The sequence below is a fragment of the Lepisma saccharinum genome, chromosome 8 (genome assembly GCF_977018435.1).
Source record: "Lepisma saccharinum chromosome 8, izLepSacc3.1, whole genome shotgun sequence".
Taxonomy (NCBI): Eukaryota; Metazoa; Arthropoda; class Insecta; order Zygentoma; family Lepismatidae; genus Lepisma; species Lepisma saccharinum.
In genome coordinates, this window is record NC_139236.1 from 33,515,732 (window position 1) to 33,587,820 (window position 72,089).

The 72,089-nt window shown below is 41.9% G+C and overlaps 1 long non-coding RNA gene across 1 annotated transcript; it reads right to left on the reverse strand.

Moving 5' to 3' along the window:
• Positions 1-9,847: 9,847 nt before the first annotated feature.
• On the reverse strand, positions 9,848-47,828 carry LOC145991407 (uncharacterized). The gene is made up of 3 exons (XR_014442054.1): positions 47,750-47,828; positions 10,511-10,555; positions 9,848-9,885 (listed from the first exon to the last, which is right to left on the reverse strand). It is a non-coding gene; the product is annotated as an uncharacterized LOC145991407 (long non-coding RNA).
• Between the last annotated feature and the right edge of the window lie 24,261 nt (positions 47,829-72,089).

Genomic DNA, 72,089 nt, shown 5'->3' on the forward strand with positions numbered 1-72,089 from the left:
CATGAAACGTGGCAGGTGGATAGAGGGGCCCGAAGGAAGAATTACGTGTTTTTTTTGTTTCGGCTAAAAGACTGTTTTAGGGGGCAAAACCCGCCTCAAATGTCTAGATGAGGACAAATTGACGTGGAAATCATCTGACCCCTGTGACCCCCTCCGATTCCCATGAAATTTGACGGGTGTATAGAGAGGCCCTATGCCCCCTGTTTCTTCCTATGCCATATTTACGTGGTTTCGGGGTCAGATCCCCACTTCAATTTCTCCTCATCTTGACATTTGAGGGGGAGGGGACTCTATACACCTGCCAAGTTTCATGGAAATCGGAGGGGGAGACTTAGACCTCCCTAGTAAGTGTATGAATTAATTACGCACGCGCGCACACACACTATATATATATGTGTGTGTGCATGTATATTATATATATACCGCGTGAGGCACCTAAAAGTACCACCTGAAATAGCCAAGAAACCAGAAACAGTAGCGATGTGAGGTTTGCGGGAAACAATAATATCAAATGGGGCTCGTAAATCGGAAGTATGGGGTGGGTCGAAAAATATCGACAAATGGGGCATCTGGAGCAAAGTCATATTTTTTTAAATGGAACGATATACAATAACATGCATAATATAAAAGAGCACACGCAGAGAAACACAACGCCGTTGGTCTCATGCATCTACTGCACATAGGAACGAAGATATGGCCATGTGAAAATATGTAAACAAACTAACAAGTGGCCCACTTGACCGTCAGTACCATGGCATGTAAGACTTCTCAGGTGCCTGACAGAACTGCCTTTACGCAGAACAAGTTTTGATAGCAGGTCCACGAGATCGTGTTAGTTCATAGCAAGCAGTCGTAGTGGTAAGAGCGAAGATTATGGTGTTCACAAACATAGAAAAAGCGGACATGATCCTGATTTATGGGGAATGCCGAAAGAATGCCTCAGAAGCCTACCGTGTGTACGCAGAGAGATATCCGGACAGACGACAGCCATCACGACGTCTGTTTGGTAAGTTATTTATTAAATTAAGAGACACCGGAAGTGTAACACCACGAGCACGTGTGCGGAACAAGTCAACTATAGGTGAGGCAGGTGCAACAAATGTTCTCGCCGCTGTTGCTGTGAATCCGCACGTTAGCTCCCGTGAAATTGCCAGGGATGCTGGGATGAGTCAGCGAAGTGTATTGCACATTCTGCACACACACAAGTTTCACCCATATCATATCTCCCTCCATCAGGAACTTCACGGGAATGATTTTGTGGACCGTGTTCGGTTTTGCACATGGTTGTTACGACACGACACACCCGATTTGTCACGTATCCTCTTCACTGACGAGGCAACTTTTACCAATCATGGAAATGTCAACCTAAGGAACATGCACTATTGGTCGGTGACAAATCCACATTGGCTTCGCCAAGTGGAACGCCAGCGCCCATGGAGTGTGAATGTGTGGTGTGGTATAGTGGGTGAACATCTCATTGGCCCTTTTTTATACAAGGGACACTGAATGCTGACCGATACGTACAGTTTTTATAACATGAACTGCCTGTACTATTGGAGGACATACCACTTCAGACAAGGAGGGACATGTGGTACCAACATGACGGGTGCCCAGCTCACAGTGCAAGACGCGCTACAGCATGTGTGGAAAATACATTTCCAAATCGTTGGATTGCACGTGGAGGGCCTGTCAAATGGCCGGCTCATTCCCCAGATTTAACACCGTTAGACTTTTTCCTGTGGGGAAAGCTGAAGAACATTGTCTACCGGGATGTGCCAACAACTCCAGAGGATATGCAACACCGCATTACTGCGGCCTGTAGGGACATTCCCTACGAGATGCTACATTCTGTGCAACGATCTTTGTGTGGGCGCCTCGTTGCCTGTATCGCAGCTGACAGCCACCACTTTGAACACACACTTTGACAGGTTTTCGCTTCTTACGCAGTGGTTCTTCGACATACTGTCATGGTCATTTTCATTATGCATAAACACTGTCAAATACATGGTGCTGACGATGTCTACTGTATTTTTTCTTCCTTTAAGACGTTCTGTCTTCATCTTGTCCAATGGCTTCCGACATCTCATACTTGTACATGCCGTGGTACTGACGGTCAAGTGGGCCACTTGTTAGTTTGTTTACATATTTTCACATGGCCATATCTTCGTTCCTATGTGCAGTAGATGCATGAGACCAACGGCGTTGTGTTTCTCTGCGTGTGCTCTTTTATATTATGCATGTTATTGTATATCGTTCCATTTAAAAAAATATGACTTTGCTCCAGATGCCCCATTTGTCGATATTTTTCGACCCACCCCATACCTCCGATTTACGAGCCCCATTTGATATTATTGTTTCCCGCAAACCTTACATCGCTACTGTTTCTGGTTTCTTCGCTATTTCAGGTGGTACTTTTAGGTGCCTCACGCGGTATATGTATATTAGCAGCGTCATTGCTTTGTAATCAAGGGGTCCCGGGTTCGATACCCGGTGGAGGCACAAGTGGTTCGGATCCCACTTTAAACTGTAGGTCCAGTCCCGATTAGCCTTACTGTGCATAAAGTGGACTTAAAACAACAACTCAACTCAACATTAGCAGGTAACAATATGTTATAAGCACATTCTTACTTTCCAAAGAAGCGCATGTGAGATGGTAAACGGATCCGGATCCGAAAATTCCGGATCCAAAAGTACCGGATCCGGATCCGAAAGTTTTGGATCCGGATCCGAAAATTCTGGATCCGGATCCGAAAGTTCTGGATCCGGATCTGAAAATTCCGGATCCGAAAAATTTTAGGATCCGGATCCTAAGGATCCGGAACCAACCGGATCCGGATTTCGGATCAGCCAGGATCCGGATCTGGCCATCCCTAGTCTGCACCAAACTGAAATACCTGAAGCGTGATAATCTATTTCGAACTGTCGCCAGCTAGACTGGAAATGACAAATCTAGTAGTGCTTCAAGTACTTCTTTGTGCACAGAAGAAATGTTATTCCCAGTTTACATTGCATATTTTGCGGCGTTTTTCGCGTTAAAGTGTAAAATTCCGGGTTATTCTGAAAAATGGCATAATTTGCGATATTTTGCGATTCCGAAACACCGAAAACTTGCCTTCTTTACCTACCAAATACATTTTAAACACTTCATTCTGCTTTCCTCAACTTCGTTAAAACGAAAACTTCACGTCCCTATTTATAGAGAATATAACAACATAAAAAATGGAACGTCCAGAATACCATAGTAACGACGTTATCGCCTTGTAATTAAGAGGACCCGGGTTTGATTGAGGCACATGGAGGAATCGGATCCAAATTTAAACTGTTGGTATAGTGCCGATTAACCTTTCTGCGCAAGAGGTTGGCTTACATACAAAATCAAGAGAACAAGAATGAGGCAGAACAGTAAGCACATTTCCTTCAATGATCACATATTTCAATTCCCTCTGTATATATTAAATATATAAGTCGAGACACTTGCCTGTTGAATCTGATGCTCCTCCTCTTCAAATGCATCACATTCGTCGTCCGCCTGGGAAAAGAAACAGAACTGTGAGAACGTCTCGAAAATAGTAATAACAAAAATATATAAATGTTTCAATTAAACAAATAAAGTTATTATAAGATGTAAATTAATATATTTTTACCATTCTCACAAAAAGAGGTAAAGATACGATACAAGAATCGAGTGAATGATCGAACCTGCTTATTTATTTACCTCGTATCTTGCATGACGGAGATTAAGACTCATGCCTCGTCTTACACTTAAATATTATTGCAAAAAAAATCATAATACAAAATACATTCAGTTAACGGAAGGTAAAGTACCAGATTAATATTTCGGGTGTTATTGTAAGCAGTGGTGTGTATAAATTTCCTTTGGCAAAAGCATTGAAAAACACATGATCAAAACGTAACCCTTGCCTTAGAGTAAGTTCGGCGGACTAGATGCTTGATACGCTTTGTTTATTTTGACCATATGAAATATTTTATTTGTTTTCTGTTAATTTCACATTTGATTTATTTGTTAGTTTCAATACTGTTGTTTGATATTTTGATATTGGCTTAAATTTGTAATTTTTGCTGTACATTTGTTACACGCAATATCGGAAGTGGAAGTCATTTCCGGTTTGTGAAGATGTGTAGAACTGTCCAATCTTTTATTGATTCGGTTGCGAGGACAACAGTGCGTAAAAAGAAAATAATAAGTTGAGTTGCGGAAGATGACGTCTATTTTGTGAAAAACGCTGTTTTAAAGAAAAAGCAGCAACTTAATTCAAAAGTGATTGTGTTGGTGAATATTGTTATTAATTAGCAGTGATTGTTTAAAGGTAAAATGTTTTATTAAATTTGTAAAATAGTAAGAAGCTATTTTCTTGTTCAAATCGTTACGTCCTGAGAATGCTCATTGTAGCATAACATTAAGGTGAGTCTCATAACTCCGCCGCACAGGGAGATTGGGTAGCTACCGTGACGTAGTAATCCGTGATCCAGTGGCGAACACAAGAAAGGAACGTCACAGGTAAATTTGGCGCTCAACGTGAAGGCTTCGATGATGTAAAAGGATAAATTGTAACTGTAATATCGTGTGAAAAAAAACGTGTGTTTTGTGCCGTGTGAAGTCATGAGGAAATTGTCGAGCGTTACAAAGTCTGATAACACATAGATGTAAGTCATGTGATCGATTTTGCAGAGATATCAAGGTATGAGCAGGAGAATTTTGAGAAGCCAGAGCAAGAAGAAAATGGATAAATTGAGTTGTTGTGATGATAAAGATAAGCCTTTGGACGAAATATTTCAGTGCAGGAAATGCGAGGCGTATTTCCATTTAGGGTGTGCAAATTTGCCAATATCCAGAGAATTTATTCCTGATGATGACTTAGTTTGTAAAAATTGCAAATCGCATAGTGCTACTTTAAATATGGAGGTACTTTGTGGATGGTTAAAGAGAATTGAAGAAGGAAGGAAAGAAGATCAGAATGAATTGAGGAAGATCACTGAAGGAAGGAAAGAAGATCAGAATGAAATGATAAAGAGGTTTGAGAAAATGGAAGAAGGAAGGCTAGAAGATAAGAATGAATTAAGGAAGATCATTGAAGAAGGAAGGAAAGAAGATCAGAATGAAATGATAAAGAGGTTTGAGAAAATGGAAGAAGGAAGGCTAGAAGATAAGAATGAATTGAGGAAGATGATTGAAGAAGGACGGAAAGAGGATAAGAAGGAGTTGATGAAGATTATTGAAGACGGAAGAAACGAAACTAAGGTAGCTTTCAGAAACTTGGAGGAGGTATTTAGGAATGATAAGGAGGAAATGATGACGAGAATGAAAGCAGACCGAGAATAATTGATGAAGAAGATTGAGGATGAGCGGAAAGAAGATAAAAATGAAATGATGAGAGTAATAGAAGACAGAAGACAAGAAAACAAAGAAGAATTGGAAGTTGTGCGATGTGATTTGTTAAAACAGATTGATGAAGGGAGAGATGCACTAAATAACATAGAAGAAGTCAGGGAAGTAGACAGACGAAAAGTAATGAATGAATTGGACACCGTAAAGGCAAGGATAGAATCCGTCGTGGATCAGCAAAGTACTTCAAGGAATTTGTGTATGCAGGACAGTGAGAAGATGAATAAAGAAATTAACCAGAAGTTCTATTTTATGGAGGAATTCCTTTTAGGGAAGTTGGAAAGATTACATTTAGAATCTGTCCAAGGAAATCCAGGAATGACTGCTGGAAATACTGACAGATCTGTGGAAAATGTTCGATGGGTGAGAGATGATAATGACCCTTTGATTTCCGGTATATCTTCAACAGAATCTGCATCTTCTGCTGAATTGTTGACTGAAAGGAACCGTAAGAGGAGAAGACGTATCCAAAGTACAAAAGGGATACCCAGAGAAGATATTGATAAATCTCCTGATGTCTCTCATAGTCCATCTCACACTGGACATTTTTTTAGAATGTCGGATATTAACTCTCTGAGCAAATTTACCGGAGAAATAAATTCCATATCAGCGGAGCGTTATTTGGAAGAACTGAAAACGTCCATGGACATAATGAAAATGCCTATGCACTATAGATTAAAGGTGCTTCCTTCTGTAATGAAAGGGAAAGCTAAAGCCTGGTTTATTGCCAACGAGAGAAGGTGGAAGTCTTTTGAACAGTTTTGTGCCGCGTTTAAAAAACAGTATGCCTCTGCAGAAGCGAAGCAGAGAGAGATCCAGATTTTAAGAAACAGAAGATATTCCAAATCCTCAGGTCTTTCTATGGAGGATTATTGTTGGGACGTCTACGGGTCATACTGTAACTTGGTCGAACGTGTGGACCAAACAGAAGTGTTAAGTTTAATTATTCATCAGCTCCCATACAGAATACGGCAGCTAGTATTAACAAGAGATCCTCGAAACATTGACCAGTTGACCAACTTCTTGGGGAAGTACGAAGCCTCAGAACAGATAGATGGGTGGAGAGGCGACGGTAATAAAGCAGAAGAAAGGAGACCTAACCAACCTCGAGTTCGCAGAGTACAGATGACAACTTCTACTAATAATCCTGGAGGATCCCGCAGCGCAGAGAGCGGAAATGGGAAGGAACCAATCACCAGAGAAGGACAGCGATTCCCGGGTGGTAGGTGGAAGAATAGAAACTGGACAAGTAACAGACTTTATAGAAGGACTACGCCGTACACATATAGTTGGAGAAGAGATCAAAGAGCTCCAGAACGAAAAGAGTGTGCAATACAGACGGAAGAGCTACCTTCCAGTAATCTTAGAGTTACAGCGTCGCCATGGGAAATTAACTGCAATGAAGTTCTGGGTTTAGCCCAGCGCCCGTTGTAAGCGGTACTCTTACGCTTGCAATGAAGGGCATGCAAGTAAAAGAAAGCGACGAAAGTGAAGACCCATTCCTAACAGAAGATCCGTTAGAAGTATTGTACTTGAATATCGAAGCCACTCCTCTAAATTATTTAAAAATTAGAAAGACGATAATGGAAGAAGATAGGGATAATGTGAAGAAACCTGAAATTTCAGTCGAGGTATTAGGATTCCAAATAAAATGCACTCTGGACACGGGTAGCGAATGTACCCTTATGAATTATAATATTTGGCTTCAAGTACGAGAGCGATTACCAGGTCTTAAATTGCAGAAGTGTCCAGGTGTAATATTAAAAGATTTTGCTGGAAAAGAAAGATCACGGATAGCTGGTTGCAGGCGAATAAATTTTGAAATTGGCGGTTTTATATTTGAAGATTTGGTATATGTGGTCAAGTGCTTAGAAGCTGACTTATTATTTGGTTATCCTTTCCTTCGAAAATACAAAGCCACTCTGGATGCAGGCGCAGAAAAATTGTATCTGATCAATGACGGACACACAGTAGAGCAACATTTACTTCCTAACGCTGGAGATTCAGAGAAGGGCGAGTCGCGGAGGAAGAAGCTAATGCTGATGAGTGGACTGCAACAGAATCAGACATAAGAGATAAAGCCTTTGCTTCAGATGTTTTGAGAGTTGAGGAAAAGGAGCAGCTATTTAATTTATTGTTGAAATATAGAAGAATATTCGCCGACAAGCCAGGATTATCTAGGAATTCTATCTGTGAAATAAATCTAACCAGTGAAGAACCTGTTTACTCCAATCCTTATCCGGTTCCGTTGTCCAAGAGGAAAAAGTTGGAAGGAGAATTATTGAAGTGTCAAGAGAAGAAAGAAATGTTTGATCTATGGAGAAAAAGAAGGAAGAAGAAAACAGTTCAGAAAACAAAAATAAACCGCTTGTAAAACACTCTATCAAATAAGCTTGCATGTGAAGATGTGAAGTACGTGTTATCAAATTTATATGAAAATCTATCTTTTGGTTGCCTTGTGAAGGTTGAAAAATATATTCCATCATAGAAAGTAATCGTTGAGAGTCCTGCACATTCTTTGAAGAAAATGGATAAAGAAGAGTTTACAAAGCCATATAATTATTCAGATAATGCTTGGCTTGTGTACATGATTTGGATACAACTTGAATTTCATTTCCTGTAATGATTATTATTAAACCGAAAGAGGGCTGACGTTAGGTATAATTCCCAGAAGAATTAGAATTTCACAATGTTGATAATTTAGTTCCAGGAGACCAATATGAGAATGAATGGCGAAGTCGAAGGGAAAGGACAGCCATAGTTGAAAATGATAAAGGTCCAATAGGGAACAAATGTATAATTTTATGTGAGACTTCAATGTCAATAATTAAGTTTAATAAGCCCAGAACAATTTCAGAAGTTAAACGTTTGGAAATACAAATGTTTAGGAAATGTATAGTTGTATGAAGAACAAGCTGTTAATGTTAAGAAGCTCTTAGAAGATGTGGAAAGGATGGTGAAAGAAAGAAATGAAGTTCTACACAAAGCAAGAGAACAGATAGTTTGAAGATTTGTTTTTATGATTAAAAAATGTAGGATCATATGAATTTTCTTAGAGCGAGTTTGCATGAAGAGTGAAGAGTTCTGAAGTAAGCTCGAAGAAGTTTATTCTATAAAGAAAATTTCCTTCATGTACATTGCGTCAATTTTCTTTGTTTGTATGGGAGGAGAACTTGATACGCTTTGTTTATTTTGACCATATGAAATATTTTATTTGTTTTCTGTTAATTTCACATTTGATTTATTTGTTAGTTTCAATACTGTTGTTTGATATTTTGATATTGGCTTAAATTTGTAATTTTTGCTGTACATTTGTTACACGCAATATCGGAAGTGGAAGTCATTTCCGGTTTGTGAAGATGTGTAGAACTGTCCAATCTTTTATTGATTCGGTTGCGAGGACAACAGTGCGTAAAAAGAAAATAATAAGTTGAGTTGCGGAAGATGACGTCTATTTTGTGAAAAACGCTGTTTTAAAGAAAAAGCAGCAACTTAATTCAAAAGTGATTGTGTTGGTGAATATTGTTATTAATTAGCAGTGATTGTTTAAAGGTAAAATGTTTTATTAAATTTGTAAAATAGTAAGAAGCTATTTTCTTGTTCAAATCGTTACGTCCTGAGAATGCTCATTGTAGCATAACATTAAGGTGAGTCTCATAACTCCGCCGCACAGGGAGATTGGGTAGCTACCGTGACGTAGTAATCCGTGATCCAGTGGCGAACACAAGAAAGGAACGTCACATGCTAATTACCTGTTTGATCCGCTGCAACACATATCTTAAGAAATTCCACTTTCGAGTACATATGTGTACAACACGCAACACAAGATTATTTTATACAAAAATACCTAGACTAGAAATTCAAAAAAGATCTCTCTTTTACAGACTTGCAGTACAATACAATGATCTCCCATCAAATATTGATATATTTTCCTCCGAGTTTGCCTTTCGGTCTTCTATCAGAAGAAATGCTTGTAATTAATATCACATAGTGCCATCTTTTACTTATTTTTTTTTGTTCATTTGCTATTCACTTTTATGTTGTTTTGTTACTCTTAATATTCTCTTTTATTTTTATTTTTTTTGCTTATTATTATTATTGCTTTCTCATTGTTGACAATTTCAGTGTAAAATGGCCACCTGTGTTGTATCTGGAATTTTCTCAATAAATAAATAAATATTATGTTGTGAACGTAGGAGGAGAAGTTGCAACGATTCGAATTACTCTGATGCTTAATTAAGTGTAATTCAGTTCTTATCTCATAAATATATTTGAATCATGAATCTCATACGCATACATATTTCAAATGAATTCCTCTCTGGTCTAGATTTTACACACCTATTCTTATCCGTATCGCTAATGATTTCACCTATCTCCAAATACATGATATTTTCTCGCTCCTTTCTAGTTTTGTAAAATATGGAATTATGTTTGTAAATACTTGCCTCCCGATCGTCCTCCCCTTCGATGCACGCCTGCTTCTGAGAATGAAAAGAACTTGTTGAGAACAGTAGCAGAAAAGGTGACAATTTTGTTGAAAAAGGAAATACAAATACACGATATTGATCAAAATGAGAGAAAAAATTTATTAAAAAATGGAACGAAATAGGATCGAAACTCCATCGAACTAATGATCCCAGTAAAATATAACATTCTTTCCGAAAAATAAAAGCCATACAATAATATAAAATATAAATATAAAGCCTCCCCGATGGCGCAGTGGTATCATCTTTGCCTTGTTATCAAGAGGTCCCGTGTTGGACGCCCGGCGGAGGTATATGGTGGTTCGGATCCCACTTTAAACTGTAGGTCCAGTCGCGATTAGCCTTACTGTGCATAAAGTGGACTTAGAACAACAAATCATTCAATCAATATAAATATAAAGCAAATGTAAAGTGTTCCCCTGTGCTTTGTACCACATCATGAAGGCGTATTGCGGGTGTGGAGTTTGGAACTTGGTAACTCTTGATTACAAGGCCCCCTTTCCCCTCCCAAGAGTATCCTCCAGGTATCCAAGATGCCGGTTGCCGCCAGAGCCGTTTCAGAAAGTGTAAAAATTCCCGGCCGGGAACCCAATTCGGTATATAAGGTTAATATAATACTTGCCTGGCTTGCTTCCACATCAGCTGCCTCCCTTCTTGATTGCTGCTCCTGAGTGAGGAAAGAAAACTTTGATAACATACAGTGTCCCTGAAATAACGTTAAAATTAACACATATCTTACAACTAAAATACAAACACTATTTGAAAATATAAACTCATGTCATGTCATTTCACAGACAAAAATGATTGTTTGGATTAACCAAAAAATTGTAGAGGCGAACAATTCGTTTGTTTAAATAGGCATCAATCAAATAATTGTTCACCAGTAACAAAAGATTTGGTCAAATTCTATTAGCTTGTTGTAAGCAATTTTTGGGTAACTAACGTTACTAATACCAAACATTCCTTTGTTAAATGTAACAAAATGTAGCCCATTTGTTTTGGAAAACCCAATAATGTAGTCAAAATTAACAAATTTGTTAACCTGGATAATAAACCTTTTCGAGCAGGCCTCATGTCCTCAAAAATGGACGCAGAGACGAGACTTGCTCTAAAGTGATGGGCACGCAGTGTTCTACCAATCTGTGTCTAGTTAGTTCATCCGAGACGCAACCCCCCCCCCCCCTCCCAACCTCCCGTCTGCTTCAGCATACGACACTGTGCAGGTTGGTAAAATATCTAACAACTCGCTTTAAAATGAACGCAGAGAGACGCGTATTTCACTACCGAGTTAAGCACAGTTTGCGACAGGTCATCTCCTAGTTTCCTTTAGCCTTTTTTATCCCGGACTTGAAGCTACACTCTTCAACGTATAACACTTTATGTTAATCTGTTTTCTAATTTTCCAGAAATACTGAATAATCGTAAACAAGCGAATACTAACAGGTTCCTAGGTATGCGGTTTCACGAACAATTTCTGCATCAAACGATGTGTCTTGGCCATGGCTATGTGAGACAGTACAAATACAGTTATCTCCAGAAGTGGTCGATAGGGGGTTTCTGAAGAAAAAAATTCAATTAGGAATCTGGGAAATTACTTTTTCTTAAATGTTTGTCTATGTAAAGCGCCTCGAAGCAATCCTTCGTTACAGGACCAAGTGCATTCCCGTTACGCCTAGACAACGTGTCTGTATGTCTTCCGTGATTATTCAGGAACGGAGCAGCTTTCGGTTCGAGAATTATTTCTTTCCAATTTGTGTACTAATTTCCCTTCAGGGACCTCCGCGACAAAGGTTGCAACGTCCCTCTCGGCGATCTCTCCTTTAACTTACAGGGTACAAGTAAAGTTACAAGGATCTTGAAATATAAATGCACCGGCTGCGCAGAGCCCTTTACAATTTTTTTAAGAGAAAAGTTAAAACTTTAACAAAGAGGGTGCCATTGCATAGTTTACCCATAAATGTTAGCGTTGTACAGTCGTAGACGTGAGATCTCTAATATTTACCTCAGGGCTTGCTGGGTGGAAACAGTGCAAAGCCACAAAGGCTGTGAAAACAGTGATTCAGAGAAACTGCAGTTCGATTTAACATGTTTATTACAACAGCGAACTAATAACTGTTTACAAGATAAAGTGCGAGGTATTTAGGTGCAGAATCTTTACAGTGCTTAAATAACTACTTTTACAGAATAAGTACAGGACTATTACAGAACATTTGACAGTATATGAACATTTCCCATGTCAACACTTCACATTGTACATTTCTTTAATCTCAAAGAAATAGTGTTGCCCATGGGACGAGACGGGACAGGCTTTTAAAAATTCGAGACGAGACGAGATTGACCATGTGTCATGAGACAAACGAATATTTTCGAGACGAGAGAGCATTTCCACGAGACGAGACAGGCCAAAGTCTCGTCTCGTGGGCAACACTACAAAGAAACTATGCTATGAATTTAATGATTATTTCTACTCTTCAAATGAGCGAGGCCTACTCCCGAGTTAAAGGATTATAATAATAATTTTTCCTAATATGACTGCCCAAACACATGTCAAGGGACTCGAACCAAGAGACCACTATAAATGAAGAAAAAGCCCCAAACAAAGGTACAGCTTTATTTACAAAGAGAAAGGGGAGTCAGAGAAGCTCAGAATGGGTTCACCCGTTGGTGCGCCTGTATTCAGGAACGGACGGGGAAAGAAAAGGGGGAGGTTAGTTGGAGCGCCCATAGTTGAGAACGGACGGGAAGATCTGGCTGGGGGAATTCACCCAGGATTTGAACCCGGGAAACAGACCTTGGGGGAACTGGTTGGGGAAGTTCATCTGGGGCTTGCACCCCAGGAACCAGGTCCTTCGCAGTTGGCATCCCGCAGTCAACTGAGCTGAGCGAACCTAACACGCTTCATATATAAAGGTGGTGCTTTATCATTGTGGCCGAAAATCGAACTATCGGGTCCGCGTAGCAAACCTCCAATATTTACAAGTTTCCTACTAAGCATATGTAAATTACCCTTTTTTTAGTACTGTAGAAAAACCAACTCAAAATAACTAAATGTACATGCATGATGGAAAACGAAAAGCATTTTGGCTGAGTTATAAAACAACAATAGGAACTGAGAAACGCAGACAAGACAATATAAGATAAACCAATCAACAATGGAAACAAATACACTCAGAGCAGTTCTTTAACAATCACCCATGTCAATCTGCCACTATCAATTTTCAGACTGACAAACCCAAGTGATACCAACTGCGTCTTCGCTTCAACAAATAACATGCAAGAACGGCGGGTTCGTTGCATACCCCCCTACTTTAGGGTAAATCTTTTCATTACAATTTTTTTTAATGTTGGGATGAAAATATTTGAACTCCAGAAGTCCACATTACCATACCAGAAAATATTAATCACTTATTGGACTAACCGTTAACCAGCCCTAAAAAGGGCTTCATTACATATACATGTTTCAAATGTACATTTATATTACATCCGCTCATATTGGAAAGGCTATTACATTCGAAAAGTCAGTACTTATATAAAGCATCTATCACACGGTGTTCGGGAATGAAAGCATTCTGCTGCGAGCCGTCTGCGGCGCATGCGCGCGCAGCGAAGAGACTGGAGACTTTCTCAGGTGAGCTCGGCCGTGCAACATACTACGCGCGCGTCTCCTACTATCTACGATGTATTAGACAGTTGTAATTACGGTTCTACATACCATTTATGTATTATTTAGTATTATAAATATTCTAAAATCTAAATCGATGTACCGTGTTATTCATCTGGTAGAACTACGCCTAAGGTAAAAGAGTTAACGGAAATAACCAGAGTATCAACGCATCATAAGTCGGTCATTACCGCAACATATGGTCCTCCGGGCCGGATGTAAAAGGATTTCGGTAAACGACGGGACTGGTGAAAGTGCAGTTTAGTGAAGTGCAGTGATACAGACAGTGAAAGTACAGTGAAGTTACAGAACAAAGCAGTTTTCCCGCCACTTAAGCCACGCCGCGCGAGGGGAAATTAGAGCGAGCTAGGAGAATCAACGGACAGCACGATCCAGTCACAGGTTTGCCAAGAGCAGAGGAATTATCGACGGCTGCAGATTCCATGTACGTGAGTAAATCCTTTTATTTTCCTTTTCCATGCTTGTTTGTTCATATTCCTAACCTTGCCTGAGAAAATGCCGGAAGAAAGTGAAATGGTTGAGAAGCTACTGAGACAACCATGGCCGTAGGCAGGAAAAATTTTCGGGGGGGGTTCATTCATAATTGTTCCCAGGGCGTCGCCAGAAATTTGAATAATAGAAATAATAATTGTACAATAATAATTAAAATGTCATAATAATAAAACAATTTTACTCCATAATAATAATACTAATAATAATTATTATTATATTATTGTTATATCCTTGAGGGGGCTTACTCAATCCAGCAGATGAGTGAATATCCAGCATAAGTTTCTTTTTTTTTTTTTACGTTTCATACAGTGTGAACCTTCAAGAAAAACTTTAAAAGTTAGATGGAAATTTTAGTCATAAAGTTTTGTTGTTTGACTTTAAAATTAAATTTTTGGGTTTTTGAAAAGTGTGGAACCAGTTATTCTTTTTAAAAGCTTAGCCTGGTGCATGGATTGTAACCTCAATCGCGAACGTAACGCGCTACGAAACTGGAGGTACTAGGTTTGAACTCCTATCAAGGGAGATTTATTTTCGACTTTATCGGACGGGGAAATTAAAAGCTGGAAAGGGAATTTTGGGACAAATATAAGGGAATCTTCAGTCTATATTCCTTGTGACTCAGGAGCAACACTGGAAAAATGACAGCAGAAGTGATAATGGAGGGGTCGCCAGTGGGCTGCGATTCCGAGAATAAATCCTGTTTCACTCAACTTTCAGAATTCCAAATGTATGAAAATTCTAGCTCGAGCGTTTCAACATTGTCTCCTTGTATTTTTGTGATGCTTCGAAAAAAAATTGAAAATTTGTTACAGATTTTGGTTTCTGAACATCCATTAATCCAACATGTCAGAAGTTTCGGGAGGGGTTTGAACCCTAGAAACCCCCCCTCTAAATACGGCCATGGAGACAACGTAGTGTAATTGGACAATTAACTCGGCTTCAGAACTACGTGTCGAATTATGACGAGGCAAGTGGTTATGTAAACGAAGTTGTAGCCAGGCATAAGCAACTCAGCAGTGTTTGGTCAAAACTAGAGGATGTAATGGACAAGATATCCGAATTATCAGATGAGCAATCTCATGACGAGAAGAGAGCGTCACTTGAGCAAAGTTACTTCACGTTAGAAGCTAAAATGCTTTCAATAATAGACAAAGACTTGACGAGAAAGAATAACACATGTAAGCCTGAAACTAAATCTCCAATCAAGCTCCCAGACGTAACTTTACCAACGTCTGACGGAAACTACACTCAATTTTCATCGTTTCAAGATATTTTTGTAGCCCTCATAGAAACAAATGAAACCTTGTCAGACATACAAAGATTGCAGTATTTACGGCTTTCGTTAAAGGGTGATGCATTACAAACAATCGAGAATTTGCAACTCACAGGTGCTAACTACAAGGTCGCCTGGGATTTGATTCAGCGCAAATACAATAATCCAAAGTTAATAGCCGCTGCTTACATAAAGGACATTTTGAATGTATCTTCAGTCACTAAGGAAAGTGTAACAGAATTAAGAAAGTTCACGACTACGATTAGAAGTTCTATAGAAGCATTAAGAAACATTCAGGGAGACGCGGACTTAATTGATATTTTTCTCGTTCAGTATCTTTCAGCCAAATTGGATAAATGTACGAGAAGGGACTTTGAGAAACAATCAAGCAATACAGAATTCAGTACCATCGAAGAATTACTTATATTTTTAGAAGCTAAGTGCAACTCTCTACAGAAATTCGAAGCAAATGAACCTTCGACATCGACGAAGCCGTTTTCAAGGTCACCAGCTGTTAGTAACGTCAGGCCAAGAACGCCACAAGCATCTAACACGTATTTTACTGCGTCGAGCATGCTGCATCTACTGCAGAGATGCATCTCCTTTTCATCCTTTATTCAGATACCAGTCATTTTTACAATTGACAAATAAACAGAAATATAAATTCCTGCATGAGAACCGCATATGCACGAACTGTTTGCGTTTTGCTAATCACTCAGTGTTAAATTGTAAAGCAGGCTCTTGCAGGTCCTGTAGGTTGCGTCATCACACGAGTTTGCACGAAGAAAGGGGTGGCGATCGCCGTGTACCTCCTCTAATTCCAGGAAGATCAGCTGCGAACGAAACAAGCAGTGTTTCCAACCCTCAAGTCGGAGAGGGAACCAGTTCATCGTATTCAGTAAAGAATAAGAATCAAAATATTTTGCTGGCTACTGCCTGTGTTCTAGCAAAGGACAAAGATGGAAAATACATGCCTTGCCGCATCTTATTGGACCCGGGGCCTCAAGTGAACCTCATTAGTATGGATACGGTACAACGTCTTGGGTTACGAAGACAGATACAAAATACGTTGATACAGGGAATAAGTTCCAACTCTGTAAATTCACCTTATGCTGTGAATCAAGATTCAATGAATTTACTGTAGAGGCACAATGTTCCGCCTTGAAGAATATTACTGAACGTTTGCCTGCAGAAAAAAATTGATATTTCAGCATGGGAGATACCTACAGATATTGACCTGGCGGATGAAAACTTCAATGTTCCTGCTAAGATTGACATTTTAATTTCTGCAAGTATATTTTTCTATATCCTACTGCCAGAGAAGATGTCGAAACATGGACCTTATCCAACGTTACAAAACACACAGTTTGGCTGGATTGTAGTGGGAAACACTCCAGGAACAACGTCACATCCAAGCAGATCATTCTTTATACAGGGTGAGCCGTTGGAAATGCTCTTACATCGTTTCTGGTCGGTTGAAAATTTGTCGGAAGAAATTATGTCGCCTAAAGAAAAGAAAAGGGAAGCACATTTTCGCCAAACTACAGAAGGGAATGAAGATGGCACTTACACGGTACGCTTACCTTTGACGGAAGATAGATTACCATTAGGGGAATCTTTGGAACATGCGCACTCCAGATTTTTAGTTAGAACGCCGACTAGAGAGAGAACTGGAATTGAAAGAAGAATGTGGAATTTATGAACGAGTACGAGAGATTACACCACATGCAAGCAGTGCAGGAAGTGCGAGAGGCGCCAGCAACGGAAGACATCCGATATTTCATCCCCCATCACCCAGTTGTGAATACAGCCAGCTCCACGACGAAGGTACGGGTCGTATTTGACGCTTCAGCGAAAACAACCAGTGGCAGATCACTCAATTGTCTACAAAGTGCAGGACCGGTTCTACAAGAGGATCTGTTCGGGTTACTGCTTCGCTTCAGGACTCATATAATCGCTCTGAAATCTGATATTGAGAAGATGTATAGGATGATTCATATGCACCCTTCTGATAGGAAATTACAGTGCATATTATGGAGAAAATCTCACGACGAACCACTGATGATCTACGAATTAAACACTGTAACTTATGGCCTGACATCTAGCTCGTATCCAGCAACTAAATGCCTACAGCAACTAGCGACAGACGAAATGCACAACTATCCACAAGCTGCTGAAATACTGGAGAAAATTTTATATAGATGACTTGCTGTCAGGGCAAGAAGACGAGAATCAAGCCATTAATCTACGTAAAGAACTGTCAGCATTATTATCGGCAGGAGGATTTAAGCTACGAAAATGGGCATCCAATTCTGCAAGAGTAATGGAAACTATACCTTTAGAGCTACGGGAAATTAAAGACACGATTCTGTTTAACGACGACAGTACAAAAACTCTAGGCGTCAATTGAAATACTACTGCTGACACTCTTTGCATATTAACTGCCGGAGATTCAGCGCTAGCGCCAGAACGTGATGCTGAGTTGGCTATACTCGCACCGGTGAAGAAACATCATCTTACAACCTACCACCTACGCGGCGATCCAGCTGACGGGAGGAAGAAATGCATTACAATTTCCCCTACGCGGGATCAAGCAGACAAAGCAGACACCAACGCTTGTTTTGTAAACAATCACCCAGCTATCAACAATCAAAGAAACAGTAAGGCTGCTGGCTGCAGCAAACCTCCTTACGATAAACAAAGCTTTTCGACGATACGTGCAAAGAAAGAAAACAATTTGGCCTGCTACGATTTGAACGTTCAAGAAACATTAAGCAAGCGCAGGGTTGCCAGTCAAATCGCGCAAATCTTCGATCCGCTCGGACTTATTGGACCTGTTATTGCACTGTTTAAACAGTTTCTACAGAAACTATGGAAATTAAATGTATCCTGGGACGACGAGTTACCTACAGATATATTAAACCAATGGAAGGCTTTACAAGCACAAATATGCCACATTTCAGACATTAAGGTTCCACGATGTATTTTACCTAAAGGAAAGGTAATAAATAGAGCCCGGAAGTTCAGGCATTTATTTTCGTTAAAATAGGCAGGCAAAAAGGCATTTATAATGTGGAAAATAGGCACTAAAAATTGGAAAAAAGGCAAAATAAACTGAAAAAGGCACATTTGAAAGTCACTTACTTTTATCTATAATTTCTGGCAAAATGTTAATGAAGCATACATAAAACAAGCAAATGTAGCTGGACTCATTTCAATAACAGCATTTTCACCTTTTAGAATATCACAAATTGTTTTCAATTGTTTCAAGTCATCATTTGCACTCACTACCCATTTGCACTTTTCCACAACAGCTGACCCCTTTTCTCCTGACACTTCCATCATCTGCTGCATAGATTCCTCGAAGATTTTCATGGATGCTACAAGAGTCTCACCTCTTTTTTCTAGCTTTGTAATTGTCTCTGGCAATGCACCATAATGTGCAAAAATAAACGACAGTTCATTCTTCAGTTCTGAATAGCACAGGAGTTTTTTCACTTCACGAATTGAAGCCGCTTCATTTTCTGGAAGACCATCGATCACCTCACTGATTTTTTCAAGGTGGGGTAGCATAATATATAGCTGCTGATATCAAGGTTCCCCATCTCGTCAAGACTGGTTGCGGAGGTAAACTAAGCTCAGGTGCAACTTCCTGAAATTTTCGGGTTCGAGAGGGAGATTTCAGAAATATCTTCTTTGTGTTCGAAATCAACCTGTCCACTTCTGGGTGCAACACTCTAACTTTTTCGGCGATTCTGTGCATTGCGTGGGCTACACATGTGATATGAAGCATGTTCGGGAAGAGAATTTTCAATGCTATGGCAGCCTTCTTCATATAGGGAGCTGCATCACTCATAAAAAGTAGCATGTCATCATGATGTACACCATTTGGCTAGAGCAGAAGTAGGGAATTTGAGAATAACGGAGCTATTGACGAACCATTGGCTCTCTCTAGTTGTTCTGACGTGAGAAGAAATGACGAGGATTCTCCGCATGTTGGTTCCATAGTTCATATGATGACGTTGGCTATTCAGCGTCCCATAGCGTCAGTACTTTCATCTGTTTAAATCCAAACCTTCTTTCCACCAACTTCAGCACGAATTCTTTTCAGAGCTTCTTCGTAGCAGATGCTTAAATATGTTTTCCGCAGCGTAGATTCCGACGGCACCGTTTCTTTAGTGTATTTTTCCAGGAATTTCCTCAGTGACTTCTGTTCCACATTCCAGAAAGATATCCTGCTTCCATGAAAGCTTTGCACAGTTCAAGAGAAAACTGAGATTGCCTGTTGGATGAAGTGCCCACTGTAGAAATTAGGGATATCTTCTTCTGTCCAACCTTTTTGGCAACTGCAGATTTATGTTTTGCTGTTAACACATGCTGAGATATAAAGTATTTTTTCTCATGCTTGAATGTTTTTTCACATATCTTGCAGAGAAGAATAGTACCATCTGTCAAAAATGTGCTTTCACCAAATTCATGCACGTAACCATGTAACTTACCACTTAATAGCACACTAAATTTCGGCATGATGACAACTACACGATCCTTTCCTTCCAAAGTGCAGAACTAAACTAAAGATAGAGAACTTGATTTTGGAATCCATGCAAAGGCCCTTGGGCATTAGTGCTGTTTCTTGTCAATAACCTCCTGACACGGACGCTGGACGTGATGACGTAATAGTGCAGGTGTTCTGCAACAGGTTTTCAGCAGTCAATCATTCACAAGGACATGTTAACGGAAAGGCAATATCTTAACTCAGCATGAAATACTATTTTTTTTAAACACACTTTTCTCCTTCAGCAATGTTGAAACATACGTGAGTTCAATATTACTTAAATAAGGCGAAAATTATTCACATAATAAACGGAAGAAAAATAAATGTCAACAACGTTTTTTGGGAGAAAAATAATTTATTTACACATTTTTTTAAAAAAAATGTTCAAATTTCATTGAAAAAGGCAAAAAAAGGCATTATAATTAAAAATAGGCAGTGGGGTCCGAAATAGGCAAAATGAACATTCTAAAACATTCGAAACAACATAAAAAACGTATATCCGGAAAATTTTTATCAATATATGGAGTAGATAAAAAGAGGCATTTTGCCAAACTTCCGGGCTCTAGTAATAAATATTCAAATTCACGGGTTTTCTGACGCGTCTGAGAGAATGTACGGCGCGTGCATTTACGTCAGAACTGTAACTGCAGGAGGAGAAGTTAATTCACGGTTATTGTGCAGCAAGGGGAAAGTTGCACCGATTAAGAAAATAACTTTACCTCGCCTTGAACTGTGCGCAGCACTTATAGAAGCAAAATTAGTTAACAGGGTAATACCTATATTAAATCTCCAAATAAACTAGGTATATTTATATACAGACTCGCAGATTGTTTTGATATGGATTGCAAAGGACCCAGAGACATGGAAACCCTTTGTGGCAAATAGAGTGGCTCAAATACAGGAATACACGCAGGTGTGTGATTGGCGGCATGTAAGGTCAAAGGATAATCCTGCTGATATGTTATCGAGAGGAGCCGAACCCCTGAAGCTAAAGAGAAACTCACTTTGGTTACAAGGACCAGCATTTCTAAGCCAATCAGATCAAGATCCTAATTTGGCAATCAACGAGATTAGTTTTGGAATGAATCCACCTATGGAAGTACCAGAACGAAGGAAGGTGACAATAACCTCATTGGTAACTACCCACAAATCAGATGAAATTCTTACGAGATTCTCTAACCTTTTGAGAATGATAAGAGTTATGGCACTTTGTCATATTTTCATTGATAATTGCAAGGGGCCCACGAAGAGAAATGTTTGTACTTCGAAACTGAATACCAAGGATTTGCAACGAGCCACAGATACGTGCATTAAAGTAACGCAAGTCTTATTCTACGCGCAGGAAATAGAAGACTTAACACACAAGAGAGAAGTTTCACCAAACAGCGGAATAAAAGATCTGTATCCATTTCTCGACGCCGATTCCATTATTCGCGTGGGCGGACGTTTACAAAACAACGATCTAGCTTTTGAGGCTAAACATCAGATAATTTTGCCTCCTAAGACCCATCTTACACGGCTGTTAATTGAATACGAACATCACAGATTACTGCATGCTGGAACACAGTTACTACTTTCCTCTATCAGACAAACATATTGGATCGTCCGGGGAAGACAAATAGTTAAGCACATCCTACACTATTGTATTAAATGCCATACACTTAAATCAGAAGCTAGTAAACAACTGATGGGACATCTACCGGGGCACAGAATCCGAACAGCTTATCCATTCATGTACAGTGGCGTAGACTACGCGGGACCGATGAGGATAAAGACTGGAGCGCAAAGGAGCAAAGCGACGAGAAAATGTTTCATTGCACTTTTTGTGTGTTTTTCAACGAAGGCTGTACACGTTGAATTTGTTACAGATTTAACAACCGAAGCATTTTTAGCTGCATTGAAAAGATTTATACCTCGAAGAGGAAAATGCGCAGCCATTTACAGTGACAACGCCAGTACCTTTCGAGGTGCACACAGAGAACTTCAGGAACTACACAATATGTTTGAATCTACCCAGTTTCAAGATGTCATTCAAGACTACGCTGCAAAGGAGCATTTTGAATGGAAATTCATACCGCCAAGAGCGCCAAATTTCGGTGGACTCTGGGAAGCGGCGATTAAGTCGCTAAAACATCATCTACGAAGAGTGATGGGAAGCATCATACTAACCTACGAAGAGTTAAGTACTTTACTTTGCCAGATTGAAGCAATATTAAATTCAAGACCACATTGCATTTTACCCGACGAATCAGATTACCAGATATTAACTCCAGGGCATTTTCTCATTGGCAGACCCATAACCACCTTCCCAGATCCTGACCTTACCCTCATACCTGACAATAGACTCAGCAGATACCAGCTGATACAGAAGATGAGAAGATCTATTTGGAAGCAGTGGAACAAAGAATACCTACATTCTCTTCAACAACGTCAGAAGTGGACCTCCTCCACCAAAAACTTATCTCCAGGGACAGTTGTACTACTGAAGGAGGACGACGTACCCCCACTACAGTGGAAACTAGCTAAGGTGGAAGCAGTGCATCCTGGGAACGATGGACTAGTGCGCGCAGTGACAGTGAAAACGAAAGACGGAGTGTTTAGAAGAAGTGTTAGTAAAATTGTGCTCCTCCCCATAGGTAAAGACGGAGATTAGTTGAATTATGTTCATTCAACCGGGGGGGAGTATGTTCGGAAATGAAAGCAGTCTGCGGCGCATGAGCGCGCAGCGAAGAGACTGGAGACTTTCTCAGGTGAGCTTGGCCGTGCAACATACTACGCGCGCGTCTCCTACTATCTACGATGTATTAGACAGTTGTAATTACGGTTCTACATACCATTTATGTATTATTTAGTATTATAAATATTCTAAAATCTAAATCGATGTACCGTGTTATTCATCTGGTAGAACTACGCCTAAGGTAAAAGAGTTAACGGAAATAACCAGAGTATCAACGCATCATAAGTCGGTCATTACCGCAACACACGGAACTGGATTTCTAGTAGGAATGCCCTAGTTGCCGCTGAACTAACTTTCTAAGTATCAATCATAGCCGCCTGGCTGACTGCTTGACTGGTTTGGAGGAATAGGACATGTTCTAATTGCTACTTGCTTTTCTCGACTGGATTCTGTGGAACAGCCAATCAGAGCAAAGTTTCGCCATGTGAAGATAATCTGTGAGTGTGCAAAGGAGCGTTTTTGTCTGTGGTTTCCGAGTGTTACTCCAGCAATGTATAACGAATACAGTATAAAAAGCGCGTTGAGTTACACCATATATGCTGAGTGCACGGTGTTTACATTTGAAACAACTAAGATATTCTTCCATACGTGTACAGTAAACGTTGTAAAGTATATTTTTAATTAGCGCCATTGTTTTGTACCTAATAACGTTTTATACGAAACGTTATTCCTCTCGGTTGAATAGTTATCGGCTTTTTAAAAATGTAAAGTGATACATTGTTTACATCTCACGCGGCGGCCATTAGAACTTTCCTCGTATGGGAACAAAAGTCTATCGACATGTATGCTGATAAGTATCGTGTGAGGCGAAAACTAGCAAATTGGTAGCCAGTTCAGCGCCAAGTAGGGCATACCTAGTTGATACGTATCCAGGAATTCCTTTCGGGGGGGGGGGAGCTGAACACCAGTGGCGTAGCGTTATAGTACGCCCGTACGCCCGGAGTTCCCAAATTTAAAATTTAAAAAATGCGTAAATGCTGTGAATATAAAGTAAAAGTTGACTAATTCCATATATGTTTGACCTTCATGGCATTATAATAGCTATTTTTTGCGATCCGCTTGCAACGCTCCACTCTCAATACTCATTCTAGCATCTTTTTTCAATGCCTTTCCTGGCCGGACGCCGAGCAGGTTCGGCGTAAAAGACTCTATATTCCTTGCTGCCTTTCTGGAGGGAAAGCTTCGATGTCTACAGCACGCGCGTAAATGCTCTCTCATGCGCCAGCGTACGGACCAGCAGAGGTCTGCCGTGATTGGTTCATGTGACCCTTCCTGCCTTCTGAAGCAGACGACAGCGGTAGAATTCCTACCTGGTTCTTCTCGCTCATGCAACTCGTGCTATGTGATGCTACAATACGCAATATTGACTGACGTAACTTTACCAATCTCAAATATACCGCTTCTTAATGGCCACTGCATTGTATAATTTATCGCACGAACAGCGATGTGCATTAGAAACTAAAAGATCAACACAGCTTTTGTCAAGTAAGTTGGTGAAGTCCTCGTGGTAGAAATTCAGCCTGTGGCTGCTCTACCACTTAACCCGCAAAACTATTATTTTTTTTATTGTTATTATTTTTTCGTTATTATCTAACTGCTTAATATTGTGTCAATAGAAATGTTTACCATTCATTTGAAAACTCTTAACATCGAATTGTCTCTGGACAAAATTATTTTAAAATGTTTATCAGCATTCTCAAGATGTAATAAACAGTGGTCTGAAATACTAATCGGCACTGTTACGTCAGTAGAGTGTACGATATTTGGATCATCCACCCACCTCCGTGTCAGTGTGTTTCGCACAGTGCGCCAAGACGACAGAGGTCCCTGGTTCCAATCCCGGCGTGAGCATGGGTGTTCTTTGTCAGTGTCCCTTCATCAATATCATCACTCATATTCATATTCGCGATTAACCAAAAGTGGTATTAAAGCGAAGTAAAATAAACCAAATCAATCAGTAGTTGGATCATCCACAACAATGACGTCTACTGTTGTGCAGAGGCGCTTGTGATTCAGGTAGGTTTTTAAACTTGCGTCATGCACAAAGATATAAAAAAAGGTATAAAACACCAGAGTTCAAAACATTTGTGGCATAGTGAGGCATCTAATTTTCTAGCTAAAACATGCATGGATGATGTTTTACTAAAAACCCAGCTGACTTCAGACAAATAAACAATACCTGTGTCGACTAATACCATAAGTAAATTATTAAGCAAGAAAGGGCCGACCCTTCCTTAGGACTGGGCGTTCCCACCCGAAATGTCCATGATACGCAACTGCTGAACACAATTTTTTAAAGGGGTATAGATAGAACCTCACAATTATATGTTTAAGGTCAGTGGCGCCAATTTGGTTCCAAAAGCGGAGGGGGGGGGGTGCAAGGAAAGTTTACTTAGGATTAAGAGGCCATAGTATGGAGGCAAAAAAATGGGGAGCAACTATCCCCTAAATCGTCACCACTGTTTAAGGCTGTGATTTTAATCAGAACGTGAAATCGGAACATTTTTTACCACTCGACTCCTCAGTTTCCATTAACCTTGTGTGCCGGAACCATCTTAGTATGTATGTTCGTCCATTTCTTCTCATCAGGCATCAAAACATCTGTGTACCAGGTAACCAAAAGTGTTTTTACGAAGCTGTTACACATGCACAGCATGGACAATCAATCCACTCGACAACACGAGATTCAAACTGTGTGCTGCGAACTGGACGCAGACAGTTCTCTAATATTTCTCTGATTCGAGACTGAACACCACTAATGTGTCTTGTCCTCCCATGTTTGCAGCTCTTTTAAGAGCCGAAACCCACCAAATTGTTCATATTCAGGCGTAAGCACTCGCAAGTGTTCAAAATTGTCTGTCACAGCTTCCTCAGTCTTGTCATATACCGGCACGAAACAAAGGAAGTCTTGTATAGAATACAGCTGGATCGCGAAAAAACCTTCCGTTCCCAACACATCTAATGTTTCTTCTCCCAATATGATCAAATGCTTACGTGCCCAAGGGAGGTTTGGAGGGGCCATAACCCCATTTGACACAGTCCTTAAAAAGAACGTCAAAAACAGGAAAATATGGCAAAATGAGGACTGACCACCAAAAATAGTATGCGTAACCCCTCTCCCTATCGAAAATCGTTGGCACGCCACTCTTCATCTCGGACACATTTTTAAAAATCAACTCACCAGAAGTTTTTATAATTTCGTATTACAGACTGAAGTAAAGCACCTTTAACACGATCAAATGAATCATGACCAAGTCCTTGAATTGAACGCTTAAAAGGAAATGATGTCAGAGACAACGCCATTTTTCTCATTGGATTCAAGGTTCGGTCAAAGAATTTCTATTTAGGAATGGTTCTAATTAACGCGTATTTATATTCTCAGTATATGCTAGAATGTTGCGCAGGTAAACGATTTATAAATATTGCCAGTAGTTCGACTCCAGTAGCGTACGCAGGATTTCTTCAAGGGGGGTGTTATTTCTAAAACTTTTTTCCATATTCACATTACCATTGTTTTATTATACTTTAATTAAATAATAATAATCACAATTAATTAATAATACTTATAATTAATTAATTAGCTAAATTAGTACTAATAATAATACTAATAATGCTACTAATACCACTACTACTACTACTATTAATTAGTAGAGATCTACATAAATATAGTATTTATGAAAACATTAGACTGAAATTACTTTCTAGTCATTCGATTCTTATCAAATCCTGGGAGCATTTTTTTGTTTCTTTGTTACGAAATAATTGTCTGGTCAACGAGGTGAGACATTTCAAGGGTGAAGAAGATCCATAAATACAAGAAAATATATTAAAATAAATTGAAATAATCAAAGTATGGAACTCATCCAAGGAGCTGCTGTGGTCTGGTCGGTGGAGGTCTGACAATCACGCGGAAGATCCGGCTTCGATTCCCGGAATTGGTTTGAATTTTTCCGGCTTCTTTCCCGCATAAATGTCCCTGATAATTCACATCTGGATTGTCTCGCTGTTCTTGCAAACAAAACATTTTACAATAGTTAAGCTTATTGTCGTTTGAATAATTGTCTAGTCAACAAGGTGAGACATTTTAAAGAGACATATTCAAACGTGCTGCGGTAAACAATGGGAAGGCGGACTGGCGACTGTATTCTTGTCCGCCTAGACTTTGTCTGTACATTAGCTGCTTAGAACGAACCAAGAACTTTCTTCAGTTAATTCTCATTGTTCACACACAAAAAAAAAAAAACATATTCGTTGAACACTGGCGTACGTAGAGGGGTGGCCGATGGTGTTCCAGCCCCTACCGAAATTTTGAGAAAATCAGAATTTTCAAATAAAAATCCGTTAAGAACTTTAAAAAATCAAAATGTGTAAATGCGAAACCTCTTTTAAAGTGAATCCCGATTACCATTTTTGTCTTTGAATACAATTTTAATAGACTGAAAAGCTCCAAAAATACGAAATATTTTATTATGCATCCTGCCCTCCAAAACGGAGCCATGTGCTATCCACATTTACTATTCCAGCCCCTCCCGAAAAAAAAATCCTGCGTACGGCAGTGTATTGAACATTGTTGCAACTGACATACAAAACAACTTTTTTCTCTTTTAAATCATAGTTACCCTAACCTAACCTCATAAACTCGTGTTCATTTTCAAGGCATCACTCTGAAAGATGCGTGTGTTTGGAATGCTGTGCTTTTCTCCATGCTGCATGGAAATAATAATTCAAATTATTATTATTATTAGTAGTAGTAGAAGTAGTAGTAGTAGTAGTAGTAATAGTAATATTATTGTCCCAGATCTGTGAAAAATTGGCCATTTATTTTTTTTCCACAGCATTTTTCATAATATTTCACAAGCTCAAGGGGGGGTTTAAACCCCGTAACCCCCCCTTGCGTACGCCACTGTTCGACTCCACTTATTCAAGAACATTTCCTCTTGCGCCGTCCAGATTAAAAATTACAACGAATCGCTCTACGTGTGGCGATACCTTAGCTGTGCAGCTTCCAAATGCTGACAAGTCTCTACATAGTGCTCACGTTTGCTGCGACAATACTGAAAGCTCAAGAAAAGTTTACGTGCAATATTATCAACAACAGGGTTATGGAACATTCTCCGTCTTGCCTTGATAAGTATTTCTCCCCTTAAAATATCGTCACATTTTTCAAAAAGCAAAAATCCTAATTTTATCTAATGTAAACAGAAATATTTCCTGAAGGTGTGCGTGTGGAGGGGGGCTCGAGCACCCTGATTTCCACCTTGGATACGCGCTATTAACAATAACAGGGTTATAGAACATTCTTCGTCTTGCCTCAATAATTGTATCTTCTTAAATTATCGTCACATTATTCAAGAAGACAAGAACCTAATTTTATCTAGTGTAAGTAGTGTAATCAACCCGTTTCAACGCCCTCAAGTGAGGAGCTGAAGTGAGGCTCGCCTTAATGGATTTCTCTCGTAAGGCATGATCTTCACTTGATGGCGCAGTGTTGCCAGCTCCTCACTCGAAAAAATCACCAAGGTTTTTGGTCTAACCTAACCTAAAGCAAGGAGCTGGCAACCTTTTTCTCGCAGTGTTGCCAGCTCCTCACTCGAAAAAATCACCAAGGTTTTTGGTCTAACCTAACCTAAAGCAAGGAGCTGGCAACTTTTTTCTCGCAGTGTTGCCAACACTACACCCGAAAGTAAAGCTCGGTGGGGCTTGCTTTAATGGTTTGCTCTTGTAAGGCATAAACCCCCCCCCCCTATTTTCGGACACAGTATTACCAACATCTTACTCGAAAAAAATCACCAAGGTTTTTGGTCTAACCTAACCTAAAGCAAGGAGCTGGCAACCTTGCTTGAGGCTTGCCTTACAGTGCATAAAGCAAGGTTGCCAACCTACTGGTACTTTTGCCATAGCTTTTTACAAAAAAAAAGAGAGGAGAGAGAGAGGGAAGAGTTAAACAATCGACAGCTGCCAACACCCACCCTAACCTAAGCTAACCTAACCTAACCCACCCCAACCTAACCTAACCTAACCTAACCTACCCTAACCTAACCTAACCTAACCTAACCTAACCTAACCAGGTCTAACCTAACCTAAAGCAAGGAGCTGGCAACCTTGCTTAAGACTTGCCTTACAGTGCATAAAGCAAGGTTGCCAACCTACTGGTATTTTTGCCATAGCTTTTTACAAAAAAAGAGAGAGGAGAGAGAGAGGGAAGAGTTAAACAACCGACAGCTGCCAACACCCACCCTAACCTAACCTAACCTAACCCACCCTAACCTAACCTAACCTAACCTAACTTAACCTAACCTAACCTAACCTAACCTATCCTAACCTAACCTAACCTAACCAGGTCTAACCTAACCTAAAGCAAGGAGCTGGCAACCTTGCTTGAGGCTTGCCTTACAGTGCATAAAGCAAGGTTGCCAACCTACTGGTACTTTTGCCATAGCCTTTTACAAAAAAAAGAGAGGAGAGAGAGAGGGAAGAGTTAAACAACCGACAGCTGCCAACACCCACCCTAACCTAAGCTAACCTAACCTAACCTAACCTAACCCACCCTAACCTAACCTAACCTAACCTAACCTAACCTAACCCACCCTAACCTAACCTAACCTAACCTAACTAGGTCTAACCTAACCTAAAGCAAGGAGCTGGCAACCTTGCTTGAGGCTTGCCTTACAGTGCATAAAGCAAGGTTGCCAACCTACTGGTACTTTTGCCATGGCTTTTTACAAAAAAAGAGAGGGGAGAGAGAGAGAGAGGGAAGAGTTAAACAACCGACAGCCCACCTACAGCTTTTTTTTTGTCTAACCTAACCTAAAGCAAGGAGCTGGCAATTTTGCTTGAGGTTTGCTTTACAGTGCATAAAGCAATTTTTGCCAACCTACATATACTAAACAAGGAGAGCCGGCACTGCCGTAAAAGAGAGAGAGATGGATGGGTGGTAACACTGCACGGGATCAACGTCATCAAATAAAAATCGCCTTAATGGTTTTTCTTGTAAGGCATGATCTCTATTTTCTCGCAGTGTTACCAACTCCTACCTACACTTTTTTTTTTACTTGGCAAGGGCTAGAGAGAGAGAGAAACCTATAGCTGACAACAGTAATGAGCGAATGCGCCATATCGTAATTTTCCAACTCCGGCAATGTTTGTATATCGTGACCTTTGTAAACCTCTCTCGGGGGGGAACGATGTGCCACACACGCACACACACACACACACACGCGCGCGCGCGCGCGTATGTATTGTAACACAAACAAACAAACAAAATAATAATTGTTGTTTTTTAGGATGCCTGGCCCCTATAACCTCGCCAGGGTGCGTGGTGCCCAGCCAAAAAGTAAAAGTTTTCTAACGGCTGCGGTTATCTACAACCGCACCTCTGTAGAGTTTCACGTGTTTTTTTTTTTCTCAAACTTCCATGAAACTCTACAGAGGACCTCCGTAATGCATGCAACGTGTACTAACGACTCTAGTGTTATTTGATGTTGTGATATTTTTGGATATAGAGTTTTATTGTGAGATATAGATAAAAATAATTATGTTTATTATAATATTTTCTTGATGAAGATGGAGAATATGTGTGTGTTACAAATAAAGTTGCATGCTTTTTTTTTCTAGTGTGTGTATGTGTTTTTGATGTTTCGACAGCATCTGAAACGATAAAAAAAGAAAGAATTTTATTGTTAATTTTCACGTGTAAAAACAACAACAAATTTTGTGCAAATTTTCTGATTGTCTCGTGCTATAGTGCAAAAAAAAGATATTGTAACTGATAACTAATAAAATTGACATTTGTAACTGATCTGAACTAGTGAAATTCGTATTGTGCCATTGTAACTGATTGTGCTAGTACAAAAAATTTCTTATTGTGCAAGAAAAGATGTTAAAAACTTGTTAAAACTGCTCTGTGACCCTCTCGTTCTTCACGTCGTAGGCGAAGGACTTCTCTGCAATCAGGATGACACTGCATAGGGTATCCTCGGGCAAGGCATCGTGGAACAATCATATTTTTCTTATATATTTTTTTAAATTTTTTTACAGGGTTTATTAAAGCACATATTTGAGGAAAACAATGCCACCCATATATAAATAAACCCTTCAAACTAACACTAATTAGAATTATCCTACAAAATTTTTCTCGTAAGGCATTTTTTTTGTAAACACTCTACCACCAACAGATCACATATAAATAAACATACCCCCCCAAAAAATGCGCTCCATGAAAAGTTGCCCTGTGTGCAAGATAACCATATCAAGCCAAAATTTTGCAAGACATTGTCGCACCTGCGTGCCAGGCAAGCATTTGGCTGCCACCGAACCATGTCCCAGGTGCGGTGAACATATTACTATTAATAATTTGAAGCGGCATATAACATCATGCAAAGTTGTCGTCGGAGCACCTGTTCCACAACCGTCGACCAGCTCGACCAAGAGGAAAGCGGAAGCCGACTCGCCACCATCCGCCAAACGCGTCAAGCCTGTGGCGAAAGCGAACCAGACTGCTTTCGAGCGTTTGTTAGAGGACTTTGTCATCACTTCGGAGGGCTCATGCGACGTGCGTAGTTTTTTTGGAGAGCGTGCAAGCCAAAATCATTTCCATCCTCGGCGATGCGCTTGCAACGCACTCCACTAAATTCTACGCATCGCTACGTTGCCAGTACAAGAAGCCGTCTGATGAAATTTACAGCTTCTGCCACAACACCAAGGCGAAGACGCTGCATCTGGCGGATGTCGACAACCTCGAGGTCATCTACAACCAGTTTGCCGAGGAGCTGGTGACCAAACAAGAAGAACATCAAGCTAAGGGCTCGGGGGGTTCGCTGTGTGGCGAGCCTCACGAACTGTGCGTCAAACTTTGCAAGTTCATACCTCTCTCCGCCTCCAGCTACGCCCCCTTACCACCTACTATTGCGGCAAAGAAGGCCGTCCTGAACATTCAGAACAGTGACGCCAAGTGCTTCGTATGGTGTGTTCTGGCAGCATTGCACCCTGTCCACTGGAAAAACCATCCACACCGGGTTAACCACTACCTACCCTACGAGCCAGAGCTGGAAGTTGCGATGGCTGGGATCGACTACCCGGTGGCGCTTTCGGACATTCGAAAGTTTGAGGTTCGTGCGCGGTTGGCCATCAACGTTTACGGTCTCACTGACGAAAATGCGGTGTACCCCATCAGGGTGAGCGACGTAGAGGACGATGGTGCGCAGGAAATTCACCTTCTGCTCATCAAGGACGAGACCCATCACCACTACACCCTTATCCGTTCCCTCTCTAGACTTGTTTCGAGCCAGCGGAGCAGTGATAGTCACCACGTCGAGGTGTGTCGCAGGTGCTTGTCAATGTTCGACGGACAGGATCAACACAATTACCAACATGTTCGAGGCTCCAACATCGCTGCAGAGAAGCTTGCCAGCCACAAGATCTACTGCAATGCCAACGAGCCAGGTGTGGCAGTCTTGCCCAAACCTGGCACCGTGGAGCGTTTCCACACGCACGGTGCCATGGTAGAGCATCCCGCTATCATCATCGCGGATTTCGAGGCCTTCCTCAAACCCCTGTCCACTTGCGATCCCGACCCTGAAGTTTCTTCCACCACCCCTTACCAACTCCACGAGGCTTCGAGTTATGCATACGTTGTGGTGCAACGAGACCAGCACATTGCCCCCGAGCCCTACGTGTACCGTGGTCCCGACGCAGCCAAACACTTCCTCGAGAGGATGGTTGTCGAGGCCAACGAGATAGGGAAGGTACTGTTGGCCCCCAAGTCTATGCTCCCACTGCCCCCCGACGATCAGCGTAGACACGACGAGTCCATCGCTTGCCCTGTCTGCGTCAAGGAGTACACCGCCAACAACCGTAAAGTTCAACACCACGATCACTTTAACGGTAGGTATGTTGGTCCATGGTGCAACGGATGCAACCTCATGGCCCGGGACCCGCGCTTCATCCCTGTGTTTTTTCACAACGGCTCGGGATACGACTTCCACCATCTGGTGCCTCATTTTGGGTACGACGACATGCGAATCAACGTTCTCGCCCAGAACGAGGAGCGTTACATCAGTGTGAGCAAACGAGTGTCGATCTCAGGATCACACTCTACCGTCGAGCTTCGCTTCCTCGACTCCCTGAGGTTCCTCCCGGCCAGCCTCGATGCTCTCGCAGGGAAGCTTAGCGACGAGCAAATGCTCATTACCTCCGGAAACTTTCCGAACTTGGACGCCGGCCTCTTCAAGCGTAAGGGGGTCTATCCCTACGAATACATCACAGACCCTTCCAAGTTCGCAGAGACGTCGCTACCTCCTCGAGCAAACTTCTACAGTCAGCTACGCGGCTCGAACATCACCGACGAAGAATATTACCATGCCCAGTCCATGTGGTGCGAGCTGGGCTGTCGAACTCTCGGGGACTACCACGACGCCTACCTCAGACTTGATGTGACGCTCCTCGCCGACGTGTTCCAGACGTTCCGTGCAACTGCGAAGACCATCTACAAGCTGGACCCTGCATACTTCTACAGTCTTCCTGGACTGGCATGGTCGGCCATGTTTCTGGTGACGAAGATCGAGCTGGAGCTTCTTTCGGACGTGGACATGGTGCTGTTTGTGGAACGTGCCGTGCGGGGTGGAATGGTCCAGGTGTCGCAGCGACACTCGCACGCCAACAATCACCACATGTCCACCGGTTACGACCCCTCACAACCGTCCAGCTACATCATGTACACGGACGTCAATAACCTCTACGGACACTCCATGATGCAGCCACTCCCCTTTAGAGGCTTCGAGTGGGCTGACCCTTCCAACTTCGACATCGAAAGCTTCGACGATTCGGAACATGGGTTCTTCGCCGAGGTGGACCTTGAGTTCTCCGAGAAGCTGCAGGATTTGTTCTGCGATCTTCCCCCTGCACCCGAGCTCAAGTGTCCACCCGATTCCAACCAGAAGAAGCTCGTCATGGACTTCGAGCCCAAAGAGCGTTATGTCCTGCACTACCAAAACCTCCGGTGGTTGATGAAGCAAGGGGTTACCGTCCGCACAGTACATCGAGTTTTGATGTTCGAGCATTCTCCATGGTTGAAGCCATACATCGAGCTCAACACCGAACATCGCACAGTCGCCACTTCTGATTTCGATCGCGATTTCTTCAAGTTAATGAATAATGCGGTGTTTGGCAAAACTATGGAGAATGTACGGAATCGCATGGACATAAAATTGGTAACGAGGAAAGCACAATGTCGCAGGCTCGTAGCAAACCCGTTATTCAAATCGAGGACCATTTATAATGAGCAGCTTGCTCTGGTGCATATGAGGAAGAGTGAGGTGAGGCTCGACAAGCCAATTTATGTTGGTGCCTCAGTATTAGACCTGAGCAAGCTGCACATGTTCGAGACGTACTACGACATATTACGTCCACATTATAGCCACATCATCTCGCTTCTCTACACGGACACGGACAGCTTGGTGTACCACGTCCACTCAGCCGATGCATACAGGGATATAGTCACGGTACCAGCTTTGGTTAACCTCTTCGACACCTCGGGCTATCCCCAGCCGAAACAGTACGGCATCCTGCCCCGAAACAAAAAAGTGCCTGGCAAACTCAAAGACGAGAAGGACGGTGATGTAATTCTCGAGTTTGCAGGTCTTCGCGCCAAGGCCTATGCCATCAAAGCCGAGGGCAGCGTTACCAAGAAGGCCAAGGGTGTCGGCAGACAGGTGGTTCGGGAGCATCTCACATTAGAGGACTTCGTCGATTGCCTCAAGACCAGGTCGTCGGTTCTAAGAGCAGAACAGCGCATCCAGAGCGTCGACCATGTGTTGACCACAAACAAAGTTAGAAAAATTGCGCTGGATCCCAACGACGATAAGAGGTGCGTCCTCGAGTGTGGTATTCACACATTGCCGTGGGGGCACTATCGCTTAGCAGAAAGCAAAACCTGCAACATATGTCCATCTTCAACAGAAGATTCATAAAAACAAAACAAAACAAAAAAAAATCATGTTGTTAGTTATTACAAAAAAAAAAAAAAAAGAAAAACACTGACTGTCATTACAAAAAACTTTGACCGTATTCTTAAATAACCAGCATGCCTATGAATTTGTTCGGTTTCAAAAAACAGATCATTATGGAAACCATACCAGATCATGAAGTCTTACCTTCCGTGTTACCTAAACTCAACGGTCTGTTGATCATTCACCTCAACAGCATTTGGACGAAACTGAATGACGATGTGGGCAAGATGTTTTATGTTTTTAATAACAATTTACATTTCTACGAAATTCCGATCGACGGGAAACTTCAAATCACCGTGAATCCGGAAATCGCAGGCGAAATCAAAATTTCTACCGGCAAGAACATTTTTCGAATCAAGCACGACAAGATGCTTTCTAACATTACGTACGATGTGTCTGCAGGAGATTATTTTTACATGGAACTCCTTGGAGATTACGACAAACTTATTCCTCTCTTCGTAGAATTACGAATCGTCTATCCTATTATAAATAACCGTTAACCAAAAATGCCTAACGACATTTTCGGCAACACCAAGCGTGTAGACCACGCAGAAGAGATTCTCATGTTGGACATTCGAGTTAAGAAGTTGAGGACCGATTTGATTGCTTTGCAGGAGACCTTAAACAAAAGTTTAGAGTCGGAAATCGCTACGCTCCAAACGCAATGTCTCGACCCCATTCTGAAAATCGATTCTGAACTGAAGACGCTGATAAAAAATTATGTTGACGTACCTTCTTACGACAACGTTCAAAATATACAGTTGAGCGTGGATTCGCTTCAAAATGATTTGGCCAAATTACAGCAATTTCAATCGAAAAATGAAGATTTGGAAAAATTGAAACTCGAAATCGAAGAACAAACTTCCGCAATCGAAAAGAATTTCTCCGAACTTCAAACCGTGGTGAACGATATAGACGCAGAACACTTGCATGTCGTCGTTTCCAAATTACAAGAAGAATTCACCGGCACGTTGGAAGAAATTAAATCCAAGTTGCAGACTTTGGAAGATACCATGACGAACCTACCATCGTCGGACGAACTGCAGGTCATCGGTAAAAGCGTCGCGAACATAAAAATTCAATTGGAGGCCTATCAAGATTTCGAACACATTCAAACCACCATCGCTACGCTTCAGGCGTCCTTGGAATTGATCAACGAAGAAATTAAAAATATTCACGCTGAAGCGAGAGCGTTGACGAGCATTCAAGACAAGTTGAGCACAGTTCAGCAGAAGATCGAATATTTAGAAAATTTGAACGTCGAATCCAATCTCGCTCATTTTCATCACGTACTGGACGACATACAGGGTGACTTGGAATCGTTACGGACGAGCGTACCTTCGAGCGAAGATTTGGAAAAATTGAAAACGGCGGTGACGGCACTATCCGATTCGAACGACATCAAAAATTCATTGAGCGATCTCGAGAGTAGGGTGGCCAATCTCCCCACCTCCAAAGAATTGCACGTTTTAAAAAGAAACATATCTCGAATGCTGAAACGACTGGAAACGGAAACGGCGAACGTGGAAGAGATTCGGGACGAAATTAGTTCGCTGGTGTCGACGCTGCCTACTTCGCAGAGCGTCGCCGACCTTCACACGCAGTTTACAGAGATGCGAAGCATCGTGAACGATCTTACCGAGAAGAGCTCGAAATTGAATCAAGTCGAGAACCTTCAGAACATCGTCGTCAACATCAGAGATCAAGTCGGAGTGCTGGAATCCACGCAGGAATCGACGCTGGCCTCTTTCGGTGCCAAGTTGCAAGAACTCAACGAAAACTACAAGCAGTTGAACGTGGAAGTGAAAATCAAACCGTCGTTTTCTGCCGTAACGGATACCATAGTCGAGCATTTGCTGCCCATCGAAAATAAACTCGGACAAGTTCACAGTAATCTGCTCGGCGTCGACACTAAATTCGCTAAACTGCATTCTCTGCAAGCCATCGAAATCAACAGCGTACCCAATCAACAGAGAATCTCCACGTTCGTCGAAGGTAACAAACTGTACATGTTGCATCCTTATCATCCGTACTACAAGTTTCTCCTCGATGGCACGATTCAGATAAACGAATTTTCGTACTGGTCTCACGGTAGAAAAGCTAGCGTTCCTACCATGACTTTGATATCGAATCGTGGTGTCCAGAAAGCAGGAAACATTCCTCTGGCACGTTGGAACGAAACGCGCAACATATATGAAATACACGAAGACGAAGATCTTACCGTTTTCGACGTGAGTGCCGGCGATAAGCTGATCATTCAAAACACGAGCGAAGTGCCACCCTCTTTGAATCCCATCACGCTTGTGCTTCTCTTGAAACGTAATCTCTAAAAAAAATATCTAGGCAAGCCATCGTCGAAGAATTGCATAAACCTGCACGCCGCAACTACGAACGTTTGGCTGTGGTAACCAAGGGCATCGACGACCTCTGGCAAAGTGACCTCGTGGAGATGAGTAGCGGCAATTTGAAAAACGTGCATAAATTGAACAAGGGCAACAAGTACCTTCTCACCGTCATAGACACGTTTTCGAAATTCGCATGGGCTCTACCTTTGAAAGCGAAAACGGGAACATGCGTCACGGAAGCATTCAAGACAATTTTTCGCGAAAGCGGTGGCAGACGACCACGGTTTCTGCAAACAGACAAGGGGAAGGAATTTTACAACGCTGTATTCCAAAAGTTTATTCAAAAACATGACATTCGACATTATTCGACCTTCAGTCACATCAAAGCCAGCATCGTGGAAAGATTCAATCGAACCTTGAAAACTCACATGTGGAAACGATTCACGCTTCGGGGAAATTACAAATGGGTCGACATCCTGCCGGAACTCGTCGACACCTATAATGATACGGTACACAGAACGATAGGCATGAAGCCAGCCGACGTTACGAAATCTGACGAGCAGCGTTTAATTTCTACAGTTTACTGTCCAAAGTACACACCCACGACAAAAAAAGCTAAATACAAAATTGGAGACCAGGTGAGGATCAGCAAATTCAAACGCACCTTCGAGAAGGGATTCACAAAAAATTGGAGCACAGAACTTTTTACCGTGGTTCGAGTTCTACCCGGAAACCGACGCACGTATATAATAAAAGATAGTAGCGGCGAGATTTTGAAAGGAAGATTTTACGAAGAGGAACTCTCTAAAACGAAACACCCCGACACGTACCTCATCGAGAAAGTATTGCGTAGGAAAGGTGACAAACTGTTTGTCAAATGGCTGGGGCTTCCGGAAAAGAGTTGGATCGACGCGAACGAAGTGATCTTGTGAGTACGTGGAACGTGGTGAAGCGTCTACCGGATCCGGAAAGTCAAACAAGAAAAAAAAAGAACGGTGAGTTGCTTCCCGACAGCATCCGCTGTCTGATCGTAGGTCCTTCGGGGTGTGGGAAAACGACACTGCTCGTGGACAATTTTCTCCTCGCACCGAATTGGTTAGATTGGAAGAACAGGCACCTGTACGTGTTCTCGAAAAGTTTGGAGCAAACCAAATACCAGCAACTGATGAAACTGTACGATGGTCTGGACATTGCAACGTTCGTCTCGGAAATAAAACCACTCGACGATTGTCGTGAAAATTCAGTTGTCGTGTTCGACGACGCCATCCTGGAAAATCAAAATGAAATTCGCAACTTTTTCACGCAAGGTCGTCACAAAGGAATGGATTGTTTTTACCTAGCTCAAACATTTTCCAAAATTACAAAACAGTTAGTACGCGACAACGCTAATTTCATATGTTTGTTTCGTCAAGATCACACCAACCTCAAGCACGCGTACGATGACTACGTAGGCGGAGACATGAACTACAATCAATTTTCGGAAGGCTGCTGCTCTACTTGCTGGAACAGTGATGATTTCGGATTCGCGACGATCGACATGACGAGGAAACCCAACGACGGAAAATACAGAAACAAAATCAACGACTTTCTAAACGTTGCAACGTTGTGAGAAACGACGTGTATAAATAACGTCATGACGAAACGAAAAATCGAAGACGAAAATCTTAAGCTTCGCGATTACCTCGCGAAACGCTTTAAAGGTTGGAAATCCGAGAATCGCGGATTCTACGAAGAGAAGAAACGTCAGGATCAACCTGTGATCGATGCCATCAGCGGTCTAGGTAAAGAAATTAAAAGTGTCACGGAACAAAATAAAAATTTGATCAACGAACTCGTACCGCTCGCAGCTAAAAGTTACGCCGTACCCACGCCCATTTCGAGCATTCCTTCGAAGCCGTTCGAACTGAAGGATGCACCGGCACGACGTCGAGCCATAGGCAGCACGTCGTCTTCGGATAAAATCGAGTTGGGGCCTTTGGCACGAGACTACCTGAGCACGGGGAAATTCGACAAGGATGAAGTGTTCGGATTGTATCCCAGCATGGAAACCAGCGAAGGCGGCGGTGTGGTGTGGAAGATTGGGAAATCGAAGGTGACCTTCGAAGGCAACGACATTAAAGTCAATTTAGGCGACAAGGATAGTTGGAACAGGTATCCCGGTACGGTGGGACTGTGGGAACTCGTCGCCAAAAAGCAGCCGAAAGATTACACCGACGAAGATTATCAGAGTTACAAGGAAATTCTGATCATGACGGATGCCTTGTACCAGAACAACGACGCCTCGCAGAATAGGGTGAAATCGAGCAGCGGCGAGAAGTACAGGAATCTCATCAAACCGATTTGGAACCAGGTCAAAACAGGCAGCGGCGTCAAACGCTACAACACGTTACCCAAAGAATTCGTTTGGGTGGACGACGTTAGGAAACTCGTGGACCGATTGTTGGTGATAGCCGGCGAACAGAATGCAGGTAACCGTAATTTCTACAACGAGAAGGTTGGCATCGTGGACATGATCAGCACGAAACTTTCCAACTTCATCGTGAACGACGACAAGGGCATAGGTTACCTGATCAAAATCATCAACACGCTGCCTCCGAAATTTTGGAACGTGGCCGAAGGAAAGGGACTCGTGAACGACATCATCAACAAGTTACCTTTCGAGATGCATTTACCTGGCTACCAGTACTGCGGACCGGGTACCAAACTCGAGAAAAGATTGGAGAGAGGAGACAAGGGTGTGAATCCGTTGGACGCGGCATGCAAAGATCACGACATCGCCTACAACACCACGCAGACGGATCTGGACGCACGTCACGAAGCAGACAAAAAATTGGAACATGCAGCTTTCGAAAGGTTCGTGAGGAGAGACGCATCGCTGGGCGAACGGGTCGCCGCACTGGGTACCACCATCGCCATGAACACGAAACAAAAATTGGGGTGGGGTATATAAATAACATGGAGTAAAAAATAATAATAATAACAACATGTCTCGTATAACTGATTTGCCACCCGAGCTACTATCTAAAATATTCAAAAAAGTAGTAAACGGAGATGTAGGGAAACTTGTAATCATAGCAAGAACAACGCCGGAATTTCGCATCCCTTGTGAAATGGTTCTCAAGGACCGTCTTCGGGGGATCAGCGGCCTGAGGTGCGGTGATCTCAACATTCTGCTTTCGGCTGCAGGGGAGAAATTAAACGATAGGTTAGATGAATTGCACGAGGCAAGGCAGGGAAGAAGACGGTACACAGTAGATATGCGCAAGTCTAAGCAGGAGACGGAAGATATCATTACGCACATCATCGCGTTCTCCGAAGCACGAACTTTCTTCCTCTGTTAAAAAAAATAATAATATATATACGATACAAATCGTGAAAAAAAAACTTGATATATAAATAACACACATCGTGAAAAAAAATAATCTTCGGTATATATAAATAACACACATCGTGAAAAAAACAATTAAATTTCTCTCTAACACTCTGAAATTTTTTTTTGATATGACGACTGAAAAAATGAGTGATCTCCAAGCATTAAAACAAATGCTAAATTTGTCAGTCGAGTATGTAAAAATTCAGGAATTGGAAGTCGACAAACCTTACACGATAACTTCCGGTTCAATCGTTTCTACCCAGTATGGTCCCAAGGTACGCCTGTTGCTCAACGCACAATACAGTCTATTTTTACCAGATCGATACGCTAACATGTTATCCGACGAGAAGCTATCTATTTTAATCGAGAACAAAACTCGAATCGTGTACAAGGGGACAAAGGAACTTCTTGGCAAGAAAACGAAGCACGTAATAGAATTTGTGTAACGACTGCGAGGCCTTGAAAATATATAAATAACATACCGTAAAAAAAACTACACAAGAAAAAATCTCAGAATATATATATAAATAACATACCGTGAAAATAACACATAGAGCATCAACATGAAGCCCAAGGGTGTCGTGTACCAGATACCATATTCGAATCTAAAAAATCTAGGTACCCTCGATGGGTTACTCACCAAGATACAACGCGAGAAGAAACGTTCTTGCTTGTCGAAAGGACACGGAATGAAATTGCTGCTCAGCACACCTCAATTGAAAAGATTGCAGCGTTCGCGGAAACAGCAAAAGATCGGAGGTTTCATATTCAGCATCCCCGCCATCCTGGCAGCATTGGGGGCCGTTGGAAGTTTGGCCGGCGGAAGTGCCGCCATCGCGAAAACCGTCATCGACTCGAAGAAGAACAAATCCGAGTTGGAAGAACAGAAACGTCACAACCTGGCCATGGAGAAGAAAGGAGGAAAGGGCGTGATGAGAAAGTTTAAAAAAAAGAAACAGCAGCACTCACCAACCGAGACATTGAATCTCTGATCGAACCGTTACGAATCAAACACTTCAGAGGAGTTTTCATGTCCGACTCGTTACCTTCAAGCGTCAAAAGAAGAGAATGCGGAGTAGTCAACTTGGACGGTCAAGAAAATCCAGGCACGCATTGGATATGTTACCACAAAAACGATGATAAAGCATTCGTTTTCGATTCTTTCGGAGGTGTTCCACCTACAAATTTAGTCCATTATCTGAAAACGAACAAAACCTCCATATACTACAACGACGAACGCATTCAAGATTTCGGAGACGTGAACTGCGGTCATCTCTGCCTCTCCGTGCTCGCGTTTCTCTCTAAAATAAATAACCCTACGGTCGAAGATTTCCAGAAAGCATTGTGGAACCTCAAACAGCATCACTAGGATGGGCGTGTTCCATCTTACGAGCGAATCTTCGATCTTGAAACTCACGCTGCACGACGACATCGTCTATCCTAAATCCGTGGCTCTGCGTGCATTCTACAGCATGTACCTCATACCCAATGTTACGCATCACAACAACAAAATTAGCGTCGGAAGCGAACACATCGTCGTCACGCCAGGACAATACAATCTTTCCACTTTGCAAGCTCAATTACCCAAAGGCACATACCTTTCTCAAAATTCGGTCACGCACAGAGTGGAAATCCTATCCGCGACGGAGACCGTGGACCTGGGCACCATGGGAGAACTTTTAGGTTTCGAGAACGACACCAAACTCGAAGCTGGTATCAAGCACGTAGCAACCAACATTCCTAAATTCTTGGCCATAGACTCTGAACATACACTGCAACGTGGCGGAAGGCATGATCACAAAATCTTCGGACGGATTGTTAGGAAGTCACAAGCAGACGGGAATCATAGCCACGTTCAAACCAAGTTCCGAGTTCATGGAAACCATCATCTACACACCCTCTTCACCGATCTATTTTCCAGTATGTCGCAACCGCATAGACGACATAGAGTTGGTGGTGACGAACGAGAAAGGAGACGTGGTGGATTTCGCAGGTGCAACAACGACGGCCATCGTGGAGATCAACATATAATAAATAACCATACATGTAAAATGGAGCAAATCGAAAGTTACGAATTGCAATCTTTCCCTCCCAACCGTCGCACGTTCGCCAATCTCAACGAAGCGAACAGGGAGATCGAATACGACGTGGACGTAGGCGATGGGTTCGTTCATCCTCACAGAGCGGACCTCTACCTTCAATTCGACGTGGTGAAGAAGGAAAGCGGAGACGCGTTTCCCGCAGCAGCAAACTTGATACTCGTGGACAACTTCGTGCCTCACCTGTTCTCGCAGGTGGAGGTGAGGAAACACAACACCGTCATCGACAGAATAGATTATCCAGGCATCACGTCGACGGCAGTGGGAACGTTGAAATTATCCAAAACGGACGCAGCGTACTACCAGGCCGGGGGATTCGAAGCCGGGACCAAAATATCGACGAGAAGTCACACGGTGCTCTTTCCCATGCGTCTGCTGCCTGGTTTCTTCTCGGGACTACAAGGAGATCATGTGGAAGGGAGGACTGAGGGTCACGTTTCGAAGAGCGGCCAACGACAACGACGCACTAATGCGATACGCTACTTTGGGTCCGGACGGCACCACACCGATAGCCAAGTGCGTCATCCGGAGCATGGAATTGAGAATGCCGGTGGTGGAATACGAAACAAACTAAGCCCTCAAGTACAAAGCGGAGATCTTGAAAAATCCGCAGGTGCCGATTCACTTTCACGGTTACCAGTGCGTGCAGAAGATGGCGTCGGGAAGTCACATGGAATTCGACGTGACGACGCAGTTCAACAACATACAGTTCGATATGCCAGATTTCGTCGTAGTGCTCTTTCAGACCGGGAGGGACAAGAATCAGGAAAAAGATTCCAGCAAGTTCGACGACTGCAAGATCAAGAACATTTATCTGAAGAATGGACGCAACGAAGTGTTCCCGCGCGAGAATTACAACCTCGACATGACAAAAAACGATTACCTCAAACTTTACGAAGCGTTCTCGGCTTACAAACGCGTGACCGAGGGAAGCGTGGACATGTACTACACGCCCAGCGAGTTCAAAGCACGGAGACCCATGACCGTCATCAACACATCTAAGAGAAAGAAGGTTGTGGTCAACGATCGAACCAACATCAAGGTCGTCTGCGAGTTCCACGATGCCTTGCCCGAGGATACCCTATGCAGTGTCATCCTGATTGCAGAGAAGTCCTTCGCCTACGACGTGAAGAACGAGAGGGTCACAGAGCAGTTTTAACAAGTTTTTAACATCTTTTCTTGCACAATAAGAATTTTTTTGTACTAGCACAATCAGTTACAATGGCACAATACGAATTTCACTAGTTCAGATCAGTTACAAATGTCAATTTTATTAGTTATCAGTTACAATATCTTTTTTTTGCACTATAGCACGAGACAATCAGAAAATTTGCACAAAATTTGTTGTTGTTTTTACACGTGAAAATTAACAATAAAATTCTTTCTTTTTTTATCGTTTCAGATGCTGTCGAAACATCAAAAACACATACACACACTAGAAAAAAAAAGCATGCAACTTTATTTGTAACACACACATATTCTCCATCTTCATCAAGAAAATATTATAATAAACATAATTATTTTTATCTATATCTCACAATAAAACTCTATATCCAAAAATATCACAACATCAAATAACACTAGAGTCGTTAGTACACGTTGCATGCATTACGGAGGTCCTCTGTAGAGTTTCATGGAAGTTTGAGAAAAAAAATAAAACACGTGAAACTCTACAGAGGTGCGGTTGTAGATAACCGCAGCCGTTAGAAAACTTTTACTTTTTGGCTGGGCACCACGCACCCTGGCGAGGTTATAGGGGCCAGGCATCCTAAAAAACAACAATTATTATTTTGTTTGTTTGTTTGTGTTACAATACATACGCGCGCGCGCGTGTGTGTGTGTGTGTGTGCGTGTGTGGCACATCGTTCCCCCCCGAGAGAGGTTTACAAAGGTCACGATATACAAACATTGCCGGAGTTGGAAAATTACGATATGGCGCATTCGCTCATTACTGTTGTCAGCTATAGGTTTCTCTCTCTCTCTAGCCCTTGCCAAGTAAAAAAAAAAGTGTAGGTAGGAGTTGGTAACACTGCGAGAAAATAGAGATCATGCCTTACAAGAAAAAACCATTAAGGCGATTTTTATTTGATGACGTTGAACCCGTGCAGTGTTACCACCCATCCATCTCTCTCTCTTTTACGGCAGTGCCGGCTCTCCTTGTTTAGTATATGTAGGTTGGCAAAAATTGCTTTATGCACTGTAAAGCAAACCTCAAGCAAAATTGCCAGCTCCTTGCTTTAGCTTAGGTTAGACAAAAAAAAGCTGTAGGTGGGCTGTCGGTTGTTTAACTCTTCCCTCTCTCTCTCTCTCCTCTCTCTTTTTTTGTAAAAAGCCATGGCAAAAGTACCAGTAGGTTGGCAACCTTGCTTTATGCACTGTAAGGCAAGCCTCAAGCAAGGTTGCCAGCTCCTTGCTTTAGGTTAGGTTAGACCTAGTTAGGTTAGGTTAGGTTAGGTTAGGGTGGGTTAGGTTAGGTTAGGTTAGGTTAGGGTGGGTTAGGTTAGGTTAGGTTAGGTTAGCTTAGGTTAGGGTGGGTGTTGGCAGCTGTCGGTTGTTTAACTCTTCCCTCTCTCTCTCCTCTCTTTTTTTTGTAAAAGGCTATGGCAAAAGTACCAGTAGGTTGGCAACCTTGCTTTATGCACTGTAAGGCAAGCCTCAAGCAAGGTTGCCAGCTCCTTGCTTTAGGTTAGGTTAGACCTGGTTAGGTTAGGTTAGGTTAGGATAGGTTAGGTTAGGTTAGGTTAGGTTAAGTTAGGTTAGGTTAGGTTAGGTTAGGGTGGGTTAGGTTAGGTTAGGTTAGGGTGGGTGTTGGCAGCTGTCGGTTGTTTAACTCTTCCCTCTCTCTCTCCTCTCTCTTTTTTTGTAAAAAGCTATGGCAAAAATACCAGTAGGTTGGCAACCTTGCTTTATGCACTGTAAGGCAAGTCTTAAGCAAGGTTGCCAGCTCCTTGCTTTAGGTTAGGTTAGACCTGGTTAGGTTAGGTTAGGTTAGGTTAGGGTAGGTTAGGTTAGGTTAGGTTGGGGTGGGTTAGGTTAGGTTAGCTTAGGTTAGGGTGGGTGTTGGCAGCTGTCGATTGTTTAACTCTTCCCTCTCTCTCTCCTCTCTTTTTTTTTGTAAAAAGCTATGGCAAAAGTACCAGTAGGTTGGCAACCTTGCTTTATGCACTGTAAGGCAAGCCTCAAGCAAGGTTGCCAGCTCCTTGCTTTAGGTTAGGTTAGACCAAAAACCTTGGTGATTTTTTTCGAGTAAGATGTTGGTAATACTGTGTCCGAAAATAGGGGGGGGGTTTATGCCTTACAAGAGCAAACCATTAAAGCAAGCCCCACCGAGCTTTACTTTCGGGTGTAGTGTTGGCAACACTGCGAGAAAAAAGTTGCCAGCTCCTTGCTTTAGGTTAGGTTAGACCAAAAACCTTGGTGATTTTTTCGAGTGAGGAGCTGGCAACACTGCGAGAAAAAGGTTGCCAGCTCCTTGCTTTAGGTTAGGTTAGACCAAAAACCTTGGTGATTTTTTCGAGTGAGGAGCTGGCAACACTGCGCCATCAAGTGAAGATCATGCCTTACGAGAGAAATCCATTAAGGCGAGCCTCACTTCAGCTCCTCACTTGAGGGCGTTGAAACGGGTTGATTACACTACTAGTGTAAACTGAAAAAATTTCCTTTCCTGGGGAGGGGGGCTCGAACCACCTGATTCCCACCTTGGATACTCGCTAGTAACAATAACAGGGTTATAGAACATTCTCCGTCTTTTCTCGATAATTATTTCTCTGAAAGTATCATCACATTATTCAAGAAGCCTAAATCCTAATTTATTTAGTGTAAACAGAAAAAAATCCTGAAGGGGGGGCTCGAGCACCCTGATTTCCACCTTGGATACGCGCTATTAACAATAACAGGGTTATAGAACATTCTTCGTCTTGCCTCAATAATTGTATCTTCTTAAATTATCGTCACATTATTAAAGAAGACAAGAACCTAATTTTATCTAGTGTAAACTGAAAAATTTCCTTTCCTGGGGAGGGGGGCTCGAGCCACCTGATTCCCACCTTGGATACTCGCTAGTAACAATAACAGGGTTATAGAACATTCTCCGTCTTTTCTCGATAATTATTTCTCTGAAAGTATCATCACATTATTCAAGAAACCTAAATCCTAATTTATGTACTGTAAACAGAAAAAAATCCTGAAGGGGGGCTCGAGCCACCTGATTTCCCCCTTGGATACGCACTATTAACAATAACAAGGATACAGAACATTCTCCGTATTGCCTCGATAATTATTTCTCTCCTTAAATTATCGTCACATTATCTTATATCACACGACAAGAAACGAAAAACCTCATTTTATCTAGTGTAAACCGAAAACTTTCGGGGGCTCGAGCCCCCTAAGCCCCATCCTTGGATACGTGCCTGTGCCTACTGGAAATCCAGTTCCGTCTGATGCGGGCTTTTAAGTCAGTGCTTATATTTTTCAAGCTCCTCTCGGCGAAGCTTCGTGAGCTTCCCCGCTCCTTAGCACGCCCTATGCTCTGGTCTTTTGCTTTAAAATAGGAGGGGGTTTCACTTAAGGACTGACACTATAAAACTTACTTATATATACACTTTCCACATTTACATTAGGTACATAAAACATAACATTTAAAAAGGTAACGTATACCATCAGTTTATAACAACTTACGATTGGAAAAACTTCGAGGTCCTTATTTCAGGAAACGTTTTTTTTTTTTTTTTTTCAAGAAGTCCACAAGGGGAAACTTCCTGGGAGGTCCAAGATTATTCCTACGAAGAAAACAGGACACATGGACACATTTCGACATTTAATTCTTTGTCCCTTAAAGAGTTCTCTTAATTTCTCTTCGAAATCCTTTACTTCAGGGGGATCACTCACACTGTTTACTACCACAAGGCACAAGTTCCTTCTCCTCTGGTAATTTGTCATCCATCACTTCTGAATTGAGAGTACACATTTGGTCTGTCTTCTCTTGTATGCTGGTCAAATCTGGAAAGCGCGGGAAATGAATGTGCTTTCCATTCAATGAGAAGACGGTTCAAAATTTGACCACCAGGGTGCAGGACAATGCAGAGGCATACCAGAACAACTCCCACGAACATTCTGCACGTGCGGGACACTCGTGGGATTCAATGTGTTTTAACGGAAATATTATTTTTCTAATTTTACCATGATATCCTTGGAATATAACGTAAACTCGTTACAACATATGAATGTTTGAAAAGGTCTAGAATGTTAAAGACATTCCCTCTCTCTCACACACACACATAGCCTCCGAAAAGGAAACTCACCAACAGTCTTGTACTCCTCCTCTGCACTGGCTCCATGTTGAATTGTTGATAAGTGTCAGCGTTGCCAGGTCAGATTTTTAAAAATCGGGAGATCGTCCCCTGAAAAACGAGGAGATCTCCTTAAAAAATCTGAAGAACTAATAATAGCGGATTAACAACGTTCTGGGGGGGGGGGGAGAGTGGGAAAAGCTTTCCCCCATCTTTATTGACGTTTATTATTAATTTTAGATATCAAAAGATAAATTTATTACTGTTACGTTCAGTAGCGTACGCAGGATTTCAAGGGGGGGGGGGTTATTTCGAAAACTTTCTACAAATTCACATTACCATTGTTTCATTATACATTAATTAATTATTAATAATAATTAATAATACTTATAATTAATTAATTAGTTTAATTACTACTAATAGTACTTCTAATGCAGCTGCTGTTACTACTTATATCACTACTATTATTAAGTAGTAGAGATCTACATAAATATATTTATGAAAGCAATAGAACAAAATTACATTTTTTTGTTTCTTTGTTGCGAAATAATTGTCTAGTCAACGGTTATTTGTATATGATAGGTGAGAAACTCTAAGTGTCAAGAAAATCCATAAAAAACAAGCAAATATATTAAGTTTATTGAAATAATCAAAATGTGAAACTCATTCAAGGGTCCGCGATGGTCTAGTCTGACAACCTCGTGGGAGATCCGGGTTCGATTCCCGGAATTGGTTTGAATTCATCCAGCCTTGTCTCCGCACCCAGCCTCATATCAATGAGCACCTGAGAGCAACCCTGGGGGATAAAGGCTGCCGGAGCATGGTGCTGATCACATCCCCTGCAAAATGGCAAAGATCGAGAATGTGTGGCCCCCAGCACACCACTACATGTGCCTTCATGGCACGGTGCTATATGCACGGGGAAATTTATATTACCTTTACCTATGGAACTCATCCAGGATGATGATGAGGCGCGGGAATACATGTCGCCAAATTCCACTGAGTCTATGTTTTCGTTCAAAAGTAAGTTTATAGAGATAGACATTCCAACACATTTATCACTTCCAGGTGATTCACAAAGCACTTCTTCAACGTTATTTAATGATGTGGATGTAGACTCAGCATCACTTGAGAGTTCACAAGGGGATGCAAAATCAGTACCGGGAAGAACGTTTGCAATAACGTCGGCACATTGCGACGAAGCAAGGAATTTTCACAATTCTTGCGAGAGACTGCGCGACTTTTTGCAAAAGAATTGCAAAATTGAACTTTGCGGCCGCTTAGATTGTGTTTGGAATGTTGTTTTTGACTATGCTGCATTGGAATAATAATTCAAATTATTATTATTAGTATTATTATTATTACCGTCGCAGATCTTTGACTGATAAATTAGCCATTTTTATTTTTTTCTATAACATTTTCCATAATATTTCAAAAGCTCAAAGGGGGGGGGGGTTAAACCCTGTAACCCCATTGCGTACGCCACTGTTATGTTATTACAAATGTTATTATGAATTTGCACTTCAAGGGTTACGATAACCCCACACCCTTAATTCACCTAAGGTCAAGGTACAGTACAATGTTTTTTTTTTTCAATCAGGGAAGTTAACCAACCAGTATTAGACAGATTGATTGATTGATTTGGTTTATTTTAGTTCGCATCTGCCACATTTGTCTAACCGTAAAGATGTGTAATTGATGAAGGGACACTCACAAAGCTCACCCACGCCCAGTCCGGGATTCGCACGCTGGAACCAGTATCAGACAAGTCGCAGGTTTTTTTTATTCAATTTTTCCCAAGTCACTCCAATCAATGTAAATGTTAATTAACTCAGCTTATTGCATTCAACGATTACTGGCATAAAATCGGGAAAGAGAATTTCTACCGACACAGTATTGATTGAATATAAAGGGACATAAGACCATTGTAATAATAGTTACGCTCAAAAATAGCCCGTATTCATAGTTAAATCTCAAGACACTGTGTAAGAGATTCTTAGCCAAGACGATCTTGGGAAGGTAATCTCGTCTTGAGGACAGTGTCGTTTCATAGTCGTTTCTTAAGAAACTCTTGGCTAAGATCCTCTCTTCCCAAGGAAAGAAACCTTTTTTCAATACATTAATAAATTACGTGAAGTTATGAACAGAGTCGTAAATGTACATTTGTTACTATAACTGATGATTTTGTTACATAAAAGAAACTACCCTCCTTATAGGCGTGCGCAGAACATCTGATTAAGGGGGGCAAAATCCTTGATGGAAGTCCAGTCGGAGAAAGAAAAACCTCATTCCATCTCACTATTTTATTGTATTAATGGGTACTAAACAGGGGTGTGTATAGTGTGTCCGTACCCACCGAAAATCACCCTATTTCTATTAGAAGAATTCCAGATTCCGTGGCAAAAAAGTTCTCTGTTCCCCTCCCCCTTTATTGTCCTCCTCTGTGGTTCAGACTAATTTACACATAAACATGATTTCGTACAGCAGATTCAAAACAACTACACCGTATATTCATTTTCAAAGTGTGAGCAATTAATTCTGCGACCACATAGGTGTAACACAGCTAGGCTAACGAATGAAATGCGTGAGTCTTAATAAGTAATTTTCTGGAGAACGAAATGAGATAGTCCAATTACATAAGGAATAAAGCCCCTATCACACGGAACTGGATTTCTAGTAGGAATGCCCTAGTTGGCGCTGAACTGACTTTCTAGGTAGAAAACATGACCACCTGGCTGACTGCTTGACTGGTATTGAGGAATAGGACATGTTCTAATTGCTACTAGCTTTCTTCGAGTGGATTCTGTGGAACAGACAATCAGAGCAAAATTTGGCCAAGTGAAGATAATCTGTGAGTTTACAAAGGAGCGTTTTTTGATGTATATGGTATTTTTTTCTGTGGTTTCCGAGTGCTGGCTGTTTATGTTATAGTTTCTCCGTTTCTCGCGGTTGCTCAGTCGGTAACGCGTCTGACTACCATGCTCAAGGTCCCGGGTTCGATCCCCGGCCGGTTCAAATCCGGGAACTTTTCTAACGATGGAAGCTACCCCGGCGCCCACCCAGCGTCGAATAAAATGGTTACCTGGGGGAAACCCTGGGGGGTAAAGGCGGTCAGGGGCGTGATGCTGATCACATCACCCCCACTCACGACCGGATCAAGGAAGTCTGGGGCGTTACCCCCACACCCCCTATACGCCTTCATGGCGTGGTGCTATGCACAGGGGAGTACTTTACCTTTTTTACCTTTACCGTTTCTCGATTAAAAAAAAGTAAAGAGATGACGTGCAATTCAGTTCATTAATATTTAAGTATTTATGCAAAGCGATGAGATGTGTACGTGACAAATATGATTAGCTGAATATCAAAATCCGTATTAATTACAATACAAGTGTATTAATAAATGCTTGACTTTTTTTTGTGAATGAATCCTGCGAATCTCATGTATGAATAAAGCAAACCCGAGTTAAAAAGCTTGTTCGGTACGCATTGATTACCATATTTTTTTCGAGCCAATCTCCAGTTCATACTTTTCCTTTTTTTAATAAAAGCACAAAGCAGTAATTCTCCTACAACATTCTTCAAATTGCTCGTCCACCTTTAAGCCGGTTTTAGACGAAAGCATTTCCATTAACATTTTTGCTAGCATAAATGCCACGTAAAAGCATCCAAAAATCTTATAACAGATAGTACTTTACAGTTTTACACAAAAGCATTTCATGGATCATTTGTGTTAGCTGTTCCAATTACAATGTATAATACATACAGCAGGAAAGTAGTGTTGCTCACGGGACGGGACAAGCCTTTTGAAATTCGAGACGGGACGAGACGGAATGCCTTTCTCGTCTCGTTTTCGAGACGAGACACGAGACGGGACGGGACGGCTTTTGAAAAGTCTCGTCTCGTCTCGAATGTCTCGAAAAAATAAAAGCAAAATTTTTAATCAGTTGCAAATACTTGTTTGCTTGGAATAAAGTATTTCAATTAGAAACGTTGATAAGCTTGTATTAAGTCAAAATAAGAAGACTATTCTAGAGAGAGGCATGAATGAATACCTAAATTTATTTCCTATTCTCTTTCGAAACACAGCTTTACTCCCCATTTTTTTTAAAAAAAATATTCCAGGTTAATAACTTTATGTTACGATATTACTCCAGATACTAATACAATTCTGAATAACATCAAGTAAAAGCGCAGGTAGAGAAGGTGGAAGGAGGGGCCAAAAGATCGTGGAATGTCTGCGTCCGAGGTTTATCTTGTAAAAATAGTCTCAGCTCTATAGGTTGGAAAGATAAACGGACCGACGGATATGGTTTATTTTTATTATTTAATTTTTACATCAAAGGGTGTACAGAAGTGATTGTTATTAGGAAGTAGGAAAAGCATTGTAGGAAACATGGCAGTACAAATTGATAAGGAGTTGTTGGGAAAGTTATTAAGGAGTCCAAGTTATAAGCAAGACTAAGAGAAGGAGATAATTAGGGACAAATAATTTTGCATTATCCCACTCCGAACAGCTGAGAGCTAAAGAGGAGGGGAAAATACAGGAAATATGGAAAGAAGTAATTTGGTGATTTTAGTGTTTACAGGGAACCACGACAAGATTTTACCACATGATTATTTGCACTTTTGCACGGGTTGCAAAATTATTAGAATGTTATGGAAATTTCGGATATTTCTTTGTTGAGAAAATTCTTGTTGATTCCCTCAGGCATTCTGCAGGTGGTTGGATTCGATTTTTTTACGTCCGTTTGAAGACTATTTCCAATGTTTTTCTTATTTCATTATTTCTTATTTAAGGAGAATACTATTCCTTGGATTCTAATAACGAAATACTGAGGCTGATATAGAATAGATTTCAAATGAAGGAAGGGCACTAAGTTCTGTATAATCGTCGTAGAAGGAAACTTTGTTCTATGGGGACTCCCCGATGGTACAGTGGTAGCATCGTCGCCTTGTAATCAAGGGGTCCCGGGTTCGATACCCGGTGAAGGCACATTGTGATTTGAACCCCACTTTAAACTGTGGGTCCAGTCCCGATTAGCCTTTCTGTAAATCAGATGAAGGAATGTTGTAGCTGTTCTTTTTATTCTGTAAATTTAGCCTTCAAGTTTATGAGAAAAATACATGTAGTATCTACTGTCTACATTTTCACTCGTTATTAAACACATTTCACATAGTAGTTTTATCGAACTTCTGAGGGAAGCTGACAGCAATGTCAGGGTGGCAGGAGCTTGTTTACGACCAGGGTGTATTCCGAGACTATTTTTCGCCGTTCCCCACTGACAGAGGTTTTGCTTTGAACAATGGACACCGTTGCTTCAGGGGGCAAACATCAAACATAGGGCGAGGTTGACCTGCAGTAGCGGGTACGTGCCATAAATCCAGGGCTAAGGTAGGAATGAAAGTTGATGCAAGGGAGGGGCAATAAAAATTCTGTAATTTGGTTTGCTTGCTGACAGGAAGTTTTGCAGGAAAAGCTGAAAAGGAAAACGGCAGACTTTGAATGAAAGAGGGACAGTGAACACAAGTTCTTTGTATTATTCGCCGACACACAAGCTTCCATTTCGAAGGTGAGGTTATCAACAGCGAAGTTATTAGAGGGTTGGAAGCAGTGACGACGCCAGAGGGGGCAGGGGACGCCCCATGTCAGACACTTCCCCTCCCAACCGCCCCCCAACTGAAGTTAATTAAATATCGAATAATAAGAGAGTTCATTTATAAGAGTATGACGATTTTCACCTTTTCAAAGTGGTGTATTCTGCATGAGTAGTTGTAAAATATGCCTTTGAAAACAACTCTGATTTCTTGACTAAACGGCCACAAAAAGTTGAAAAACTCACTTTCTCTCCCCGTTCCGCGCCTCATTTATTACGCTGACGACGTTTCACGGGTGCAAAAAGGCAGTGATGAGTGAAAGAGGAGCTCTCCTCTTCTCCTCCTCTCCTCTTCTCATCTTCTCATTTTCTCATTTTCTCATTTTCTCATCTTCTCATTTTCTCATCTTCTCATCTTCTTATTTTCTCATCTTCTCATCTTCTTATTTTCTCATTTTCTCATTTTCTCATCTTCTCATCTTTTAAGGACCAAATGTTTGTAGATCGTGATCTTCGTAAACCTCTCTTCTTATCCTCTCATTCTCTCATTTTCTTATTCTCTCTACCTTTAGAACATTGTCGTCAACATTAGAGATGAAGTTGGAGTGCTGGAATCAAGGGGGGCCAAATGTTTATATATAGTGATCTTCGTAAACTTTTCTCTCGGGGGGGAAAGATGTGGCATATACACACGCGCGCGCTCTCATCTTCTCATTTTCTTATTCTCTTATTCTCTTATTTTTGAAAGATGAGTGTATTTTATCGTAATTTTCCAAGTCCGGGACCAAATGTTTATGTATTGCGACCTACGTAAACCTCTCTTCTCATCTTCTCATCTTATTATTTTGAAAAATGAGTGCACCTCATCGTAATTTTCCAAGTCCGGGAGCCAAATGTTTATATATATCGTGATCTTCGTAAACCTCTCCTCTCACCCTCTTATTTTTGAAAGATGAGTGTATTTTATCGTAATTTTCCAATTCCGGGACCAAATGTTTATGTATTGCGACCTACGTAAACCTCTCTCTCGGGGAGGGAACGATGTGCCACACACATACGTACGCGCGTGCGTATGCCTCTTATTATTTTCCGTATTGTAACACAAACAAACAAACAAATAATAATTGTTGTTTTTTAGGATGCCTGGCCCCTATAACCTCGCCGGGGGTGCATGGTGGCGACGAAATCATCACGAGTTTAGATTTGTACTGCGAATGTTGTCAAAAATTTAATCAATATTGTTTATTCTCGATGCTAGAATCTTACATAAATTATTCTCTAAAAACGAAAATCGATAATCCTATGCAAAGCCCCCCCAAAGCATTCAGGCAATTTCTAATGTTCGCGTGGATAGCGACGCTCGGTAGAATTTTTCCTGTCCCACTGTGGAGCAATTGTGTTTCGTCGCTCAATGTAACATTTTCATCACGGACCAAACTATCCACAGCGACCCCTCCCCGAACCCATTCACCTTGCATCCTCTTTCGCCCGAAGAGATTCTATTTTTTTTCAGCTTTCCCACGGTTCTGAATGAAGAATCCATCACATCCCCGATAACAATAGAATCAGAAGCGGATGCGGCGGAAACAAACACAGCAGCATCTTCCGCTTTTTGAGTTTTGTGCTGGGAATCGTCTGTTTCACACACCATACCCTGACGGGGCGTAGAATAGAGGCCGGGGGGAAATAATCGACAATACATACATGGGTGGAACTATCAACGTCCCGTTTATTGTTATTTGTCCCCACAGGATATTGTGCGCATCACAAAAGTTTTTTGTTGAAAAAAAATATAGCATGAATAAATGAATCAGCCAACAAGGGTTTTATATGCTAGAATATTAACTATAGCTCTCATTGTGTTTTCACCAAAGAGAGTTGCGTGGAGTAGGAAGGAGAGAAGGAGAAAAAAAAGGAGTTCCTATATAACGTACCAGTTTCTTCTTTTGTACGTCATTATCATAGTGAACGTCAATCGTGGCAGTTCAGTATTCTTAATTGTTTGTCTGGCAGTATACATATATATCATCGTGGAAGTTTTAGTGAGCTACAAGTTTTATTTTGAAGTCTCTCTATCTCTCTTGAAAGGTGAACGTCAATCGTGGCAGTTCAGTATTCTTAATTGTTTATCTGGCAGTATACATATATATCATCGTGGAAGTTTTAGTGAGCTACAAGTTTTTATTTTGAAGTTTCTCTCCACCTCTCTTGAAAGGTAAGTTTTTATTTTCATGATATATTAATATTTTTGTTTTGCGTCTGACACACACATATTCAGAGGAGTCATAAAAATTGACACACACTTACATGTCGTATATTTTTAACCTCCTACAACAGTGCACACACACATACATACATACATACTGTTCGCGTCTAATATATATGTGGAAGGAAAAAATATCTAGCATTTTTTCAATTTTTTTTCTTCTGTTTCAGTGCGCTTTCCACTACCACCACCACAACCCCCCCAAAAAAATTTCTCTGTATATATATATATAAATAACAGAGAGAAAAAATGGAATCGCAACCAGGTCCCTCCGGTCTTTGCGTTAAAGTGGCATGTCGCAACTGCGGAATATTAATTTCTAAACGTAATATTGCCAGGCATTTGAAAAAATGTCGTCGACCGGATCATGATGTTGTAGTCCCGCCGGCAAAGAAATCTCGCACTGATGGGCATGAATGCGGTGCTTTGAATAAAAGTGCACGCATCATGACCTATAAATCTGGAAGCGATGAAAAGTATGACTCGAGCATCTTCCTCGACAACGTGAAATCTCTGGTAGTCGATAAATTACGTGATTGCCTCGTCAATGTTGCAATTAAAATTCATCTCGTCTTGACCTTGCTGTATGAGAAAGTTGTCTCGTCCGAGTCAAGTACTTTTAGCTTTTACGTAGGGTGTGAAAGCTTACACGATGACAATAACGAGAATCTTGACGAGATAGTGACACGGCTATTTGAGCACTTGACACAAAAACAAGAAGAGTTTGAAGGTAGAGGAAGTGGATGGAGTCTTTGCGGTCGCAGCCACATGTTAGAACTTAGAGTCTGCAATTTCAAACCATTACGCAGCGTTCAAAAAAAAACAAAAAAACAAAAAAAGCAAAATGCAGTGTTGAACATACAAAGTAATGATCAGAAGAGTTTCCTATGGTCTGTCATCGCCGCATTACACCCAGCTAATAATAACCCCCAACGTCTGTCCAATTACAGAGGATACGAGGGAAGATACGAGAATATGATGAGAGGAATTTCCTATCCTGTGCCCCTGAATAAGATCAATCAATTTTTAAAAAACTATAGAGAGGAAAAAGGAGAAGATATCGATATTTCTGTTTTTGGGGTTGACAATTCCGCCAATATTCGTGTCTTAAGACCTGCTAGAAGCCAGAATAATGTAATTCGACTCTTGCTTGTAGATGGCCGTTACAGTTTGATACGGAATTTCTCACGATTAGTAGGAAGACAGATCACCAAGGATCACGATAAGATCGAAATTTGCGATCGATGCTTAAAAATTTTTCGCGAGGGAAAGAAGATGAAAGAACAGCACAAGTGTTTTGGCTCCGTGAATGCAGAACCCGAAGATGTCATGCCGGAACCCGGAACCAAGATGAAATTTCAGAAACACCAGGCTCTTCTCCACCATCCCGTCGTCCTTTATGCCGACTTTGAAAGCTTCCAAGTTCCCATGACGTCTTGCGACCCTGATCCCTCTACCTCAAGCACGACCCAAATTTTTCACCACGAGCCTTGCAGTTTCTCCATCTACGGAGAAAAATTGAATGATGTCATCTTGTATTGCGGACCCGATGCGGCAAAACATTTTGTTGAGAAGATAGCGGAATGCGCGAGAGAACTTGCACCCAGCCTGAAAGGCTCTTACGTTTCTCCACCTGCTCTCACAACAGAACAACAACAGAGACATGACGCGGCGACAAGATGCGAGGAGTGTAACCAGGCTTTCACCCCCGAAAATTACAAGGTCGTCCACCATAACCACCAGAATGGATTATTTCTAAGCACCATCTGTAATTCGTGCAATCTCAAGATTAAGGAGTCGCATTTTGTTGCCGTGTTTCTGCACTACACGGAGAAGTACGACACGCATCTCTTCGTCAAAGAGCTCCACAACATAACTTCTCGAATCAGCATCATTCCGAGAACGAGCGAGAAGTATATTACAGTGAGAGTGTGGATCCCTCTCGAAGAAGAAAAAAGTGTGGAAGTGCGAATCCTGGACTCTTACAATTTCCTGTCCTCCAGCCTCGCAAGCCTTGCATCTCAACTTGGCGACGAAGATCTTGTGGCCACCAAGCAAAAATGTTTTTCGGGGAGAGATGAGAATTTGAATCTGTTGCGTCGCAAGGGCGTCTACCCCTACGAGTACGTCAACAATTTCGACAAATTTGACGAGACGGAACTTCCACCCCGGGAGGTATTTTATTCTTCTCTCACGGAGGACGTCTGTTCCGAAGAGGACTACGAACACGCTCGTAGTGTGTGGACGGCATTCAATTGCCAAACTTTTCGCGATTATCACGATCTTTATCTGAAATTGGACGTGACACTTCTGATGGATATTTTCGAATCGTTTCGTAAGAGATGCATCACGATATACAAGTTGGATCCTGCGTATTTCTTCACCACGCCGGGATTGACTTGGGAATCGATGATGAAATACACCAACGTGGAACTAGGACTCATCGCAGAGAAGGAACAGTATGCCTTCATGGAGAGTGCGATACGCGGTGGCATCGTCCAATGTCCCCGACGCCATGCTCAGGCAAACAATCCTCATACGCCTGGTTACGATGCATCGAAGCCCAACACCTACATCGTCTACTGGGATGTCAACAACCTGTACGGCCACTCCATGTCCCAGTGTCTTCCCATCAGCGACTACGCGTGGATGACCGAAGAGGAACTCTCCTGCGAGGATTTTCTCAACTGGAGCGAAGATAACGAATGGGGTTGTTTCTTGGAAGTGGATCTCGATTATCCCGAAACACTTCACGAGAAACATCATGGATTGGCCCTGGCCCCCTCCAAAAAGAAGCCACCTGGAGGATCGGAGCCAAAACTCATACTAAGCATGGAGAACAAGCGGAATTACGTTCTGCACTACCGACTCCTCCAATTTTACATAAGTCACGGCTTGCAGTTGAAGAAAGTTCATAGAGGATTGAAGTTCCGACAGAGCAAGTGGCTCGAACCGTACATAGCCGAGAACACGCGACGCAGAGCGCAATCGACATCGCCTGCAGACAAGGATCTGTACAAACTGTTCAATAACGCCATCTACGGCAAGACGATGGAGAACGTGCGTAATTACATCGACGCAACGTTGGTCACGGACGAAAAGAAATTTGAAAAAATCGTCGCGTCCCCCTACTTCAAAAACTTCACCATTTTCGACGAGAATCTAGTATTCGTCGAGAGGAACAAGAAGCAAGTGATGCTCAACAAGCCGATTGCCATAGGTGCCACTGTCCTTGAACTATCAAAATTGCACATGTACCAATCGTACTACGATCAGTTTCAACCTTTTTATAGAGATAACATCCAAATATGTTACATTGACACGGATAGCTTCATTTTTCTAATCCAAACACCAAGCCTCGAACATGATCTGACTAAGATGAAGCATCTGTTTGATTTTAGCAACTTACCATCAGGCCATCACTTACATTCGGCAGAAAACAAAATGACGATTGGAAAATACAAAGATGAAGTTGGCGGGGAGTACATCAGCGAATTTGCGGGGCTTCGTGCCAAAATGTACTGTGTAAAGATTACAGAAGAAAAAGAGATCAAGAAGGCGAAGGGGGTGGGAAAAATAAGTACCAGCAAATTTAGCATGCAAGACTACAAAGAATGCCTTTTTCATGGTAAAAGGCAACTCAGCACCGATCATCGCATTGCAAGTAAATTGCATGATTTGTACACGACGCGCGTAACCAAAGTAGCATTGGATGCAACGGACAACAAGTTACGTGTTCTCAATTGTCAAATCCACACGCGAGAGTGGGGGCACTACAATGGAAGCGATAAATGTGACGTGTGTTAACCGTAACCCCATAGCCATGAAGTCCGCTGTGTTTTTGAAGAAGAATAGCATAGGGAGGAAAAGAATGAAAGTGGGAGCCCTCGGGCGATGAAAAATAAGAGTTGAATTTAATGAGCCTCGTTTTGGAGCGGGCTTAACAGCATAATAACAGGTTGCAACTTTTCATCGCCCGAGGGCTCCCACTTTCATTCTTTTCCTCCCTATGCTATTCTTCTTCAAAAACACAGCGGACTTCATTAACACTTAATGTGTTAAATAACTAACAAGGACAATGAATCTCTTTGGTTTTCGCAAAGAAAGCAAGATGGACACTCCTTCACCAAATTCTAATAACCTCTTACCTTCCGTGTTATCTAAACTCAATGGTCTACTAATTGTACATCTTAATAGTATATGGACGGAAATAAATAACGATGTGGGCAAGATGTTTTATGTTTTTAATAACAATTTACATTTCTATGAAATTCCGATCGACGGGAAACTTCAAATCACCGTGAATCCGGAGAACACAGGCGAAATCAAAATTTCTACCGGCAAGAACATTTTTCGAATGAAGCACGACAAGATACTTTCTAACATTACGTACGATGTGTCTGCAGGAGATTATCTTTACGTGGAACTCCTCGGAGACTACGACAAACTTATTCCTCTCTTCGTAGAATTACGAATCGTCTATCCTATTATAAATAACCGTTAACCAAAAATGCCTAACGACATTTTCGGCAACACCAAGCGTGTGGACCATGCAGAAGAGATTCTCATGTTGGACATTCGAGTTAAGAAGTTGAGGACTGATTTGATCGCTTTGCAGGAAACCTTAAACAAAAGTTTAGAGTCGGAAATCGCTACGCTCCAAACGCAATGTCTCGACCCTATTCTGAAAATCGATTCCGAACTGAAAACGCTGATAAAAAATTATGTCGACGTACCTTCTTACGACAGCGTTCAAAATATACAGTTGAACGTGGATTCGCTTCAAAATGATTTGGCCAAATTACAACAATTTCAATCGAAAAATGAAGATTTGGAAAAATTGAAACTCGAAATCGAAGAACGAACTTCCGCAATAGAAAAGAATTTCTCTGAACTTCAAACTGTGGTGAACGATATAGACGCAGAACGCTTGCATGTTGTTGTTTCCAAATTACAAGAAGAATTCACCGGCACGTTGGAAGAAATCAAATCCAAGTTGCAGACTTTGGAAGATACAATGACGAACCTACCATCGTCGGACGAACTGCAGGTCATCGGTAAAAGCGTTGCGAACATAAAAATTCAACTGGAGGCTTATCAAGATTTCGAACACATTCAAACCACCATCGCTACGCTTCAGGCGTCTCTGGAGTTGATCAACGAAGAAATTAAAAATATTCACGCTGAAGCAAGTGTGTTGACGAGTATTCAGGACACGTTAAGCACAATTCAGCAGAAGATCCAATATTTGGAAAATTTGAACGTCGAATCCAATCTTCCTCATTTTCATCACGTACTGGACAACATACAGGGTGACTTGGAATCGTTACGAACGAGCGTGCCTTCAAGCGAAGATTTGGAAAAATTGAAAACGGCGGTGACGGCACTATCTGATTCGAGTGACATCAAAAGTTCGTTGAGCGATCTCGAGAGTAAAATGGCCAATCTCCCTACCTCCAAAGAATTACATGCTTTGAAAAGGAACATATCTCGAATGCTGAAACGACTAGAAACGGAAACGGCGAACGTGGAACAGATTCGAGACGAACTTGCTTCGCTGGTGTCGACGCTACCCACTTCGCAGAGCGTCGCCGACCTTCACACGCAGTTTACAGAGATGCGAAGCATCGTGAACGATCTTACCGAGAAGAGCTCGAAATTGAATCAAGTCGAGAACCTTCAGAACATTGTCGTCAACATCAGAGATCAAGTTGGAGTGCTGGAATCCACGCAGGAATCAACGCTGGCCTCTTTCGGTGCCAAGTTGCAAGAACTCAACGAAAGCTACAAGCAGTTGAACGTGGAAGTGAAAATCAAACCGTCATTTTCTACCGTAACGGATACCATAGTCGAGCATTTGGTGCCCGTACAAAACACACTGGGTCAGCTTCACAGCAACCTCGTTAGCATCGATACTAAATTCGCTAAACTGCATTCTCTGCAAGCCATCGAAATCAACAGCGTACCCAATCAACAGAGAATCTCCACCTTCGTCGAAGGTAACAAACTGTACATGTTGCATCCTTATCATCCGTACTACAAGTTTCTCCTCGATGGTACGATTCAGATAAACGAATTTTCGTACTGGTCTCACGGCAGAAAAGCTAGCGTTCCCACCATGACTTTGATATCGAATCGCGGTGTCCAGAAAGCAGGAAATATTCCTCTGGCACGTTGGAACGAAACGCGCAACATATATGAAATACACGAAGACGAAGATCTCACCGTTTTCGACGTGAGTGCCGGCGATAAGCTGATCGTTCAAAACACGAGCGAAGTACCACCCTCTTTGAATCCCATCACGCTTGTGCTTCTCTTCAAACGTAATCTCTAAAAATAATAAAAATGTCTAGGCAAGCTATCGTCCAAGAATTGCATAAACCTGCACGCCGCAACTACAAACGTTTGGCTGTGGTAACCAAGGGAATAGACGACCTCTGGGAAAGTGACCTTGTGGAGATGAGTAGCGGCAAGTTAAAAAACGTACATAAATTGAACAAGGGCAACAAGTACCTCCTCACCGTCATAGACACGTTTTCGAAATTCGCATGGGCTCTACCTTTGAAGGCGAAAACGGGAACATGCGTCACGGAAGCATTCAAGACAATTTTTCGCGAAAGCGGCGGCAGACGACCACGGTTTCTGCACACGGACAAAGGGAAGGAATTTTACAATGCCGTATTCCAAAAGTTTATTCAGAAACACAACGTTCAACATTACTCGACCTTCAGTGACGTCAAGGCCAGCATCGTGGAAAGATTCAATCGCACTCTGAAATCGCGCATGTGGTCACGCTTCACGCTTCAGGGAAGCTACAAGTGGGTCACTATTCTTCCGGAACTTGTTAACGACTATAATCACACACGGCACGCAACGATAGGCATGAAGCCAGCTGACGTTACCAAGTCTGACGAGCAACGTTTAATTTCTAGCGTTTACTGTCCAAAATACACGCCCACGACAAAAAAGGCTAAATACAAAATTGGAGAACAGGTGAGGGTCAGTAAATTGAAGCGAACGTTTGACAGGGGTTTCACACGAAACTGGAGCACCGAACTTTTTACCGTGGTTCGAGTTCTACCCGGGAACCGTCACACGTATATAATAAAGGACAGTGGCGGTGAAATTTTATTGGGGCGCTTCTATGAAGAGGAACTCTCTAAAACTAAATACCCCGACACGTACCTTATTGAAAAAGTTTTGCGCAAGAGAGGCAACAAATTTTTGGTGAAATGGCTGGGACTTCCGGAAACAAGTTGGATCGATTCAAACGAAGTGATTCTATGAGTACGTGGAATGTTGTGAAACGTTTACCTAATTCGGAAAGTGGAAGGAAGAAAAAGAACGGCGAGTTGCTTCCCGACAGCATCCGCTGTCTGATCGTAGGTCCTTCGGGGTGTGGGAAAACAACACTGCTCGTGGACAATTTTCTCCTCGCACCGAATTGGTTAGATTGGAAGAACAGGCACCTGTACGTGTTCTCGAAAAGTTTGGAGCAATCCAAATACCAGCAACTGATGAAACTGTACGATGGTCTGGACATTGCAACGTTCGCCTCGGAAATTAAACCACTCGACGATTGTCGTGAAAATTCAGTCGTTGTGTTCGACGACGCCATCCTGGAAAATCAAAATGAAATTCGCAACTTTTTCACGCAAGGTCGTCACAAAGGAATGGATTGCTTTTACCTAGCTCAAACGTTTTCCAAAATTCCAAAACAGTTAGTACGCGACAATGCTAATTTCATATGTTTGTTTCGTCAAGATCACACCAACCTCAAGCACGCGTACGATGACTACGTAGGGGGAGACATGAACTACAATCAATTTTCGGAAGGCTGCTCTTCTTGCTGGAACGCTGACGATTTCGGATTCGTGACGATCGACATGACGAGGAAACCCAACGACGGAAAATACAGAAACAAAATCAACGACTTTCTAAACGTTGCAACGTTGTGAGAAACGACGTATATAAATAACGTCATGAGGAAACGAAAAATTGAAGACGAAAATCTCAAGCTTCGCGATTACCTCGCGAAACGCTTCAAAGGTTGGAAATCCGAAAATCGCGGATTCTACGAAGAGAAGAAACGTCAGGATCAACCTGTGATTGATGCCATCAGCGGTCTAGGTAAAGAAATTAAAAGTGTCACGGAACAAAATAAAAATTTGATCAATGAACTCGTACCGCTCGCAGCTAAAAGTTACGCTGTACCCACGCCTATTTCGAGCATTCCTTCGACGCCATTCGAACTGAAGGATGCACCGGCACGACGTCGAGCTATTGGTAGCACCTCGTCTTCGGATAAAATCGAGTTGGGACCTTTGGCACGAGACTACCTGAGCACGGGGAAATTCGACAAGGATGAAGTGTTCGGATTGTATCCCAGCATGGAAACCAACGAAGGCGGCGGTGTGGTGTGGAAGATTGGGAAATCGAAGGTGACCTTCGAAGGCAACGACATTAAAGTCAATTTAGGCGACAAGGATAGTTGGAACAGGTATCCGGGTACGGTGGGACTGTGGGAACTCGTTGCCAAAAAGCAGCCGAAAGATTACACCGACGAAGATTACCAGAGTTACAAGGAAATTCTGATCATGACGGATGCCTTGTACCAAAACAACGACGCCTCGCAGAATAGGGTGAAATCGAGCAGCGGCGAGAAGTACAGGAATCTCATCAAACCGATTTGGAACCAGGTCAAAACAGGCAGCGGGGTCAAACGCTACAACACGTTACCCAAAGAATTCGTTTGGGTGGACGACGTGAGGAAACTCGTGGACCGATTGTTGGTGATAGCCGGCGAAGAGAATGCAGGCAACCGTAATTTCTACAACGAGAAGGTTGGCATCGTGGACATGATCAGCACGAAACTTTCCAACTTCATCGTGAACGACGACAAGGGCATAGGTTACCTCATCAAAATCATCAACACGCTGCCTCCGAAATTCTGGAACGTGGCCGAAGGAAAGGGACTCGTAAACGACATCATCAACAAGTTACCTTTCGAGATGCATTTACCAGGCTACCAGTACTGCGGACCGGGTACCAAACTCGAGAAAAGATTGGAGAGAGGAGACAAGGGTGTGAATCCGTTAGACGCCGCATGCAAAGATCACGACATCGCCTACAACACCACGCAGACGGATCTGGACGCACGTCACGAAGCAGACAGAAAGTTAGAGCACGCAGCTTTCGAAAGATTCGTCAGCAGAGACGCATCGCTGGGTGAACGGGTCGCCGCACTGGGTACCACCATCGCCATGAACACGAAACAAAAATTGGGGTGGGGTATATAAATAACATACCGTAAAAAATAAACATGTCTCGTATAACTGATTTGCCACCCGAGCTACTATCTAAAATATTCAAAAAGATAGTAAACGGAGATGTTAATAAACTTCTAATCATAGCAAGAACAACGCCGGAATTTCGCATCCCTTGTGAAATGGTTCTCAAGGACCATCTTCGGGAGATCAGCGGCCTGAGGTGCAGTGATCTCAACATTCTGCTTTCGGCTGCAGGGGAAAAATTGGAGGAGAGGTCGGACGAACTGTACGAGGCAAGGCAGGGAAGAAGATGGTACACAGTAGATTGGTACAAGTCTATGCAGGAGACGGAAGATATCACTACGCACATTATCGCGTTTTCCGAAGCACGGACTTTCTTCCTGTGTTAAAAAATAATAATATATATATACGTGTCAAAAAAACTTGATATATAAATAACACACATCGTAAAAAAAAATAATCTTCGGTATATATAAATAATACACATCGTGAAAAACAATTAAATTTCTCTCTAACACTCTGAAATTTTTTGATATGACGACTGAAAAAATAAGTGAGCTCCAAGCATTAAAACAAATGCTAAATTTGTCATTTGAGTATGTAAAAATTCGGGAATTGGAAGTCGACAAATCTTACACGATAACTTCCGGTTCAATCGTTTCTACCCAGTATGGTCCCAAGGTACGCCTGTTGCTCAACGCACAATACAGTCTATTTTTACCAGATCGATACGCTAACATGTTATCCGACGAGAAGCTATCTATTTTAATCGAGAACAAAACTCGAATCGTGTACAAGGGAACAAAGGAACTTCTTGGCAAGAAAACGAAGCACGTAATAGAATTTGTGTAACAACTGCGAGGCCTTGAAAATATATAAATAACATACCGTAAAAAACTACACAAGAAAAAATCTCAGAATATATATATAAATAACATACCGTGAAAATAACACATAGAGCATCAACATGAAGCCCAAGGGTGTCGTGTACCAGATACCATACTCCAATCTAAAAAATCTAGGTACCCTCGATGGGTTACTCACCAAGAAACAACGCGAGAAGAAACGTTCTTGCTTGTCGAAAGGACATGGAATGAAATTGCTGCTCAGTACACCTCAATTGAAAAGGTTGCAGCGTTCGCGGAAACAGCAAAAAATCGGAGGTTTCATATTCAGCATCCCGGCCATCCTGGCAGCATTGGGGGCCGTTGGAAGTTTGGCCGGCGGAAGTGCCGCCATTGCAAAAACCGTCATCGACTCGAAGAAGAACAAGGCAGAGTTGGAAGAACAGAAACGTCACAACCTGGCCATGGAGAAGAAGGGGAAAGGTATAACCAAAAAACAAAAAAGCAACCTCGATGCTTTGAAGAAATATAAAAAAAAGAAACAGAAGCACTCACCAACCGAGACATTGAATCTCTGATTGAACCGTTACAAATCAAACACTTCAGAGGAGTTTTCATGTCCGACTCGTTACCTTCAAGCGTCAAAAGAAGAGAATGTGGAGTAGTCAACTTGGACGGTCAAGAAAATCCAGGCACGCATTGGATATGTTACCACAAAAACGATAATGATAAAGCATTCGTTTTCGATTCTTTCGGAGGTGTTCCACCTACAAATTTAGTTCATTATCTGAAAACAAGCAAAACCTCCATATACTACAACGACGAACGCATTCAAGATTTCGGAGACGTGAACTGTGGTCATCTCTGCCTCTCCGTGCTCGCGTTTCTCTCTAAAATAAATAACCCTACGATCGAGGATTTCCAGAAAGCATTGTGGAACCTCAAACAGCATCACTAGGATGGGTGTGTTCCATCTCACGAGCGAATCTTCAATCTTGAAACTCACGCTGCACGACGACATTGTCTATCCTAAATCCGTGGCTCTGCGTGCATTCTACAGCATGTACCTCATACCTAATGTTACGCAGCACAACAACAAAATTAGCGTCGGAAGCGAACACATCCTCGTCACGCCAGGACAATACAATCTTTCCACTTTGCAAGCTCAGTTACCCAAAGGCACGTACTTTTCTCAAAATTCGGTCACGCACAGAGTGGAAATCCTGTCGGCGACGGAGACCGTGGACCTGGGCACCATAGGAGAACTTTTAGGTTTCGAGAACAACACAAAACTCGAAGCTGGCATCAAGCACGTGGCAACAAACATTCCTAAATTTTTGGCCATAGAGACTCTGAACGTACACTGCAACGTGGCAGAAGGTATGATCACGAAATCCTCGGACGGATTGTTAGGAAGTCACAAGCAGACGGGAATCATAGCCACTTTCAAACCAAGTTCCGAGTTCATGGAACCGATCATCTACACGCCCTCTTCGCCGATCTATTTTCCAGTATGTCGCAACCGCATAGACGACATAGAGTTGGTGGTGACGAACGAGAAAGGAGACGTGGTGGATTTCGCAGGTGCAACAACTACTGCCATCGTGGAGATCAACGTATAATAAATAACCATACATGTAAAATGGAGCAAATCGAAAGTTACGAATTGCAATCTTTCCCTCCCAACCGTCGCACGTTCGCCAATCTGAACGAAGCGAACAGGGAGGTCGAATACGACGTTGACGTAGGCGATGGGTTCATTCATCCTCACAGAGCGGACCTCTACCTTCAATTCGACGTGGTGAAGAAAGAAAGCGGAGACGCGTTTCCCGCAGCAGCAAACTTGATACTCGTAGACAACTTCGTGCCTCACCTGTTCTCGCAGGTGGAGGTGAGAAAACACAACACCGTCATCGACAGAATAGACTATCCAGGCATCACGTCAACGGCAGTAGGAACATTGAAATTATCCAAAACAGACGCAGCGTACTATCAAGCAGGAGGATTCGAAGCCGGGACCAAAATATCGACGAGAAGTCACACGGTGCTCTTTCCCATGCGCCTGCTTCCGGGATTCTTCTCGGACTACAAGGAGATCATGTGGAAGGGAGGACTGAGAGTCACGTTTCGAAGAGCGGCCAACGACAACGACGCACTGATGCGATACGCTACTTTGGGCCCGGACGGCACCACGCCGATAGCCAACACTTTACCCGAAGCAGCGAAATGCGTCATCCAAAGCATGGAATTGAGAATGCCGGTGGTGGAATACGAAACAAACTACGCCCTCAAGTACAAAGCGGAGATCTTGAAAAGTCCCCAGGTGCCGATTCACTTTCACGGTTACCAGTGCGTGCAGAAGATGGCGTCGGGAAGTCACATGGAATTCGACGTGACGACGCAGTTCAACAACATACAGTTCGACATGCCAGATTTCGTCGTAGTGCTCTTTCAGACCGGGAGGGACAAGAATCAGGAAAAAGATTCCAGCAAATTCGACGACTGCAAGATCAAGAACGTTTATCTGAAGAACGGACGCAACGAAGTGTTCCCGCGCGAGAATTACAATCTTGACGTGACCAAAGACGATTACCTCAAACTTTACGAAGCTTACACGGCTTACAAACGCGTGACCGAGGGAAGTGTGGACATGTACTACACGCCCAGCGAATTCAAAGCACGGAGACCCATGACCGTCATCAACACATCTAAGAGAAAGCAGGTGGTGGTCAACGATCGAACCAACATCAAGGTCGTCTGCGAGTTCCACGATGCCTTGCCCGAGGATACCCTATGCAGTGTCATCCTGATTGCAGAGAAGTCCTTCGCCTACGACGTGAAGAACGAGAGGGTCACAGAGCAGTTTTAACAAGTTTTTTTAACATCTTTTCTTGCACAATAAGAAATTTTTTGGACTAGCACAATCAGTTACAATAGCACAATACGAATTTCACTAGTTCAGATCAGTTACAAATGTCAATTTCATTAGCTATCAGCTACAATATCTTTTTGCACTATAGCACGAGACAATCAGAAAATTTGCACAAAAAAATTTGTTGTTGTTTTTTACACGTGAAAATTAACAATAAAATTTCTTTTTTATCGTTTCAGATGCTGTCGAAACATCAAAAACACATACACACACACTAGAAAAAAAGCATGCAACTTTATTTGTAACACACACACATACATTCTCCATCTTCATCAAGAAAATATTATAATAAACATAATTATTTTTATCTATCTCATAATAAAACTCTATATCCAAAAAATATCACAACATCAAATAACACTAGAGTCGTTAGTACACGTTGCATGCATTACGGAGGTCCTCTGTAGGGTTTCATGGAAGTTTGGGGGAAAAAAAAAACACGTGAAACTCTACAGAGGTGCGGTAATCTATAACCGCAGCCATTAGAAAACTTTTACATTTTTGGTTGGGCACCACGCACCCTGGCGAGGTTATAGGGGCCAGGCATCCTAAAAAACAACAATTATTATTTGTTTGTTTGTGTTACAATACATAAGCGCGCACGTATGTGTGTGGCACATCGTTCCCTCCCCGAGAGAGAGGTTTACGTAGGTCGCAATACATAAACATTTGGTCCCGGAATTGGAAAATTACGATAAAATACACTCATCTTTCAAAAATAAGAGGGTGAGAGGAGAGGTTTACGAAGATCACGATATATATAAACATTTGGCTCCCGGACTTGGAAAATTACGATGAGGTGCACTCATTTTTCAAAATAATAAGATGAGAAGATGAGAAGAGAGGTTTACGTAGGTCGCAATACATAAACATTTGGTCCCGGACTTGGAAAATTACGATAAAATACACTCATCTTTCAAAAATAAGAGAATAAGAGAATAAGAAAATGAGAAGATGAGAGCGCGCGCGTGTGTATATGCCACATCTTTCCCCCCCGAGAGAAAAGTTTACGAAGATCACTATATATAAACATTTGGCCCCCCTTGATTCCAGCACTCCAACTTCATCTCTAATGTTGACGACAATGTTCTAAAGGTAGAGAGAATAAGAAAATGAGAGAATGAGAGGATAAGAAGAGAGGTTTACGAAGATCACGATCTACAAACATTTGGTCCTTAAAAGATGAGAAGATGAGAAAATGAGAAAATGAGAAAATAAGAAGATGAGAAGATGAGAAAATAAGAAGATGAGAAGATGAGAAAATGAGAAGATGAGAAAATGAGAAAATGAGAAAATGAGAAGATGAGAAGAGGAGAGGAGGAGAAGAGGAGAGCTCCTCTTTCACTCATCACTGCCTTTTTGCACCCGTGAAACGTCGTCAGCGTAATAAATGAGGCGCGGAACGGGGAGAGAAAGTGAGTTTTTCAACTTTTTGTGGCCGTTTAGTCAAGAAATCAGAGTTGTTTTCAAAGGCATATTTTACAACTACTTGCATGATATCACTTTCCTGCTAATAATACCAACTTGATTAACAAATATTAATTTGTTTCGTCCAAGATTCGAGCGCCGACCTGGGCATAGGTGATTTCTCATTCATTTATGTCCTGTAATAGCCGAGATTAACCTAAGTTTTAACCAGTCTTAAGAACTGGGAAAAAGTGTTGAATGTGGATGATTTTAAAACATCACGAATATTTTCAGGACCACAAGACATCATCTGTAGTACGGGCAAATTAATCTAATCGTGGTCGTTAGTGACAACGCCAATTATTAAAATACATTCAAAGTTGATTCAAGATTTCGTTGGTTGGTTGATTTGATGTTTTAAGTCCACTTTATGCACAGTAAGGCTAATCGGGACTGGACTTATAGTTTAAAGTGCCTCCACTGGGTATCGAACCCAGGACCAAAGGTGTCGAAGAAAACCCGACACTACATGTCAGATGTTGTGGATTCATCGCGATTTCTTACTATTCAGGGACTTGAATTTCGAGATGATGAGTCTGAGGAAACCTTAACAAAGGGGATTTCTTCGATACTCTTGATGCTAATTAGGGGATATTATTTGGAAATGTATTGAACGTGAACCTTAAAATGCAAATTACACTTAAAATTCGATTCAAAACATATCGCGGGCAGGTAAAAGAACGCTTATTAGGATTTGCCACTCTTCAATCATTGCATGCAGGTTCGGTCTTTCTCGTACATATCAAAATCGAAGAACTTCTTCCCATGAACCCCATAGGTGCCTGTAATTGTGTAGCACAGACATACGTTGGAGTGGTAGAGTAAGAGTACGTATTGCCAGGAGTAGATGTATTTGGACAGTTCACCAACCTCTTGTGAGGAGCTGAAGTGAGGAGCAGTGTTGCCAGCTTCTTACTCGAAAAAATCACCAAGGTTTTTGTTTTTGGGTCTAACCTAACCTAAAGCAAGGAGCTGGCAACCTTGCTTGAGGTATTTTCTCGCAGTGTTGCCAACTCCTCACTCGAAAAAATCACCAAGGTTTTTTTTTTTGGGTCCAACCTAACCTAAAGCAAGGAGCTGGCAACCTTGCTTGAGGCTTGCCTTACAGCGCATAAAGCAAGGTTGCCAACCCACTGGTATTTTTGCCATAGCCTTTTACAAGAAAAAAAAGAGAAAGGGAAGAGTTAAACAACCGACAGCTTACCCACAGCCTTTTTTGGTCTAACCTAACCTAAAGCAAGGAGCTGGCAACTTTGCTTGTGCAATCAACCCGGTTGACCGCCCTCAAGTAAATATCAGCGTTGCCAACTCCTCACTCGAAAAAATCACCAAGATTTTTTTTTGGTCTAACCTAGCCTAAAGCAAGGAGCTGGCAACCTTGCTTGAGGCTTGCCTTACAGCGCATAAAGCAAGGTTGCCAACCCACTGGTACTTTTGCCATAGCCTTTTACAAGAAAAAAAAAGAGAAAGGGAAGAGTTAAACAACCGACAGCTTACCCACAGCTTTTTTTGGTCTAACCTAACCTAAAGCAAGGAGCTGGCAACTTTGCTTGTGCAATCAACCCGGTTGACCGCCCTCAAGTAAATATCAGCGTTGCCAACTTCTTACTCGAAAAAAATCACCAAGATTTTTTTTTGGTCTAACCTAACCTAAAGCAAGGAGCTGCCTTACAGCGCATAAAGCAATTTTTGCCAACGTGCACACACTGGGCAAGGAGAGCCGGCACTGCTGTAAAAGAGAGAGAGATGGGTGGATGGCAACGCAGTATGTGTGTGCGTATGTGTGTATAATATGTAGCATTATTAACTAGAGTGTGTTGGCAATTTACTTACAACTAAGAAAAATAGAGATGCCAACGTTGGTGTAAGATGAAGAGAGAGAGAGATTTATGGCTGGCAACAGTAACGAGCGAATGCGCCATATCGTAATTTTCCAACTCCGTATATCGTGACCTTTG